This window comes from Gopherus evgoodei, chromosome 11 (genome assembly GCF_007399415.2).
Source record: "Gopherus evgoodei ecotype Sinaloan lineage chromosome 11, rGopEvg1_v1.p, whole genome shotgun sequence".
Taxonomy (NCBI): domain Eukaryota; kingdom Metazoa; phylum Chordata; order Testudines; family Testudinidae; genus Gopherus; species Gopherus evgoodei.
In genome coordinates, this window is record NC_044332.1 from 79,242,406 (window position 1) to 79,311,878 (window position 69,473).

Below are 69,473 nucleotides of genomic sequence, written 5' to 3' on the forward strand. Positions count from 1 at the left end.
GCAAACGGTGCATGCTTTAGGGGCAGTGTTCGTGTCTCCCCCCGCTCTTCCCCACAGCATTTGCTCTTTCCAGACAGGAAGTCTGGCTCCAGCCTGACACTCTCCTGGACGAATGCTAATGTGCATTTCCCCCCCCTCCTGTGCAGCAATAATCCTTTAATTGCAGCGCTCCGGCTTCAGGTGCGGAGGGTTCAGGGAGAATCTTTCTGCAGCGAGTCACGCTGCATTATCCGTCCCCCTGGGGTAACTGTCCAGGGTCCCAGAGCCGCGGGGAGCAAGGCCGGACTGGAGACACTGGTGGGCGAGGTCTGGCTGGATACTAGTCTCGCTTTAGCCACTTTCCAGGTACTTACTTGGAAGAATGATCCTGCTGTGCCCTGCTCGGAAGGGGCTGTGGGGTATTTGGCTGGGTCTCGTGGTTTTCAGTTAGATTCGGGGTTGCTTGCTCCCCTCGTGGGCTGCCTGGCGGGTCTAGTATGAAATTAGCTCTGGAGAGCGGGCTCTGTCCAAGGTGCTGAAATAGCTGCTCTGGTGTAGTTTGATTTGCGGGCGAATCGCAGGCTGATTTCCCCTCTAAGCAGGAGGTCTGTGCGGCAGGCCGGGCCTTTCCCCTTCCCCACCCAGCAGTGAACCCTGCGTCTGGGTTTCCAATGCACAATTCTATGGGGTTAACCCCACAGCTCTGGTGCAGTGGTGATGAGAGATGCAAGGTACCTGGGCAGGCCACAACCTATCGTGCCCCCGGAGTCAGGCTGGCTCGTGAGCTGCCTGGCATTCCAGCCCCGTCCTCTCAACCTTCCTGCAGCTTCCTACCTACACAGACGTGGTACCACGGTGTTTCCTTGCTGCACACTTAGCTGCTTCACCAGGGGCCTGAGAGGCAGCTAGCAAGAATCTGAAGGGGGAAAGCATTTCACTTAAGCCTGGGAAGAATCCAAGTGAAGTCAAGGGTACCACTTGCACACTTAATTCAATCAGGTGCTTAAATGCTTTGCTGGATCAGGCCAGAGGCCTCACCACCTTGCAGAACTGAGCCCTGAAGATAATATAGAGTGAAAGGCGACCTGCAGAGGAGTAAAGAACCAGGCATTTTTAGTTTGCTTCATTGCAGCATATAAAGCAACCTCCCTCCAGGCCTTTATTTTTCACTAGGTACTATCAGTATTTTCTTGGGGAATTCCCTAGCTGGTGCCGAACTGGAGTGAAAGATTTTGCAGTGCTTCCTGGAACGGATGGGGAGGCAAAAACGTTCATAGGGAGCTTTTCTCCCAAGGTGCCTTTATACAGAGGTGGTGCTGAAAGCTTCACATGGCCTGTCTAAAGTCCCTTCCCCTCTCCACTGCTCAGAGCTCTCTCTTGTGATGTCAAATGCACCAGATCTCCAGTGCCTTCCAGGAGTTTTCTCTCCTCCCCCCCCCCCCCCGAGCGATCAGCACACACAGCTTGGGCTCTGCTGAGGGTCAATGCACCATGTGAGAGTGAGGGGACACATAGTCTGGGGGTGTCTGCACCCCCAATAGCCAGTCTCCTGCTTGTCGTTCTGCCTTGTCCGCATCTCTTCCCGCTGTCTTTTGTGAGCCCCAGAGCCTGCATGATGGGGAGCATTTGCTGGACATTCAGGTGTATCCATGAGAGCAGCGGCCTAGCTGTAGTTCAGAACATCAGACCCTCACTCACCATTCTGGCAGCACCTGTCCATGCTAGACGTGCCTTTTGCCTGTCTAATGTAATTGTCTGGCCTGCATCACCAGAGTATCTGAGCTCCTCCAAAGGGAATCTGTGGGAGAGCCGGCACTCAGCCCAGGTCTCCCAATTCTTAGCCTAGTGCTCCAACCATTGGGCCAGCTCTCTTTCCTGCTTACTAATAATGATCTGCTACCACACAGCACCTGTCAGCAATGGCTATTAAAGGCCTTCATTCTCACCTTGGCATATGAGGTAAGTCTTCTCCCCAATTTACAGCTGAGGAACTGGAGGGCCAGGGCCCATTAGCTGCCTGAGCCAGGAGAAGGACTTGGTGCCAGATCCAGGATTAGAAACTGGGAGACCCCAATTCCCAGCCCTGAACTTAAACACCTCAAGCCCTCTATTTAACCCACCATCTCATCCCCCAGCACAGGTGTCTTTAGGGGCCATCTCAGCTCCTAGTCAGTGTTTAATGTTTGATTAAAGTGCAATTCTACCTGGAAAAGTGTGTGAAAACGGCACCTTCGCTCTCCCCAAACCTGCCCCCCGTGTACCAGTCACCCTTGCTCATTGCAGTGACAGAGACATTTGCCTGCGGTGTTAGCTCTGGTTGTAGATTCTACCTGTGTGTGCTCTGGCAGAGCTGGTAATTCAGTTCTAATCCAGTTCACCTGTGCAAACCCACAGACTGCTGTAAAACCAGACCCAAGTGTTGCTGAGGGCTGGCCAGGAAAGTGGTGTGGGTGGGCGTGGTGCAAAGGGCAAGTCTTTGTTCTCAGGCCCCAGGGAGCATGCAGGGCTGGCATTTAGAATCTCACCATTTGGCTTGTAGCAATAACGACACCACACCTAACTCGTACATAGCGCTGGTCGTTAGCAGGCCACAAAGAAGGTCAATATCCCAGCCCCACTGGCGGGAGGAACTAAGGCACAGCGCAGTGAAGTGACTGGCCCACAGTGACCCAGTGGGCTAGTGCCAGTGCTGAACTTGGGTCTCATAATTTCCAGACCAATGCTCTCTCCACTAGGCCCCGGTCGCCCTGGCAAGCTGCGTGAATTTGGCTGGTGTCTGTGACAATCGCCAAGGTGGGGCTGGGCTCTCCAATACGCAGCATCGCTGTTTGCAGAGCGGGGCCACACCTCGAGAAGCATCACACACTTTAGAGCAAGGAAACCCACCGAGGCCACGCTCGAAGTCATGCCAGCCCTGGAGCCGGGCATTCTAAACACTGGCACAGGGAAAGGATCCGCCGTGTGCAAGAGGGACCGTGCCCTTCCTGCGCTTAATGTATTAAAAGCACCCGGCCTATCTGTGGATTTAGCAAAGCTAATTGAAGCAAGGTAATTGAAGGCAGCTCGGAGTCGCTAGAAATACACCCAGAATGAAAGATGATCTTAAAAGCTCTTGTGCATTTAGAAGCACATATATACCAGCCAAGTGCCTTCTCTCAGCCAACAGGTCGTGAGAGCAGAGAGGGTCTTTGCCTGAGCCCCGAGTGGGCCTGAGGCAGCACTGAAGTGGAGGCCCACCCTTCTGTTGGCCCTCTGAACAGCGATAATCTTCATGCTAAGGGGATGGAAATAGAGATTCAATTTAAAGTGGGGGTGTCCGCTATTTGTCATCCCACGGGGTGTGACCCTCAGGTAGTTCAGACCCAGGCAGGCAATAAGGGGTTAAAATCCAAACTTTTCTCTCTCCCCTGGTCTGGCTATTTTAAAATGTATCTCCCCACATGGCATCCTAGGGAGCCATTGAGGGCAGGCGGGTGGGGGAGATAACACAAGCTTCTGCTCTCTCCTGAAGTCGTCCTTCTCCCCTTCAGAATGGTGGGTGGACGGCCCTTGCCGCGTGGCTGGAAATTTTAAATGATCACAATCACAGCTGAGAGGCAACGCTCAGCAATGGCTTAGAAGGAACAAAGGGTAAGATTTTCAGCAGCCCTAAGTGACTTGGGAGGGCAAGTCCCACTGAATGCCAGTGGGGCTCGGGCCTTGTCTATGCTAAAAAGCTGTATTGCTTTTAGCTGGACTGGTACCAAGCCCTGAGCGTGGAGACAGTTATAATGGTATAAAGGAGCTTGGTGCTGGCAGAGCTATTCCCTTACGGTGAGAAGAGAAGATTATGGGCTGGAACAGAGGGACTTTGACCTCCAACTCCCACAAGATGAGTGCTCCTATCCCACAACGCACTGCCAAAATTTCCCATCAGGCCATGCATTTGTGGGTGGGGGCACATTGTGATGCCTACCCATGGTGCCACGTGTCTTTTACTGATACAGCCTGGTGCTGCGAGGATGCACCGCACCAGCAAAGGCAGCCAAATGTGAACACCCTGTGCCAAAAGCGCAATGCTGGCGGCTGTGTGCCAGCAGGATTTTACCAGTCAAATTTGATAGGATAGTGTAGACAGGCTATCCCACAGGAAGGGATTTGTATTTCAGTCCAGTGGTGCCCGCTGGTTAAAACTCAGACTCCAAGCTCACCTAGTTCTGTCAGTACAACTTTCTAGCATAGACTAGGCTGAAGGCTTCTGCGTCACTTAGGTGCTTTTGATGGTTTTACCCATAACTCTCCTGCTTCAGGGGAAAAAAGCACCTTCTGACAGATAGAGGTCAGGAAGGAGTTTCTTCCGTTGGGAGTTTTTTCCACATTGCATATTGCAGGGTTTTTGTATTGGCAGCCGTGGGAGGAAACAGGATCCTGGCTAAGTGGATCCCTGTTCTGATAAGGTAATTCCTAATGCCGACCACCAGGAAACTGGTCTACTCAGGGGAAGTGGTAGGAATGAATTAATATTTCTGTGGATTCCCCACCCCACCGCCCAAAAAATATACTATTTGAAATAATTTCAGATTTTGGAATACTTCACCCAGGTTTACTGGGGGTGGGGGTTGAGTATCAAAATGCTTCCTTTGTTTTCTTTCCAATTCTGACATTTCACCAGTTTTAAAATTTCAAGTGGCTGGCCCTGTGCCAGCTAAATTTGCCAACTTGTGCATGTGTTCGATCTTGTCTGACTGTGCAGAGTGACTAACCTGCTGTGGACAGCTTAACCAGGGAACTTAGCCTCTCTTCTCTCCATGGGACATCTCTTTTCTTTTCATTTATGGCATCAAACTGTTTGGGCTATTCAGTGCTGAGCAGTGATTAGTGGTGATTCTCAGTGCTCGCTATTCCAGCTGCAACGCCATGGTTGGTCCCGGACACATCCTCACACTTGGGAATATCTAAAATCTGCTTTCTACGTATGCTTTCAAAGGCACCCATGAACTGTGCCGTTTGCAAAGCTCCCCAGCAGGAGAAATGAATTGCAGAGGCTAGGGGACAAGGGAGGAGTGAGCTTGGCCCCAGAAAATTAATCTAAACAATGAATGAAGGTTCTTTATTTTTCCCATAGCAATGTCCAGTGCTGTGCAGATGGGAAGATACTGTCCTGGCCCCATGGAGCTTGTGATCTAATATTCATGGGCACATTTTCATTTTGCAGCATTCATCCAGCTGTGCTGTTACATTTGCTACCTGTAAAGTTGCGTCTTCCATTTCTACGTGCCCAGCCTATTGCAAAGCGGTGTAAAAAGCGGGTCTTCGGAAAGACCAACTGGGAACCAGCTCTTGGTCCAAACTGTCTTTTGTCTTCCACAGCAAGTACCCTTAAACTACCAAGCTGAATGCATCGGTTCCGAGTGACTTTACGTGGCGCTTAGATGCTGTGGTGAGGGGCGTCATTACAATAACATTTCATTTATTTTCCTCTCCTAGGAGCCACCTGCTGCTTCTACGTGGAGGTGTCTTTGGTTGATCACAGATGGAAATTTGGGGCGTACTTGGCCCTTGTGTGTCAGCCACCTGAACAGACCTCCTGTAGTGCTCCCTGGCATCATCACGGCCTCTGGGCCAGGAAGCTGGGGCCACGGTACCCACATGGGCATTTTGTTCGTTTGAGGTGGAGAACTGCCCTTTATTTCTTTTAATCCATTCAGCCACTTTGTCAAGGCTGAATCCCAACTCTGGCAGAGTGCAGAAGGCGGGGCCCACAAGGACTCTAAAAATTAATTCTAGCCACTCCAGGCTTATATTAAACTCCCAAGGTTACAGCTTCTCTCTGACTTTGGATGGGTAGACGCTGCCACCACCCAAGTGCAGAACCCCTTTGAGAGCCCAGGAAGGCGCACTTGGGAATCTCTTCCTGTGGGGTACCCTCAAGCCCTTTCACTGAACTGCAAAAGAAAAATACAAAGGAAATCAGCTGTTGCCACCAGCTAATTAACAACCTCTTAAGACACAAAAATCCAATCCTATTCTTAAAAAAGTAGAATTTATTTTTTTTAAAAAAAAGAAAGAAAATACGTCTGGGAACTCAGGCTATTGCTAGATTTTAAAAGAGCAACTACAAGGATTAAACCCCAAGAATCACTTTCTTGAGGTCCAGCTTAAAGGTTACAAGCAAAACAAAAGCACTGGGGTTCACACAGAGGAGTCCACAAGCCCTAAAGAAATCAAAGGGATAAACCTAATTGCGTCTTCCTAGACATTTCCTGATCTACTTACATAGCTGGGGTTTTAAATGAGTGGTTTCTAGGTATGATACTGGTAATTTTTTCATACCTGGCCCCAGGCTTCTTATAGCATAGCTCTGCCCTGTCCCTGCTCCCTGGGAGACAACAGACAGACGAAAGGGGAGTCATCTTTCAATTTTAAAAAGTTTGAGCCTTCCCACTGGCTCTTTTGGCCAGGTGCCCACTCACTTCCTTTTCCCTGTGCAGAGCAGTGAGACTTGTTAACCCTTTACAGGTAGAGCAATTAAAGAACAGTTGTGAAGAGGGATTTTATAGCTACCGGCTGGGTGGGTGTCCGTAAAAGGGAGCTCCCCGCTGCCCCCACTTTCATTTACCACACACTTCGAAGTAGCTTCATGCTCAGGCATGGCTGGGGTGACTTGTAAACCCTGCTATCCCAGGCAGTGTCAGGGAACCCCGGTCGGACAGTGAATTTAGCACCAGGTAGCACACGAGAAGCCTGGGCTAAAGGCCGATGGGCCCTGACACCTCCCCTCACTTGAGGACAACGCGGTTTGCACTGCAGGGGATGGAAGCCTGCTGTAGCCCATCAGGTCTCTGCTGCATCCAAGATGCTCTTTAATGGCCCTCTCCATGGCCCTGGCAAACCTACCGTTGACTTCAATGAGAACCTGGGGGAAGCGACCGCTTTCTCTTGGGCCCAGCAGTGCAGGGCCCGAGCCTGCTCCTGGAGGAGTCAATGGGAGTTTGGGGGAGCAGGATCGGGTGGATAAAGAGGCCATGCCGGGAGTCAAGAAGGGAGGTCGGGAGGTGATGTTGCACCTACAAGCTCTAGAGGCCGCTTGGCTGCCTTCTCCTGTGTGCTCCCTGAGCGAGCCAGGGGCTGCGTGTGAATTTCCCTGGTCGGCTCCTGGCTGAGAGCACCGGGGCCAGAGAACAGGAGAAAACTCTGTGCCATGGATGAGCGCTTCTGCCCAGGGGCTCAGAGGAGACTTTGCCTGCCTCCCACTCGACCCCCTGCGGAGCTCTCAAACAGCCTCCTCCTCTGCTCCCCCCTCTCCCTGGCCTCAGTCAGCAGACCGGGTTCTGATGTCCCCGGCTGGGCCTGGGCTGCACTGAGCAGGGGAATCTACAGCCTGCATTGCTGTGAGCTAATTGTAATGTCCCTGGGCCAGGCACCCAAACTCAATTCTGAGCCACACTCGGGGTCTCCTAGCGATTCCCATGGCAGCAGCTACCTCATTCCTGGGGCAGCTTCTCTGTCGGGGGTCACATGAAATACAGCTGCAGCCGATGAAGCTGAGCCCATTTACCGCCCTCCCCCAGGCCGTGCTCGGTGCTGTACAAGCATACAATGAAGCGTTCCGGGCCCAAGGAATTCACAACTGCAAGCTCTGGTGAACGCTGCCCCGGGCAGGCTGGCTAACAGCATACTCTGCGAGGAGGCCTTTGGAAGCAGAAGGGCTCAGGTGCTACTCAGCCGAGTGAAGGTGTCAGAAGCCGGCTCTTAGGGTGAAAGCCATAGCAGCTGTGTGGAGGCTTTAACCAGGGCAAGAGGAGAGAGGCAGCTTCGTGTCCTTGTTACTGTATCAGCAAGGGGGTCATATGGAGGGGGCCTGTTATATCATGGTGAAGAAATAGACGCAAGATCAATAGATGTTTATGGCTCCCTGGCTCGTTACCTCTCTGCTGATGAATCTAACTTCAGCCCCAAACCCTCTTTCTCAAGGCAGATTGTGTTTTCCCAGGAGGCTGGGCCTGGATCACGCCCCTTCCATCAGGGCTCTGCCTTAGCGCTTAATCTGGCATTAGAGCAGATTTCTCTGGTCTGCTCGGACAATGTGCGCAATGGAGCCCAGAGGCCACCAGCCCTCCCCTCTCTCCAGGGTGTAAGGGCTGGACCTGGGCTGTCTGATCCCTGCCTGTTGCCAAACTGAAGCAGGTCTCCATGCATCCTGCCTGAGGAGTGAGGAAAGGCCTCCCCCCCGGGAGCCATCTCCTCCTCCAGCTCTTGCCTGGAAACCTGGCTCCGTGCTGCATTCAGCCTGACTTGTGCTGTCTTCTGATCAATGAGCCTCTTCCCCTCCCCTGGTCCTCCGTTCCCCGCCCCCCTTGGCATGGCGAGCGGGCGGTTGATTACACGGACTATGCAATGAGACGCCAGCAGTGCAGAAATCTGCTCTATTAAGCAGCAGGTTCTGGAACAGGCCCAGCGCTGCATGCGGGGGGAAAGCGCTGAGCGGCAGCAGGCCTGGCACAGAGACACAGGTGGCTTCTCCGGGCAGAGCCATCAGATTGGGGCAGGGGGGCTACAAAAGGCATCACTGCATATCCCCCTGCCCGGCTGGCGTCCCATGCACAGCTGCCATTCATTGTACACACGTTCTGCCAGGCCAGGTCGTCTTCCCACCTACCCCGGCACCCTCGCACCGCTTAAACCTTTGCTCCCAGGCCATCTCCCACCTGTTCCCCCATACGCCTCCGCGTTCCTGCCCCTCGACCTTTTCCTCTGCCGCGCTGTCGTGGGGCTTGGTTTTCTAGCACGGCCAGGGTGGCTGCCACTCTGGGAAGCAAAGGCGAATGGGGGAGAGAGAAAAAAAACAGTTCCCACCGCAGAGACTGGCTCCGAGCTGAGCTGGGATCCAGAAGAGTGAACTGACCGATGAGCAGGCAGCTGACCTGCACCCCAGCCAGGCCCACAGTGCAGAGCAGTGATGGGCAGCGGGAGAGGCCTTCGTCTGGGCTTGGAGTCTGACGGTCAGGGCTGGGCTGCTGACCCTGCTTGCTGTGCAGGGGCTGAGGCCCAGGAAGTGGAAATGCTCACAAACCAGTAGCTGAAATGGCTGGGGAGAGGGGAAGAGGGCATGGCTTTTTGTCTAGCCTAGGACCTTGCCCCGTGGATGAGCCAACAGTGGTGGCCAGTCCCTGCCCAGTGCAGACAAGGCCTTGATGAAAGATGGGAGGGTGGTTTTTTGCGGGGGAGGGGGTGTTAGTGGTGACAGGTGGGCCAGGCTGCTGCTTTTGAATAAACTTCCCATCTCAAGCCACCGGAGAGAGAGCAACATCCACACAAGCAGCAGAGGAAGCGGCTTGACCACAGCAGCTGCTGCTTTGTGCCCGGTACTCAGATCCCTCCAGATGGATGCTGGGTTACAGACCAGGCTGGCAGAGCCTGTGCTCCAGCAGCTTTTCCTCTGGGAGGGGCACACCTTCTGGGACTAGGCTGACACAGCTGTCCCCGGCTTAGTGCAATGTGGGCTGGACAGACGCTGGGCAAGCGTGTGCGTGCCTGACTCCGAGGACAACCTGGAGGCTGCTGAGCCAAGCTGACTCCCTGAGCCCGGCTCCAGGTGTATTTGCAGACGCAAACGGCCTCTCAGAAGCGTCTGGGTTCATTTGCAGCAGCTCGTGCTGCAATGCAGCGCCCTGCACCTGATCCTGCGGGAGCCCCTGTGACGTTATTGATATAATCTGGGACCATATAGAACATGGTTGCAACCAAGGTCCTGTTGTGGCACCAAATCTTATGTAAAGGGGGTCATATAAGGTGTCTAAGACCAGGTTATGGGTTGCTGGTTATGATTATGCTGTCTGTGTGCATGTGTCATTTTTGTAGTTGAAGTTATGAATATTGGCTCTGTACTGTCTCTACTTCAAACTTGTGCTGTGCTTCTGGGAGACATCCCAGACAAGTTGCTGTTAGCTCTGCCTAGCCTGCTTGATGGCCTATTAAGGACCATCAGCTACACAATTGACCCATGGAGAGAAGGCAGATACACCTTGTAACCCAGCAAAGTGCAGGGACTTGCCCATGTGACTCCAGACTCCATTTTGCTGTAATTTTCCATGGTAAGAAGAAAGAAGTGTTCTTACACCTGGAAAAGACTATAAAGGCTGATGCCTCATCTCCATCTTGTCTTCAGTCCTGCTTCTTACCTCTGGAGGAACTTTGCTACAAACTGAAGCTCTGCACAAAGGACTGATGACCCATCCCAGTGGGGGATGTTCTCCAGAGACTTGATTTGAACCGGCAGTTTATTTCATCACTGCCACAAGCCTGAACTAAGAACTTTGCCATTACTGTATGGAATTCATTCCATTTAACCAATTCTAGCTCTCATCTATATTTTTTTCCTTTTGTGAATAAACCTTTAGATTTAGGGTTTTGGGGCTTGATTCTTTGGGATCGAGAGAACCGTTTTCTTTTACTGGGGTGTTGGTTTTCATAACCATTCATCCCCAGGATGAGTGGGACTGGTGGTGATACTGGGTAACTGGAGTGTCTAAGGGAATTGCTTGTGTGACTTGTGGTTAGCCAGTGGGGTGAAACCGAAGTCCTCTTTGTCTGTCTGGCTTGGTTGCCTTAGAGGTGGAAAAACCCCAGCTTGGGGCTGTGACTGCCCTGTTTTAAGCAATTGGTCCTGAACTGGCACCTCAGTTGGGTCCCGCCAGAACCGCATCGTTACACCCCCTTAACGACGCCACGCTGGGCCGGGAGCGCTAGGCAGGGGGACAGGCCCAAGGGAGAGGAATGGGAGGTCCCGAGGTGGTGTCTGTTGAGAGGTCACTGCAGAGGGAAGGCATGTCCCTATCCAGATGGCAGGTCCCCGAGGGGCTCCCAGCCCTACTGCACGAGGCCTGGGCCTGGGGAATAGTTTCCCTGCAGTGAGCGGTGGATCCCCCATCCCTGGAGGCAGCCAGCGCCCGCTGGGAACAACATTGTCTTGGCAGAGCAGGCAGCCCTGACCCTGCTGATCTGACCTGCCCTTCCCATTCCTAGATTTCACAGGCCATCTGTGGGGAGGGACAACCAGGCTCTTCCTAGGGGGTGACCTGAAGGTTTCCTCCAACCACCTGTGACTCTGGCAGTGGCAGTTCAGTGTCATTAAAAGCCAGACGCAGGGCACGTGGCCAGGGCTCTGGGGAGCAGGAGCTCAGCCAACCTGAGCCCCGCCTGCAGGCCGGGAGTCAGAGGCACCTAGCTAGGGCCTGATCCTGCAGCTCCAGCGTGGGTGAGTAAGGTGGGGTCCCCGTGTTCAAGGGGCTGTCCATAAATTACATAATGCATTAGGGAGCAGTGGGGGGAGGGGCCTTTAGGTGGCTTGTTCGTTTCATTGTCACAAAGTGGTCCAAGGGGTGGGTGGGTCTTGGAAATCAGCAAAACACATGTTATGTGGCTTGGGGCCACCCCACAGGGGGCTCGCCAAGGATTTTTACAAACTTTGGGTCTTTATGGGGGATCAGCAGGGCCTGAAAAGGTGGGATTTTCCCCCTCTTTTTCTATTTCGGTTTAGATCTATTAAAAAAGTCATGTCCGTTCCTGCCTGGCTTTGGTTCCCCTTGGGGCGGCTTCTCCGGGGTGTTTAGTGAGATTGGGGCTGGCCAGGAAGCAAGAATTCCAGAGCCTGGAAAATGGTGAGGTTTTGAAATGTTTTAGTTCTGTCTGCACTGAGCAGAACCGAGGCCTTTTGAAAATGTGTGTGAGATAAAGCAAGCGAGCAAGAAAGAGGCTGATGCTCTGGCCCAGTCACTAGGGATATCCTGGGGTGGGTCTCTCCACCCAGACCTGGGAAACATTCCCAACCAAAGTATCAGTTCAATGGCCCTTTCCCACAAAAGGCTCCAACTTGGTGAATTGGCATTTTCTGCTGAAAAAAATATGTTGTGGAAAAAATCCCACCCAGCTTTGACGCTGCCGCTGAAGGTGTGTGTGGTGTGTGTGTGCACGTGTGTGTGCGTGCGAATGTGTGTGTGTGTGTGTGCTGGCTCTTTGTCAAAGATTGCCTTTTTCCCAAGTGTGCAGTAGCCATCAGAGTGCAGTGTGGATGGACAAAACTAAAGAGTTTCGAAGAGCCTTATTATAGACTCGTAGACATGTGGGACTGGTGGTTGTCTGGCCTGTGTCAGCCCAGATGCTCATAACTGTCCCTCTGGCTTTAAAACTGAGGAATCTCTTATTGTCTCTGGCCACACACAGGCCTCCGTAGCCCACTGGGGGGCTCTGTTCATGCCAGAAACAAACTCTAGTCAGCCTGCTTGTAGCCTATGAAAACGACACCAGCCTGACCGTGTTTGTCTGCCACCCCCACCCTGTCGATCCACCTGAGAAACGGTTAAATGGAGCCTGCTGACTCTCCGAGGCAGGTGGCTTATCTTACCCAGCTCTGGGCATGGCTCTCTGGAGGGAGAGGATCTAGGGTGTGGGCTGAGCAAGCCAGAAGGAGGAGCCTTTGGAGCAGCCCACCCCCAGGAGAACGTCAGAAGTGGCCTCTCTGTTCTCTTATTGTTCATGTTTGTCAATAAGGCCAAACACTGATGAAGTGGGGGTGAGTCTGGACAGTTCTGTACCATGTGGGCTATGTTCGAGCCGCAGTGGAGGAAAAGCCCCTGCGCGGTGCACAGCGATGAAGGGTCTGGTGCAGAGCTTCCCCTTGGCTTCAGTCAGACCCTGTGCATGGAAAGGTGAATGTTTCAGAGAACTGTGAACATGTGTAAACAGAGGGTAATAATGGGGGCACTACAGCGATCACTCTTCTGTGCCCTCATATATCCCCTCCCCTCTGCCTCCACCTGTTTTTCACGTTTCTATCTGGCAAACGGCTACAGTTGTTCACTCCCTCCTGAGGTTTGAATGATGCTTAAACCCAAGAGGACTCTCTTTGTTCTGCTGCAATGCATCCTGCTCTTCATCAGGGCAAAATATCTTTCTTTGTGCCTCCGGCATCGGTGACAAATAGCGGCCCAGCTCTGGGCTTTGTGCTTGTTCAGGAGTGAGATGTTGTGTTTTTGTAGGCCCTACAGAATTATAGACTATTGTTCTTTCTTTTCACAATGGAGCGAGAGGACTTTAAAAAGCAAAAGCAACCCTGGACAACATGAGATCCTTTATAGAGTTATAATAGTTGTGACGGCCGGTCATGTTTTGTCTACAAAAGCCTTTGGCCCTGGAAAAAGAGCAGACACTTTGCTCTAAATTGCTGTTTTCCCTTCTCCACGTCTTGATAATTCCTTGCTAGCAGGGACTTAAATCCCAGAAGAACAGCAGTAAACGTATAGCAGCTAAGGGTGTTTTTCTACTTCAATGATCTCTGATTAAGCCAACTGGGGCTACCAACGCTACTGCCTGTGGCTGAAACCAGATGTGCGAGACAGATGTGCCAAACAAAGGAGCAAACAGATGCAGGGGAACCTGACAGGGCAGGCTGGGGTGGGTGAAAATGACTCCCTCTCTCCCCAAAATCCATCACCCATCCCGCCCCCCTTCTGATCCGCTCTGGGATATTCGGAGTGGATCCCTTCCCCTCCCCTCGGCGACCGGCTGCAGCTAATTGTTGAGTGGGGACCTTATTAGGAATTCCTGATAAAAAATTGTGAATCAGGCTTATTGCACATGGCACGGGGCGCACCGGCCTGCTGATTGGTCGGATTTTGGTGCAGTCTATTTAGAGCTGTCAGCTGGTGACTGAAAAGGGCAGAGCTCGCCACGGCGGGGTCAGCGGCTAATGGAGAACGCGGGATGCCTCTGCAGCATGGTAACTATGACAGCCGGGGGGGGTGCGTGGATGGGGGGCTGCTCCAGGCTCTGACTGTTCAGCCCCGAGCAGGGTCCCTCGGATGGGGAGTACCTACAGGAGCATCCCTCGTTGCCATGTTAACGGCATAATGGCCTAGTTACTAGAGTGAGCAGCATGCAGGCACCTGCTAATTAGGCATTTCTCTGCCCCCCTCCCCGGCTGTGGTGTCTGAGTGGCTCCCAAATGCATGAGAAGGAAGAACAATCACTCGCTCCCTCCCTTCGCAGGCGGCAGGAGTAAACAGCCTGGTGATTAGCTCCTAGAGATGATGATGGTTATTACTATGGGGAAGCCCAGTCGCAGGGGTGAGTTGAGGTCGAAAGCACATGATCCCATCTCTCTAGTGGCAGGGAGTTCCCCAGGCGGGGCCCAGGGCCTGTGACAATCTGTCTTGGTTTGGAGTCCTTGTCCTCGCTGGGCATGGCTGTGAGGGGTGGTCATGGCTACAGAGGAAGCCAGGTTTGATCCCACAGGGGGGATGTGAATCTCAGGACAGAGCCCTTGCACCGGGCTCTGTACCATGGGGCAGCCGATGGAGGAGGCGGGATGCCAGTGGGATGGGCTCACAGCCCCTGGCATTGCTGCGTCTGCAGCCACTGGAGCTTTCTCAGGGCGGGCAAGTCCATCCCAGGGAATAGTAATGAGCCACTCAAGTGCCAAGAGGCAGCGCAGAAGGCTCTGTGGTCCAGGTGGTACCACATCAGACCACAGGGTGAAATCCTGGCCCCCACTGGCTCCACGCAGGGCCAGCATAGAGGTGAGACGGCTGGGGGCTCTGGGTGCAGAGGGGCAGCGTGGGCCAGTCAATAGGGCACAGGGTTAGGACTTCGTAGCTCTGTCACTGACTCAGTGGGTGGCCTTGGACAAGTCACTGCCCCTCTCTGTGCCTCAGTTTCCCCCACACACCCATGGGGAATGATCCTGACCCTGCTTTGTGAAGCCCTTGGCGCTCTGGGGCTGTGAGGGGCAGTGTCTGATCACGTCGCAGGTTGCAGTCCACTCTTAGCATGTGCCTGTTTGAACCGAGCAAGGCCCGGCCCCAGCTGACCCGAACATCAGACCCCGCCTGAGGGTGGGTTTCAGTGCTGGGTGCACGCACCAGGCTGTAGTGAGCAGAATCATCCTCACTCCACCCCCCGCTGAGAGACAACCTGCTGCTCCTGGCAGGGACCAAGTGTCTCTCCTCTTTCAAGCCAGCCGGCGTCACCCTGGCCTGTCCCTGCCGACAAGATGGGGGCTCTGGGGAGACTGGGCAGTAAGGACCCAGGCTGGGGCTGCAGGTGCCAGCTGACCCAGAGTCTGCTCATGCTCCTGCCAGCCTCCAAGGGATTGCTGGAGCTGCCAAGTGAAATAGCATTAGCAGGAGGGGGAAGGATCCAGGGACCCAGAGCTCGCAATCCAGGGTCACTCTGATGTCCCGGAGGCTGTTCAGCAGGGGCTTAGTCAGCAGAACCGGCGCTCCTAGCCAGCTCCCCTTGCAGACAGCAGATTGGCCCCGCTCAGAGCAGCTCCCTCCCTCCCGGTGCCCAAGTCTGATGCGATTCCAGCCCCGAGGAGGAGGGAAGGGGTTGCAGCGCCCGTCCCCTGCTGTCAGCAAACTCCTGGTAAGCGGCTGATCGATGGGCACCAGTTGCCATGCCAAGCTCAGGGCTCTGGGGTAAATGTTGCCTCCAGTCCTCATGCAGCAGCAGCAACCATGGCATGTTCCCCCAGCGCAGCCAGCGGCTACCCATGGGCCTGCCAATGCCCTGCTGTGGGCAGGACTGGCGCCAGGGTTTCTCGCGCCCTAGGCGCACGGCCATTTCGCCTCCCCCCGCACTGATCCTGCGGCTCTGGTGGAGCTGCCGCAGTCATTCCTGTGAAGGGTCCATTGGTCCGGTGGAGCTGCTGCAGTGATCCCTGTGGCAGCTCCACCGGAGTCGCGGACCAACGGACCCTCTGCAGGCACGACTGCGGCAGGTCAACTGGAGCCGCCTGCCGCACCCCCCTGCAAAATGCTGCCCCCCGAATAATCCTGGCACCCTAGGCAATTACCTAGGCTGCCTAAATGGTAGCGCCGGCCCTGGCCGTGGGAGAAGAGGGTTCACTCTCCACAGCCCCTTGTGCCTGTGCCAGGTGCCATCAGACTTGGCTCATCCAGGGCCCTGGATCCAGGAACCTGCAATGCTCCAGGGTGGGGCTGGGCCAGGAGGCTGGGCACAGAGGGGGCTGGGGCGGGGCACAAGGGGATTTGGAGGGGCAGGGCTGGGTGAGGCAGGCCGTGCGGCTCAGTGGAGAGCAGGCTGCAGGAACACGACATAGCTGAGCAGCCCCTTCCAGTTCCATTTTTTAAAACCTTCCTTTCCAATTTTCACCTTTTTTTTCCTCACTATTTTGCCTCAATCTAGCGGAAGGAAGGCGCTCAGGCTGCTCCGCTCCCTCCCACGACCTGTCCCCCCACAGCTGGCATCTACACGCAGGCACAGACCGGGCACCAAGATCCACTCCAGCAGGAGACTTTTTGCCCCTTCTCCCCAGCACAGGAAATAACCGAACCCCTGGGCCCCCATTCCCGGAGGCACAGCCAAAGACATGAGGTATTTAGGCCATTTCTCTGCTTCCTAGGTGTGTCCTAAGGGGTGGCACCAGCAAGTCAGCTGCTCCCTCTGCCTGGATTTCAGCGCTGCCTTCTCCCCAATGGAGCCCGGCCCTGGAGTTTATCTGAACGTGGCCTGAATGTGAAATCATGTCCCCAGGCGAGCGCTCTGGGCCTGACACCTTGTCATGGACTTTTCACCACGATTCACTGTCTGATAGTCGGGTCTCGCCTCTTGCCCCCGAGCGATAATGAGGTCGTTGCACTCTCTTGGCCTGGCTGGGCATCTCCGTGTGGGCGCTGCCATTACACAGGGAGGGTAGGGGAAGCCAGAAGCAGCAAGTGCCTGGTTTTCTGGGCTGTGTGGGGTTGGCTGGTGAGCGACTGCCTCCCAGGCATCCCTCACTGCTGAACATCGGCCCCGGCTGGCAGTGCCAGAGAATGAGCTGCGAAGCTCACCGGGCTGTGAAAGCAAACTCCAGCTGTGCCCTAGCAATAAACCTTCGCATGGACCTAGCACTGGTCATGGCAAAGGCACTGTGCAGCCAATCCCCTGGGTGCCAGGTGAGTCACTGTCATCATCTCTGTTGTACAGGTGGGGAAGCTGAGGCACAGAGCAGGGACGGGGCTGCCGAAGGCCACAAAGGACTGGACCCTGCAGGAGACTCCCCCGCTACCGAGGAGAGGGGAGCTCAGCCTCCATGGCATGTTCGCTTCTTGGCCTCTTTGGAGAGAGTGGGAACCAGGCAGCCAAGCAGGACGGCAGCTTTTTCAGGGACACTGAAATGCTGCATGTTACGGCCCACGGCACCCACTGGGAACTGCTGGCTTCCGGGCAGCCAGCGCTCGGGGAAAATTAGTGAGCAGGAGGGCCCAGCTGGGTGCTGGTGCCTCACCTCTCCAGCAGGGGACACTGTCAGACCTGGGCAGCAGGGAAGGGCAAACGCAAGGTAGCTCCTTCCCCAGGGAGGACCCAGCCGATTGCAGTGACCATAAACCCTTCAGGGAGGGATGTGGCACCTTTCGCTCCCGCCCTTCCCCTCACCACTCCGTTGCTGCCCGTGCTCTTTCCACGTGCCCTGGAGGCTAATGGGGCTGTGGTTGCTGGCTGCACCTGCTGCCCTCGCCAAATGTGCTGCAGCTCCCAAAGGGCATGCGGGGGGGGGGGGCAGGAGCTGGTGCCTGGCACAGCCCAGGAGGCTCCTGGGGCACTCAGCAGCTGGACCAGGCCCAAAGACAAAGCATCATCCAGCCTTGGGATGCCCGTTGGCGCTGGCCTCCTGCTGCCCCTGCCCATGTCTCTGGCCCCATGCGGGCGCTTTAACTGGCATCTGCCGCTGTCCGCGTCCTTTCTAATCAGCTTAGTGGACAGGATCAAGGGGGGCTGGGAATCAAGCCAGGAGGCAACTCGAGGGTGACGTCAGTGGCAGCCAGAGCAGTCAAAGCGCCGGGGTAGGACGGGGCTCCGTGCTCTGCTCCCTGGGCTGGGGGGGGAGCCAGCGGGCAGTGGGGCTGTGCTGGGGTAACTGGGGCTGCACCTCGTCCCAGCCGAGCCTCTGGCTGTCAAAACCACGTCACCCTGGTGTCAGGGGCTGCGGGGCCAGTCGGGTGCCCCGGAGCCCACCCCCAGGGCAGAACGGGCCCTTTGCGCGCAGTGCAGGTATGTAGGGCACTTTCACACCTGGGGGAAGGGCGCATGCTTGATGGGCCCGATCCTGTGTGGTGTTGCCTCATCGGGCCCAATTCTGCAGGTGAGGCACCTTATTGGGATTCTGTCCAAGAACTGTGAGTCACTTTTCCTACCTGAGCGTGTAGGTGAGGCACCATATCGGGCCCAATTCTGAGGGGTGAGTTGCCTTGTCGGGACCAATCCTGCAGGATTAACCACTTTCTTGGGCTCAGTCCAGTAGGGGAGGTCCCCTATCGGGTCCCCCACTTATGATTTATTATTTGCATTGCCAAAATGCCTAGGAGCCTCAGTCATGGAGCAGCACCCCATTGCGCTAGGTGCTGTACAAAGGCAGAACAAAAAGCCAGTACCCACACACTGCAGCAGATGGGAGGGGAGGGTGCTCAGCACTGCTCAGCACCGGGGAGCTGCTGCTTTCCGCAGCAGAGGGAGGCTCCCACACAGCCAGGGGCCTGTAACCCTCCCCACTGCAGGGAGAGAGCAGGAGGTTTCTCTGTTTCCCTCTGGGTTCGCTGTGGTGAGCTGCTTCTGCCCAAATAGCAGGGGATGCCCAGGGACCGCCAATGATACGCCCCAGCCCTGGCAGGGTGGGCTTTTTAAATGTGACAGAGGATGAACGAGAGGCAAGTGAGACGAGGCTGTGACGCATTGGCTTTGTGTGAGAGGGATGGTGCCCCCTACTGGCTGCTCAGAGGGAGGATAACAGACCTACTAGTAGTGCTGACTAATGGCATTTCCCTTTGGCTCAAGGGTTAGAGGCCTGTGTGTGCAGCGCTGAAGACGCAGCGTTCTGAGCCTGGCACCCTATGTGTGGGAGATACCTGTGCCCTGTCTGAACCCCAGGGGCTCCCCCTCTCCAAGGGGCTGAGAGGAGCAGGGGATGGGAACCTCCAATGGAGGGTGCCATAAGGGACAAGGACTATGGCACAAACTCCCCTTGGTTATAACAACAACCACAAAGTGCCTGGGCAGTGGTATTGATGTGTTACTATGCGGAAGTGGGAGAATTGTCAATAAGAAGCTGAAACGACGAAGTGTTCAAAATTTCTCCTCTTCTGGGGAAAAGCCAGATGATGTGGTCATAGCCTATGATGCGGATGAAACATTTTCTATTCCAGCCATAACTCAAGAGGATGTTAAACAGCAGCTACTAGAAGTTAGACATCTTTAAAGCAGTGGGCCAACATAACTTGCTGTCACGGACTCACAGGTCATGCCCACTCTCGGCCCTCTGCGGTCCGTGGGGGGTGCCCCTTTCAGTGTGACAGCCCTTCTCGGGGGTCCACTCTCTCTCAGGGGTTAATCCCCTCCGCCTCCTGGAGCCGCATCTCTCTGAGCCTTAGCACGTCTTTCTCTGCTGTGGGTCCCCTCAGGGAGTCCCCTGGCTCTGGACCCCCAGGGCCTCGTGACTCAACCGCAATCCAGTGACAGGTGAGTGACAGGTCATGCCAGGCCAGCGCATAAGGCAAAGCCCCAGCCCCCCAGTGCGTGATGGGGGGTGTAACCCACCCGGCGGGGGCGGGCACGGTGGGGCCTATGGTCAGCACTGCAGCATCACCAGCTCTCGCGGAATATCGGCCAGGGCTGGGGCTCTCTGGGAGGAGTCCAGAAGCTCCGGCCCCACTGCAAAGGGCAGCTCTGCCCCCCACCACCACCCTGCCTCCTGGGGGACAAACAGCCAATCAGCCCCCACACACACTTTCCCCTCCTCCTGTGAGCAATGAGTCAGTCTTCTACATTTTCAGATATACTGATTTCAATTACAGTGCAGAATACAAAGCGTACAGTGCTCACTTTATATTTGTATTACAAATATTTGCACTCTAAAAAACCAAAGAAATAGTATTTTTCAATTCACCTAATACGAGTACTGTAGTTCCATCTCTTTATCATGAAAGCTGAACTTAGAAATGTAGAGTTATGTTCAAAAAATAACTGCATTCAAAAATAAAACAACATAAAACTTTAGATCCTACAAGTCCATTCAATCCTACTTCTTGGTCAGCCAATTGCTCAGACAAATAAGTCTGTTTATATTTGCAGGAGATAATGCTGCCCTCTCCTTTTTTACAATGTCGCCTGAAAGTGAGAACAGGTGTTCTCGTGGCACTGCTGTAGCTGGCGTTGCAAGGTATTTACGTGCCAGATACACTAAAGAGTCATATGTCCCTTCATGCTTCAACCGCCATTCCAGAGGACATGCGTCCATGCTGATGATGGATTCTGCTTGATAACGATCCAAAACAGTGCATGTTCATTTTCATAATCTCAGCCAGATGCCACCAGCAAAAGGTTGATTTTCTTTTTTGGTGGTTTGGGTTCTGTAGTTTCTGCATCAGAGTGTTGCTCTTTTAAGACTTCTGAAAGCTCCACACCTCATCCTGGTCAGGTTATGGAAAGCACTTCAGATTCTTAAACCTTGGGTCGAGCGCTGTAGCTGTCTTTAGAAATCTCACATTGGTGCCTTCTTTGTGTTTTGTCAATCCTGCAGTGAAAGTGTTCTTAAAACGAACAGTATGTGCTGGGTCGTCTTCCTAGACTACTATACCACAAAATGTATTGGAGAATGCAGGTAAAACAATGGAGCAGGGGACATACAATTCTCCTCCAAGTTTAGTCACAAATTTAATTAAAGCATTTTTTTAAACAAGTATCACGAGCATGGAAGCATGTCCTCTGGAATGGTGGCCAAAGCATGAAAGAGCACACAAATGTTTAGCGCATCTGGCACATAATTACCTTGCAATGCCAGCTACAAAAGTGCCATGCGAATGCCTGGTCTCACTTTCAGGTGACATTGTAAACAAGAAGCGAGTGGCATTATCTCCCATAAATGTTAAACAAGCTTGTTTGTCTGAGCGATTGGCTGAACACGAAGTAGGACTGAGTGGACTTATAGCTCTAAAGTTTTACATTGTTTTGTTTTTGAGTGCAGTTATGTAACAAAATAAATCTACATTTCTAAGTTGAATTTTCACAACAAAGCAATTGCATTACAGTACTTGTATGAGGTGAATTGAAAAATACTATTTCTTTTGTTTGTCATTTTTACAATTCAAATATTTGTAATCGAAAGTAATATACAGTGAGCACTGTACACTTTGTATTCTGTGTTGTAACTGAAATCAATATATTTGAAAATGTAGAAAAAATCCAAAAACATTTAATACATTTCAATCGGTATTCTGTGTAACAGTGTGATTAAAACTGTGATTAATCATGATTAATTGTTCTAAATCATGATTACGTTTTTTGAGTTAATCGCGTGAGCTAACTGCAATTAATTGACAGCCCTAGTTTGAATCCCTGGCCTCTTATCCTGCCCCATGTGGCAAGAGAGAACAACTTTTCTCCATTGTTTTTTGTGGCAGCCGTTCAAGTATTTGAAGACAGCTATCATGCCCCCCCGCCACACAATCTCCTCTTTTCCAAACTGGACATACCCACTTCCTTCAGAAGAGAGCAACCCCCAAACCACAGGATCACAGGTGGTGAAGTGTGGGGCGTGGGAGCTAGGGGCCTGGTACTCCCGAGCCGGGAGTGCTCGGTCCATTGCTCTGGGTGAAGGAGCCAGGACCGGGCTGCTTCCCACACAAGCGCTGCAGGGCATGGGCCCACGGGGCAGCGGGGGCGGGTAGCTAATCGGACAGGAGACGGAGGGGGTGGCTAGGGACATGCCCGAAGAGGAAAGGCCAGCTGCCAAGGAGCTCTTGAATCTAGCGGAGACCCGGGCAGGACAAGAACCGACAGCCGGAAGCTGAAACCAGACTAAGTCCAGTGAGAACCTGGGCACCAACTGCAGCAGCGCAAATGATTAACCCCTGGAAGCCGCTCCCCAGGGTAGGGGGATTCGCCGTCTCCTGACGGCTTCACGCCCAGACCGGCTGCCCTCCTGGCCCATGCTGCAGTCACTGGGCTCTGCAGGAGGGTGATGGGGGCGGAAGTCTCCGGCCTGGGCTCTGTGGGTCTGGGAGTTACGTGCTGAGAAGGGGAATCGGCCCTGGGGATGGAGGCTTTGGCCACCATCTGGTCCTGCGGCTGCTCCAGCCTCAGCCGCTCCCCCTGGCCCCCCATTTGCTTTCTGCGGTGGATTCCCCCAGGCTCTAGCCAGGGAGAGGTTAAAGCTGCTTTGCTGAGTCACCAGCGCTGGCTGTTTATTGCTGTGCTGGCCCAGACGGGACCAGTGCGCTCCCTCCCCAGGGCCGATTCCCGGCAGAGCAGCCTCACGAGCCGCTGTGCACCAGGCAACCGCCTGCCTTCCTTCCATGCACACAGCAGCATCTCTGCAGGCCCCGGCTGCTCCTTGCAGCAGCTCACTGCCAGTGCCGTGCGGGATCTGGCTGTGTCCTGCACGCCCCCACTTGAAACGGCTGGGCCTGGGGAGGAGCAGGGGGAGCCTTGCCGGTGTGGGAGCGGAACAGTGGTCATTACAGTCCAGCTGGGGCCTCCCCTCTCCTCCTCTCTGTCCCACTCCCGACGTCCCAGTTTCAAGCTTCGTCTACCTCATCCTCCTGGTCGGGGGTCTGTAGCACACGCCCCCACTACGACATCACCCTTGCCTCTAAACTTAACCCAAAGACTCTCAACAGGTTTTTCTCCAGTTTCCTGCTGAAGCTCTGAGTAATCATACTGCTCCCTGACATACAGGGCCGCCCGGGGGGGGGTCATGTGGGGCAATTTGCCCCAGGCCCCACAGGGGCCCCACGAGTTGCTCCAGGTTTTTGGCGGCACTTCGGCGACGGGCCCTTCACTCGCTCCGGGTCTTCGATGGTGGGTCCTTCTGGGCAGCGGAAGGCTCAGAGCAAGTGAGGGACCAGCCGCTGAAGAGCTGCCGAAGCCTCGGGGAAACCCGGTGAGTACAAGCACCGCAAGTGGCGGGAAACAAAATAGCTGCGATCGGCAGCACTTAGGCTGCTTTACTGCCGCTGTTTTATTCTTCGGCAGCAGTTCGGCTGCGGGTCCTTCCCTCCGAGAGGGACCTGCCACTGAATTGCCACCAAAGACCCAGCCCTGCCCCAGGCCCCCTGAATCTCTGGGCAGTCCTGCTTACGTACGGTGCTTCCCCTGCTCCCCAGCCTGCATCTCCCTTGCTCTGCTCCAGCCTCTTCCTCTGGCCGCCCCATAACTCAGTCTCCCCTCCCACTAAGAGAGGCGAGGTCCCCGCCGTTCCCCAGTGAGGTGAAGTGGAGGATCTCTGAGCTCCCCTTGGCTCTGCAGAGCTGCCACCTTAGAGGCCTGAGGTGATGCCAGGAACAGCATGGGCCAGGGCTCTGTGTCCTGTGGGTACAGTGGTGGGGAGTATGACTGGGAGGATCTGGGGACAGACCTGGCTGGGCTGCAGCCCTGGCCCTCCCTGGTCTGTAGCGGCAGTGGGTGCCTGGCTAGCCAGCTGGATGTGCCATTCGGAGATGGACACGGAGAGAACGTGCAGCTCCGCAGTCCAGCCCAGCTGTAACTCAGGGGGGATGGCACCTGCTTACCTCAGGGCTGCATTTAGTTCATAGGCTGTGCCCCCCGTGCCCAGCCACTGCGGCTCTAGGGCTGGGTCCTGCCATCCCTGCCTGCAGACATTCCCAGGAGCTCCCCAGCCACATGCTAGACCCAAAGCAGACACTGCTGCTCGGTCAGTGCATCCCTCCTGGAGCAAGGCCAGTAGAACCGGCCATGGGGATGGTCCTGTTGGGCCCGGCTTAGCACCCAAGATACACGCTGCATCCCCAGAAAAACTCCTGTACTGCCTGGATGGGCACCAGGCACCCCCGCCCTGCTTTCCCCAGCCTGGCAGCGGGGCGAGGGCCTACCTCAGGGAAACCCGCTGGGGCTGGCACCAGACACCCCTGCCCTGCTTTCCCCAGCCTGGCAGCGGGGCGAGGGCCTACCTCAGGGAAACCCGCCGGGGCTGGCACCAGGCACTCCCGCCCTGCTTTCCCCAGCCTGGCAGCGGGGCGAGGGCCTACCTCCGGGAAACCCGCTGGGGCTGGCACCAGGCACCCCTGCCCTGCTTTCCCCAGCCTGGCAGTGGGGCGAGGGCCTACCTCAGGGAAACCCGCCGGGGCTGGCACCAGGCACTCCCGCCCTGCTTTCCCCAGCCTGGCAGCGGGGTGAGGGCCTACCTCTGGGAAACCCGCCGGGGCTGGCACCAGGCACCCCTGCCCTGCTTTCCCCAGCCTGGCAGTGGGGCGAGGGCCTACCTCAGGGAAACCCGCCGGGGCTGGCACCAGGCACCCCTGCCTCCAGGTAAATCAGAGCCTTACCCGTATGCCCAGGAAAACAATGGCACCACCCAGCCGCCCAGTCACAGCTGCAGCCCATCAGACACTGCAGGCCCACGCCAGTCCATGCTGCCCGCAGGGACTAGCTGACCGCAGCAATGACCCAGCCGACTGAGAGCACCGAGGCAGGGCCAGGCCTGGCTGAGCGGCTGGCAGGCTGGCAAGCGCTTGGCTAGGTATCCCTGCCTTTCGCCTCGCTGTGTCCGCTGGCTTTGGGCTTGCGGACACACAAGGGCAGCTGGCTAAGCGCCCACAAGTCACGGCTGCTGCCGCTGCCGGCCAATGCCCACAGCTGGAGCCAGGGAACTGATGCAGGGACCGGGAAGGCTGGGGGCCCCGGGCCAGAGCCCGGCGCACAGCACCAGCCGGCTGTGACAGGTGCTGGCTGGCGGTGGGGGCTGTGAGCTGCTGTTTAAAGGGCCAGGGCTCTTACAGGGCTGCCCCACTGCGCCTTCAGATATTGATTGGCACTAGGATCATTTCTAAGGTGCCCCTCACCATAGGGTCTTGGCAGCTGGATCGCACAGGTGTTAGGCAGGGCATTAGAGATCCCATCTCTTCTCCCCCATTACAAAAACACCATGTTCTATAATGGAGCTAATACCCCCCTCAACACTTCCTCCCCCCTCAGGATCCTTCCTAAAATGGGAATGAGCTGTAATATTAACCCAGCGGGAAGCAGTTCTGCCTTTGCCTGTGTTATGTCTGAGTCATTTCTCTTCTCTTGGCTAAAAAAACCCATGACGGTGTTGCAGACCCACTGTGGCTGCTTGGAGGGGAACCCACCCCTCTGTGCTTTGGGGTCCCAGGGCTGTTTCAGGCTCCTGCAGCCTACTCCAATCCCGGGGTCCCGAGGCATGCGCTCAGGGGACAACCCGGCCAAGTGCTGGAGCTGGCTGGGGGCAGCGCTGGCCCTGCAGACTCCCCAGCAATTGAACACCCCCCAAAAGGTGTGTGACCTGTGGCTAAGTCCCTCAGGGCCAGGCACTTGCTGGGACACTGTTACCCGCTCCCTCCACTTTTTTCAGTCTGTCGACTTTATGCCCTTGATAATTCGGCATGTGGAGAGCGCAGTGCAGACAAGACAATCAAACATCCAGAATGCAATGTCCCGTGCCAGGTCGCCCTTTTGGGTTCTGGCAGGCAGGGTCCTCTGCCCCCTGCCTGCCCTGCCCCTCCGGTAGCCCGCCTCCCCCATCTTAATCTGCTGCAAAATGGCTCTATCCTGCAAGCCCCACTCCAAGTCCTGCTGGGGTCACCTGTTTCTTTTGTTCCTTTTCCATTGTTCCAGCCCTCGCCCCCTTCAGACAGGAGGAGGAAGCATCTTCTCCCAGGCAGAGCAAACCTCTTGTCCCCAGGCGTTTACTCTGACTGGACGATCAGCTGAGCCCCAATCACACCCCGTTGTTGCTGGCCCGGCAGAGACCTGACACAGACCTGGATCCGCTTTGCGTGATGCAGCCTTTTCATGAGACCATTTCACAGCATCAGCCACAACTCCGAAGTGGTCCCGGTGGCAGCCCCAGCGCATCACAAGTGGGCGCTTTCTTTCAGAGTTAGCGGCTGGAACCAGCTCTGGAGAATGCATGGCCCGAGCTGGGATTTCCAGGGGCACCTGTGGTTAGCACGGGCAACACTATGATTGACCTGGGAACTGTGCACATTTCGCCTGTCGATCCAGCTACCATGATTTACCTGCAGGCAGGTGAGCCACCTAAGGGCCTGCTCAGTAGTGGGATTTCCCTGTGGACAGGCGACTGCACCGTCCCTTCTGTTAGCCCGGTGACTCACTGATGCCCCCCTCCCTTGCAGGCCGGGTAGTCGTTCACACCTCTGCAGTACAGGCATGTGATGCTACCAGCGTGCACACGCACTCTGCTCAGGTGCACACGGCCATGGAGACCGAGGCCTGAGCACATCTGCCCGCGTGGTCGACAGCCAAGAAGCCACGAGCTGCGTGCACAGCTGGGGAGGAATAGCCTGGAGCGCCGCCAGGATCCCTGCCAGGGAGGAAGGGGCCCCAGGCCCCAGCAGAGACACGCGTGGGAGGCCAGAGCCCAGCAGAGTGGGGGAAGCGGTGTCACGCCTGTAACAAACTGGGTGCGGGCGGAGGCCCATTCCTGGTCTGGGGATGCTTGGGGCAGGGGGACACCTTGTGGCAGGCCCTTGTATTGCAGCCAGAGGCAAAGCTCCCTGTACATGGGAGAGGGTCTGTCTGCGTGTCCTTGGCCAGGGCCTGCTTGCGCCCTCAGGCGTGTACACACGGCACCCCCTGAAGCCGGGGGCGCTTGCTCACGTGGGTCTGAAGCCTGTGGTGCATGCACAGCCATCCACAATTATAGTCACCTGCAGCAGGGTCATGCATTTGCGTCGTGTGCATGAAGGGATGGGGCCTAATGCCAGCGGCAGGCGGGCCCCATTAGTGTCTCTGCTAGAGGCCGGTGTTTTGAAGCAGAGGGACGGGCGTTCTGTCCCAGGCCGTCCTCATTGGAGCCCTACAGTCATTGCGGCTGGTCTAAACTTGCTTCCCAGTACAGCACTCTGAAGAGGCTAGACAATCACAGCGTTAGGGGGCAGGGAACGCCAGACCCAAGCGAGGCCATGTCACCACGTTCGCTCAAAAAAAGGGCCCCAGAAGTGACACTCAAGGTCAGGTGTAGCTGGGGGGGTGGGGAGGCGGCTCAGTAAACAGCCTATGGGCAAGGAGCAGCCCAGGCAGCCAGCTGCCAGATAGAGCTACAGGATCAGAGCCTTAGACAGCCCCCAGGATTGCTCCCGCACGTGGTGGAGAGCGTTGTCTCATGCGGGAGCTGCGAGCACCACACAGCGCTCTGTGAATGGCCAGAGCGTGCAGACCCACAGCTGTGGGGCCCACACGCTCTGGGGAGCAGTTAACAAGGACTTTCTGGGGGCTTTCATAGCATGGGGAGCGGGCTGGGGGCATCTGTCTGTCACCTCTGCCTGCTACAGGATGGAATCAGAACTGCTCAGCTGTGTGTCATAGACCTCATATTGCTCAAAAAGAAGGGAGAATCCCCTATTGGTTTGTTGGTCTGAGGCAGGCTTGTGGAGCAGAAGGCCCTGGCCGGTTCCATGCCTGCCATTTCAATGCTGATCCTAGTGACTGTGGTTTCACAGCATAACAGTGTTCATGATTCTGAATCCCCCAGGGGAATTCTGCACCACTGCGCAATGCAGAATTTGCACAGACATTAATATTGCGCACACAGAATCCCACCCACGCACCCTCTAGCCCCAGAAATGGGCTGCAGAGCTGCTGGCTGCCAGTAGGGGACCACTGGACTTGGCAGAGCCCAGTTGGCAATTAGAAGACACTGTGTGGTGTGGGGCGGGGCAGGGCAGGACGGGGCGTGGAGGGGGGAAGGACAGGGGGGAAGCTGGAGGGTTCCCAGCAGCTACAGTTGCCAGCCCTCCCTGAAGGAAGTAGTCGGTGTGCAGGAAACTCCATGTAAGTCTGGGACCCGGGATCAGGCTGTTTCTCTCTCTGGATCCCTGGGTTCTGGGGTGTAGGGGCGTGAGTGCCTGGGCTGGGGGGAACCCACAGCTAGGATCTGGGGGGAGGGGGTGCAGGTGGGCTCTGGCGGGAGAGGGGGCAGAGAATCAGGAATTGGGTTGTCGCAGGGGTTTCTTTAACACTCTATTCCTGAGGGAATTTTGTGTGTGTCTGTATGGTTACAGACATACTTGCTGACAGGTGTTTTGAAATAAAGTACCAAAATAACTGAAACTGGTGTGATTATCTAGTGCTATTTTGCCAAATAAAATATTCAGAATTTTGCAGAATTATAAAATCTTGTGCACAGAAGTTGTAATGTTTGGGTGCCAAACTCCCCCAGGAGTAGACTCTGCTCCAGCATGTCCAACTTTCCACTCGGCTCTGTCTACATTCCCTGTTTAAACTAGGCCCCAGCTCTGGAGGGCAGGCATGGGGGTGGGCTGGACCTGCCTCTCCAGAGCCCAGTCCCACAGGATTGTGGTGTTGGCTCCAGGTGGCACCATCCTGGCCCCGTTTCCTCTCCCCACACGCTCAGAGGTCACCGGCAGCCTCCAAAGCAACCACCACCAGGGCAAGTCCTTGCCCAGCAGCCACTCCAGCCACTGCACTGATGCATTCACAGACTGAGCTTTGGCGTTAAAGTAACTCTCCAGTTTATTGAACGTGCCAGCACCACTCATGCACCCCACATCCTGCCCCCCCACATGTGTACTGAGCCCCATGTAATCCAGTGGAGGGGCCGGTCTGCCCTTCTGTCATTCCATCCTTCTCCTTGCTGCACTAACATCCTGCCACATGGCCAGTGCTCTTATAACTGCAGGGAGGAAGCCCGAGCTGCCACCCTGAATCCCAGGGCTCCTCAGCCCAGCCACTGATCAGAATCCCCCTCACATGCAGCAGGGAACCCACCCCCCAGCCCAGCAGGGCTCAGAGACAGCCAAAGCTGCAGGAGGGGTGCAGTGTTTACTAGTTGCGCCTGTGTCTGGGGGAGAGCAGTGATGCCAGACCACATGCAGCCAAGTGCCAGAGACCAGGGGGCTACTGAAATCCCGGCTGGGCCCACTGAGCCCTGGGACTGAACCGCCAGCCTCCAGCATGGCCCAGGTCATTCCAGCTGCTCTCATCTCATTACACGAGAGACGACCCCTACTCCCCACATCCTCCCGGTCCCTTCCAGCCCCAGAGCAGCCTGTGTGTGAGCCTGTCGCTTCCACCCCACCTGCCGGGAGCTGAACGAAACCAGAGACTGGACCTGACCCAAGGACTTTATCAGACCAACAGACCCACCTAGCCTGGTACCCTGCCACCCCCTACCCTGCTGCCCTGGATCAATAGGCCCATCAAGCTAGTATCCCTCCCCCCACTGCCCTGGATCAGAGCAATAGGCCCATCTACCTCTGTACCTCCCCCCTACTTTCACACAGCCCTAAATGAGACTAGGGACCCATCTAACCTGGTATCCCTCCTCTGACGGTGCCCCAGACCAGCTGCTTCAGAGGCAGGCATGACTCCTCTGCCAGGCATTAATCTGCCCCTGGCAGGGGAGGGGGCATTTCCTCCTGAGCCCAGGGCCTAGCTCATACGCTGATGCATGAGGGTTGGCATTTGAGCAAGATTCTCCTGGCAGCCCACGGCAGACAGAGGGGCTGGGCTAGAGAGATGCTGGGCCCCCACGGCAGACAGAGGGGCTGAGCTAGAAAGATGCTGGGCCTGGGGTCTCGACCCACAGCTGGCGACCCTGGCCACAAGCTGCCCCTTCCCCACCACCCCTAGATGCAGCCCTGGGAGAACCTCACCCTCTGGGCATGGCTGGCATTGCCGGTGGGGCGCTGGCTCAGCCCAATTGCCATCCTGACTCAGAGGGGATGAGGGTGAGGTGGGCAGGGAGACGGACCCATCTCTTACGGGGTCCAGCCACTTACTCAGAAAAGCCCCCTCTGCCCCCAAAGGGCCGTGAGCAAAGAGGGGGTCTCTCGAAGGGGAACCCAAAGGCAAACCCACCCCCACCCCCATTGTGCACACCACCCCCCCACCTGGCACGCCCCGGGGCGGGCTCTAATGGTAGTGGTTATTCATGTTGTTGATGTGGGAGGCAGCCATGGCACTGAAGGGGGCGGAGGGCTGCAGGCTGTGGCCGGGGTAGAGGGTGGGGGTGGACCCCGGCCAGTAGGAGAAGCTGGTGGGCGTCACCCCCGAGGCCATGAGGTTGAGTTTGGAGATCCCCGAGAAGGGCAGGGGCGCCAGGTTGCCCTGGAACTTGTAGATGGCGTGGTCGGGGGTGGCGGGCTGGCAGACCTGCGCCAGGCCCTGGAAGTCGAACTTGTAGGCGTAACGCTTCCCGTGCACCTTGGTCATGATGTTCTTGTCATAGTAGTAGCGCAGGGCCCGGCTCAGCTTGTCGTAGTTCATGTTGGGTTTGCTCTTGCGCTCGCCCCAGCGCCGGGCCACCTCGTCCGGGTCGATCAGCTTGAACTCCCCATTGGTGCCCTCCCAGGCAATGCAGCTCAGGTTGGCGCGGTCCGACAGGAGCTCCAGGAGGAACTGCCACAGCTGGATCTGCCCACTGCCTGCGAGGCCAAGGGGCAGACGGTTAGCGTGACTGTGCCCTGTAACCTAGTGCATCTCCCTGGGGTGGGTGGACATGGGTCATCACAGGGCTATGCCCAGCCCTGGCGCTTCACCCTGCCCCTCCACAGCCCCCGTGGCTCGCATCCAGCCCTGGCAAATCCCACATGGGGTCCTGAGCTGGAGCCCCTGGGGAACCACAATGATCATCAGTTTCCATAGCATGGCTGGGGGCGAGGGCCAGCACTTTCCAAGTCCCACCCCCCACCCACTGCCTGAACGTCTGGAGAGCTGTCCCGAGAGTAGCGGGCTGGTGGGGACACCCCGGCCATGCCCAGCACAGGAGTTACAGGAACAGGCTTGGAAGATGATCGCCCGTGTGCACGAAAAGCCCCAGAGCAGCTGCTCCCTGGTGCTGCCCTCTGTGGGTCCTGTGGAGGGAGGGGCTCACCTGCCTTGTGTGATGAAGGGGGGGAGTTTCTTGTTTTCCTTGTTTCCTATGGGGGAATTTTCTTGGGTTTCCAATAGTTTGCATGCAGAGGGAGTGGGACTCAGTTTCCCCACATGCTAGGGGTTTAACGAGCTGCGGGAGAGGGAGTTTGTTGGTACAGGGGACCGGAGAGGGAATTTGGGACCCTAATCACTGGCGTAGAGAATGGAGACCCCAGCAACTGGTGACCGGGTGACCTGGAAGCCCAGCTCAGGAGTTGCAGCCGGTTCTGGCCATTGGAAGGACAATGGGCTGGGGAGAGAGGATCCGGGTGGCCTGACCAGCTGGTTCCAGCCAGAGGGGCTAGAGGACAGGAGAGGGGAGAGGGGGCCCAGGCGACCTGGTTTACGACCCTGTTTCCCTGAAGAGAAGACAATGGACAAAGAAGGTTTGGGGCCAGGGATATCGGAGGCCCAACTGGGAAGCAGGAGGGGCTCAGGGCTGGAGAGGGGGAGCAGGCAGAGCCCAGCTGGATGCAGGGAGACTGGGATGTGCTGGGCTGAGGGAGACCAGGACTGAGAGTTTCCTGTGCTGGGTTCAACTCTCAATAAACCCTCCTGTGTTAAGCTGGCTGAGAATCGCTCCGGGCTAGAGAATGGAGGCAGGGGGGTATCATCTCCTTCGGGGTGGAGGCCCTGGGGGCCCAGAGCAAGGGGACTCCCTGAGGGGCCCACGACAGAGACAGACGTGCTAAGGCTCAGAGAGGTGGGGCTCCAGGAGGTGGAGGGGCCTGACCCCGAGAGAGAGTGGACCCCCGAGAAGGGCTGTCACACTGTAGGGGGCTGCCCCCATGGACCGCACAGGGCTGAGACTGAGCCCGACCTGTGAGTCCGTGACACCCTGCCTGCCCCAAGTCACTGTGCCCGGTAGCTGGGGCCATCTGGCAGCGGGGTCAGTGCCCTGTTTGGACACCGTCCAGCCCACCCCCAGCAGTGTGCTGCCCCCAAGTGGCACAAAACCAGCAACGCCACAAATGTTATTAGAGACACGGTGCGGGTGGAGATCTCTCTTGTTGGACCAGCTTCTGGCGGGGCTGGGATGTGTTCACGCCGCAGGGAGCCCTTAATGCAGGTAGAACGGGATGTTTAGCGCACCTAGTTAGCGCGTGTTGTAAGGGCCCGTTAGAATTGGTAAGGTAACCCCCATCTTTCCATGTGCTGTGTCTGTCCCTCCCTACTGTGTGCTCTACTCCAGGCATCCCAGGAAGTGGGCTCCAGCCCACCAAAGCTTCTGCCCAGATAACTGTGCTGGTCTCTACGGTGCCCCAAGGACTCCTCATTGACTAACATGGCTACTGCTCTGAAACCATTCAAGGGGGTTAACAGCTGTGCAGTCAAAAACGGGGGCTACTGGGTGACAGACATTGTAATGAGCATAAATCCAGGGTCTCTGCTCAGACCACGATTTTCAGAGTCTAGCAGAGTGATGAACTGAAGCTCACCGGCTCTGTCTTTTCCAAGTGTTGTGCAGGTTCCCTCTGAGGCCCAGGACGGAGAGGGGGTCAGACATGGGGTGATCGTGGTGGTGTCCCCCCGCAGGTGACGGGGTGTTTTTGTCTTTGATCATTTTCCTGTGTGAGTTCATTCGAGAGTGCAGGGATTGCCTGGTTTCACCCACATCACTGTTGTGGGGGCACTGGTTGAGACACACCACATGTTGGGAGGGGCATGTGTGGGACCCATGGCCCCACGCAAAACACTCGGCAACAAGGGGGGGCTGTACAGGGGGGGCAGGAGGTCAAACACGGCAGGAGATGCGGCTCTGATTTTACTGCATTCACGTACATCCTCAAAATGGCCCCCGTAACATCCCTCTGTGTGTGTGTGTGTAACACACCTGTGTGTGCCCAAGTGTGTAACATACCTGTGTGGTGCTGTGTGTATGTAACATACCTGTGTGTGCCTGTGTACAACATACCCACATGTGCCTCTGTGTGTGTGTAACATACTCGTGTGCCTGTGAGTGTGTAACATGCCCATGTGTGTAACATACCCATATGTGCCTGTGTGTGTAACATACCTGTGTGGTGCTGTGTGTGTGTAACATACCTGTGTGTGCCTGTGTGTGTAACATACCTGTGTGGTGCTGTGTGTGTGTAACATATCTGTGTGTGCCCAAGTGTGTAACATACCTGTGTGTGCCTGTGTGTGTGTGTAACATACCTGTGTGTGCCCATGTGTAACATACCTGTGTGTGTAACATACATGTGTGTGCCTGGGAGTGTGTAACATGCCCATGTGTGTTTAACTTACCCATGTGGTGATGTGTGTATGTGAAAATACCTGTGTGTTCCCGTGAGTGTGTAACATGCCCATGTGCATGTAACATACCCATGTGGTGCCGTGTGTGTAACTGTGATGAACTAGGAATGTTCTTAATGTTTTCTCTGAATACTGTGTTGGTGCCTCAGTGTCCCCATGGCAGTTCTTAAGTATCTGGCAGAGCAAAGGGCCAGTGCACCTAAATGCCTGACACTCTGTCTCCTAGCAGCTGATGGCCTGGGCCCCTCCCCTGCAAAGGTGCCAACTGAAGGTGTTGGAGACAAAGAGGTCAGGTGACCTCGTGGCCCGGGAAAGGAATGGAGCAGAGGAGGAGGGGCTGGAGGGGGTTGTTAGTCTGGAGCTGGCTGGGGACGAGGAGTGAAGTGCAGACCTGGGGGTCTGGCTCACTGCCCCCCAGAATGGACCCAGCCGAGGGGTTCAGTTCACGGTACCTACAAGCTCTGTGTTAGACCCTGTTCCTGTCATCGAATAAACCTGTTTTACTGGCTGGCTGAGAGTCACGTCTGACTGCAAAGTGGGGGTGCAGGACCCGGTGGCTTCCCCAGGACCCCGCTGGGGTGGACTCGCTGTGGGAAGCGCACGGAGGGGCAGAGGATGCTGAATGCTCCAAGGAGAGACCCAGGAGGTGAAGCCGTGTGAGCTTCTTGCCCTGAACAAGTCTGCTCCAAAGGAGAGGAGGCTCCCCAAAGTCCTGACTGGCTTGGTGGGGAGCAGTTCCAGAGCATCGCCCGGGGACTCCGTGACAACTGGTGGTAGCGGTGGGATGTACTGCACCCCGTGAATGGCGCTGCTTGCAGTAAGTGACTGGGGAGCAGTAAAACAAAGGAGGGATAATGAGGACCAGGCGTGCTGAAGGCTCAGAGAGGGACGGTTTCAGGGGGCAGTTAACCTCTGGGAGCGTGTGACCATCGAGAAGGACTGTTGGAGTAACAGGGTCTCCCTGAGGACTGCAGCGAGCAGTCTCAGGGGCGGAGGAGCTTGCCGCTCGACCCTGGGAGAGAGAAGGATTTTTGCAGTAGCAGGGTTCCCCGGGGGATTGCAGGAGCAGTCCCAGGGGCGGAGGAGTCTGCAGCTCGACCCTGGCAAAGAGGTGGTGATCACAAGAAGGGCTGGCACACCCGGGGTTCTTCCTGGAAACCATGGGGGAGCCAAGAGCACACAGGCCTGTGAGTCCAGAGCCACTTGAGAACGGTGAAGTGATGGCCTATCACCATCTCCTTGAGAAGGACATTGTGATCCTGTGCACAAAGAGAGGGTTACGCATGGGGACATTCACCAAGGCACAGTTAATCGTGCAGTTGAAGGAGAAGCACCGCTCTGAGGAGCAGATTCCTGGCCCAGATGGGGCTACAAGAGGATCTGAGAGCAGCTGGAGCATCAGCCAGGCATCCCTGGGAGTCTGGTCCCCAATCAGACGAGGGTCTTCACGATTGGGTTCCCCATCAGGAGATTGGAGACGGATGGGATGGGAGCAGAGCCCGAGAGAGCGAGAGGACCGTGAGAGAAAGCAAGAGCCTGAGAAAAAACTGCAGGAGAAGCAGCAGCAGCGTGGACTGGTGATGGTGGAGCAGAGAGACATAGGGGGCTGCACAGGGGTCAGTGGGGAAACACGCCTGCGGGGGTGAGACCCTGGGACAGAGAGAACTGTGGTGGTGCAGCCCCAGATGCTGAGGGGCTGTGAGACCTGGGTGAAGGCCCTCGGGGTGAAGCCCCTTGCCCTGCCTATGGCCCAGATCCCTGTGCAGACCCAGGAGGGGTTGGGCTGGCTGGTTGTTGGGATTCTCCAGGATATCGTCTGGGAGGCCCTGTTGGGGGGTGACTGTCTCCCCTTGGGACAGGATCCAGGCCCCGCTCCTGTAACGGCCGAGGGTTTGAATTCAAATCCAGGGAACCAACTGGCTAGGATGGAAATGGTCAGTGAAAATGCAAATAACCTGGCTGGCAGTGGGGAGGGGCTGCTGGGCTCAGGATACCTGCCTACCTGTAACCAGCCCCCTGGGGCTGAGTGGGAGGGAGAGATGCTCCCCGCCCCCTTGCACACCGGAGAGGGGGCTCACGCTGGCTCTGATGCTGTGACCAGAGCAGAGAGCTCGCTGCCTGTCCCCATTGGGACACCAAGGGCAGAGCTGAGCACGGGGGGAGCTGAGACCCCAGCTGAGTGGGGGAACATCCGGGCAGGGCAGGTCGGCTGCCAAACAGGTTTGCCTGGTCCAGACGTGCTGCTGGGAAGTGATTACACAGCAGGGAGGGAACTGCCAGGGACAAGGCTCGGGGGGCTGTGACCCCAGGCCCAGCCAGCAAGAGGGAGCAGGTCCCACTCCCTGCCCCAGCAGCTGGATCCCAGACCGAGCTGCAGAGGGATCCCTCCTTGCAGAAGCTGAGGGAACTTGCTGGCCACAGCACTGCAAACCTCCTTGGGGAAGGCTGCAGGGACAGAGTCCTGCCGGAGGAGGGATTCCTGTACCAGGAATGGGCTCCCCAGGGGGAAGTAGAACTGGGGGGAATTGGGAGGCAGCTGGTGGTGCCCCAGGAATCCACAGGGTTCTTCCCATTCAAGCCGCTGTATGGGAGGAGAGTGAGGGGACAACTGGACCTGAAAGGGGGGGATTGGAAGGAGATGGGGGAAAACCCCCTGGTGGATCTCTTCCCTGAGGTAGGAGGCAATCTCCCCATCAGGTGTTCCCCATTCAGAGTCACTGGGAAAGCAGCCCAGAATCTGGAGAGAGAGGTCAAGGACATGCTGGCTTTAGATGTGATCCAGCCGTTTTACAGCCCATGGGCCTCACCCATGGGGCTGATCTCCAAGCGAGACAGGATGATCTGGTTTTATGGGGGCTATCAGAAGCTTAAAGCCATCACAGTGTCCGATGCCGACCCCATGCCTAGGCCTGGGGAGATTCTAGACAAGCTGAGGGGGATGGAGAACTTGGCCCTGGCAGACACTGATAACATGTGCATCTTTAGCCAGACCTGGGAGGAACAGGTGTCCCAGGTGAAGAGGGGGCTGGGCTGCCTCAAGGAGGTGGGACTGATGGTAAAAGCTGGAAAGTGCAAGGGGGGACGGCAGAGGTGTTGTGTCTGGGCCACAAGGTGGGAAGCGGCTGCCCAAGCCCAGAGCTGGCCAAGGCCAAGATGGGGGCTCTTAACCAAGAGAGCCTGAATCACAGCCCAGAGTGCTGGGAGAAGACCCCGTCCCCTTTTGAACCCCAGAGGTATTGGGGTGGCAAAAGGGTTCAAGCCGCATAAACCTTCCCACATGCGGCCTGCAAGTGCCATCAAGCTCACCCGACCTAAGGGAGGGCGTGAGACTGGACTGTCCTGGTGTAACTCACACCAAGGAATGGGAGAGATGCTGGGGCATCCATGGGAACGTTGATGGGTTTGAACTTCCCCAGGTCACTGGCTGGAGTGACCTCGCTCAGTTCGGTCTCGAAGGGGGGAAAGATGTGACGAACTGGGAAAGTTCTTAATGTTTTCTCTGAATACTGTGTTGGTGCCTCAGTGTCCCCATGGCAGTTCTTAAGTATCTGGCAGAGCAAAGGGCCAGTGCACCTAAATGCCTGACACTCTGTCTCCTAGCAACTGATGGCCTGGGCCCCCCCTCTGCAAAGGTGCCAGCTGAATGTGTTGGAGACAAAGAGGTCAGGTGACCTCGTGGCCCGGGAAAGGAACAGAGCAGAGGAGGAGGGGCTGGAGGGGGTTGTTAGTCTGGAGCTGGCTGGGGATGAGGAGTGAGGGCAGATGTGGGGGTCTGGCTCACTGCCCCCCAGAATGGACCCAGCCGAGAGGTCTGGTTCGCGGTACCTACAAACTCTGTTTTAGACCCTGTTCCTGTCATCGAATAAACCTCTGTGTTACTGGCTGGCTGAGAGTCACGTCTGACTGCAAAGTGGGGGTGCAGGACCCGGTGGCTTCCCCAGGACCCCGCTGGGGCGGGCTCACTGTGGGAAGTGCACGGAGGGGCAGAGGATACTGAATGCTCCAAAGAAAGACCCAGGAGGTGGAGTCGTGTGAGCTTCTTGCCCTGAACAAGTCTGCTCCAAGGGAGAGAAGGCTCCCCAAAGTCCTGACTGGCTTGGTGGGGAGCAGTTCCAGAGCATCACCTGGTGACTCTGAGACAGTAACATACCTGTGTGTGCCCGTGAGTGCGTAACATACCCATGTGCAAGTAACATACCCATGTGATGCTGTGTGTGTAACATACCTGTGTGTGCCCGTGAGTGCATAACATGCCCATGTGCGTGTAACATACCCATGTGGTGCTGTGTGTGTAACATACCTGTGTGTGCCCATGAGTGCATAACAGGCTGGAGAGTTAGCGGTGGCTCTGTCCTGGGCCTAGGTGCAGCTCCCTGCTCCAGGCCTTGCCACCTGATGTAAACCTGAGGGGAACCAGGCCCAGCCCTGCAGGACAGCAGCTGTCACTATGGGGTGAGTGCAGGGCAGGCTCGCTCTCCAACATCCCCTCCCTTCCCCCAGGGCTTCCTCTCTGAGCTGGGCCTCCAACCCTCTGGAACCTTCAGTGAGCCACCGCTTGGGAAACTCTAGCCTAGCCTGTGGAACTCCCTGCCACAAGACAGAAGAGACACCAGGCTTCAAAGTGAATCCCAATCCCCTCCCTGTGCCTTAGCTTCCCCTCAGTCAGCTCTTCACAAAGAGAAGCCAGTGTACCCCCTGAAGGCCCCAGAAACAAAACCACCTGTAAGCTAATCACCTCTTTTCTCCTGCAGGTGGGAAAGGAAGAGAGAGAGAGACAGTCATTGTTATTTCTACCTGAAACACTCAGGAAAGGTCAGGCACTGCCAGACGGTAACAGACAGACAGACAGAGGCTAAACTCCAGTGGAATTCAGTGGGGATCTTGTCTGAGTCTGGACTGAGCAAAAGTGATAACGGGTCTGAGGACTCTGTGCGTGTGCATGTGCGTGTGTGTGTGAGAGAGAGAGAGATGGGGGTGTGTGTGTGCATGTGATAGGTGTGTGTGTGCATGTGCATGTGTATGTGATGGATGTGTGTGTGACATGGGTGTGAGTGTGTGCATGTGTGATGGATGTGTGTGTGTGCATGTGATGTGTGTGTGATGGATGAATGTGTGACATGGGTGTGAGTGTGTGCATATGTGATGGATGTGTGTGTGTGCATGTGATGTGTGTGTGTGATGGATGAATGTGTGACATGGGTGTGAGTGTGTGCATATGTGATGTGTGTGTGACATGGGTGTGTGTGTGCGTGTGTGATGTGTGTGTGCATGTGATGTGTGTATGATGGATGTGTGTGTGACATGGGGGTGTGTGTGTGTGCACATGTGATGGATGTGCATGTGTGTGCATGTGATGTGCGTGTGTGATGGATGTGTGTTACATGGTGTGTGTGTGTGAGGAGTGTGTGTGACATGGTATGTGTGTGTGCACGTGATGTGTGTGTGTGCATGTGATGTGTGTGTAATGAATGTGTGTGACATGGGGGTGTGCATGTGTGTGAGGGGTGTGTGTGTGCATGTGATGTGTGTGTGTGTGTGTGTACATGTGATGTGTGTTGGATCAATGTGTGTGTGACATGGGGGGATGGATGTGTGTGTACATGTGATGTGTGTGTGACAGATGTGTATGTGTGACATGGAGGTGTGCGTGTGATGTGAGGGGGTGTGTGCGTGTCATGTCTAGGGCACTCAGCTGGGTGGCCAGCCAGTGCACACACGAGTCTCGGTGTGGGAGCTGGGTTTGAAAGCGTCTCCTCCGGGAACTGCCAATGGCTCCGCATCTTGGGATCCGGTTGTGCCAGTCTCCCATTGCCAGCAGCCGGGGAGCGCTGGGTTCGACTGGAGAGCCCCTGGCTGCCTGGAGAGCTTTGCACTCAGCCCCTGGGGCAGGCGCCCTGATAGTCAACCCTCCATGGCTAGCAAGGAGAGCCAACTGAGGGGCGAGTTGACCCAGTTTCCAAAAGAACCAGCCAGCCCCCGAGACAGGTACCTGTGCCCTATCCCGCCACCAGCCTGCCTGCCCTCTAGCCACAAAGCTTAGGCCCCACAGCGGAGCACTGGCTCACACAGACCCAAAGCAAACAGCTGGGCACAGGCGCTCGCTTGCCTTCAGCTGCCACAAGCCAAGGCATTGCTGAGGAAGGACCCTTCCCAAGGCGGGCAGGAGCCAGGAAAGGAGTGGGAGTAGGGGGGAGTGGCAGAAAGGCCAGTGCAGTTCAGCCTCCCAGCCCCATTGACACCCCCCCCCCCACCGCAGCCCCACACACTGCTCCCTTGGAGATTGTTCACCACTGCACACAGAACCCTGCACACCCCAGCATGGACGGGTCTGTCCATCCCATTTACTGAAGCTGGTGGGACAATATGTAGCCGTCTCACCAGCAGAGATCCCTGGTTCCCCATTGACCTTGGCCAGTTCCTGGTGCATTTAACATGTGCTCAGTCGATATCTCATAGTGCACAAGCCTTTCCAAAGTCAGTGTGTGTTCCAGGTGTGCAGTTACCTCTGCCAGCTAAACTTGCTATTTCAGCAAAGTCTGAAATTGGGTTTGTTTGACAAGCCCTATGCTGGCCTCATTCATTATATTCCTGTCCTTTATTTCTTTATCAGCTGAATCCCATGGCAGTTTTTCCATTGTTCTGCCCAGTATTGATGTCAGCCTATGGTTACCTGGGTCATTCCATTTGCCCTTTTCAAATATTGGCACATCATCAGCACTTTTCCTGGCCTCTGGTATTTCCCTTGTATTCCAAAATTTATTAAAAATTCAGATAAGCAGGCCAGAAATCTCCTTAGCCAACTCTTTAAAGACTCTTGGGTGCAAGTTATCTGGTCCTGCTGATTTAAAACTATTTAGCCCTAGTAGATGTTGTTTAACATCCTCCTGAGTTACTAATGGACTGGAAAATACTTCATCTTCCTCATGTGACACAAGTACATCAGCCTGCTTCTTTCCAAATATAGAACATAAATATTTATTGAACACTTCTGCCTTTTCTGCATCATTAACAATTTCACTATCTCTATCTAGCAACGACCCTGTACCATTACTAGTCTTTCTTTTGTTTATAATGTACTCTAAAAACTCCTTCTTAATTTCCTGCCAGCCATGGATTTTTCCCTGATGTCTTCGGCTTCCTTTATCAATTTTCTACACTTCACTACTTCTAATTTATATCGATTGCAATCTATTTCCTCTTTTCCCCATTTGTTAGTATGGCTTTTTTTCATTTCCAAGTGCTGCCTTCACCTCACCACTGAACCAGGATGGGCTTTAAATCAAAGTTGTCCTTTCACAATTGTGGAACCGTGGCTTTTTTGGCCACTGAATAAACTCTCCTTAAAGAGCTCCCAATTTTTGCCTACGTTCTCTCTAAAATTTTCCTCCCAGTCAATTTCCCTGATTTTTTTTCCTCAGCTTTCAGAATCAGCCCTTTTGAAGCAGCAGGAATATCTGTGACAGGTTGGGATTGTCCTTTGTTTCCTCTCATTGGTTTCCTAAGGGGATACCACTAATGATAGCATAGCTGATGTTTTCCCTTTCTCAATTTCATCCCATAACTCCCAGTTCAACCCCCAGCGCCCTAAATAACCCCCTGCCTTCCTCAGGGTGTGCACCCTTCTACTCTTTGCAGTGACCGCTCAGCCATGTCCTATCCAAGCCAGAGCCAGGTCCTGTGACGCTGCTCTGAGTTTGTCAGTATCTTCCTGGTAATGCGCTGCCCAGGACAGGATGTGGTGCTTCCTGCCCACCGGTGTTAGCAGCACCTGGGGCCTGGGCCAGAGCAAACCTTGCCAGCCCGTGCTTTCAAACAGAGCATTGATGACACCTGCTCTGGGTGTTCAGACTGTTGGATGGCCCAGGGGCCCTGTCTCTGCCCCCAGTGCTGCTGTCTGGGGTTAGCATTGGGGGCCGATGCATAGGAATTTAACCCCTGCTATGCCCCAGGCCCAGGGTGCAGTGGTTCTGCGCATGCAGCCCACACTCTGCGGGGAATGGCTGAGACTAGGGTGTGCCGCTCTGGAACGCTGGCTCCTCAGCTCAGAACATTGGGAAGAGGGGGTGACATGGGACAGGCATGGCCAGAGTGATCAGACCTGGGTCCGTCTAGCCCAGTGTCCTATCACCCATAGGATACCCTGGTTCTTTTCTGTAAATTTGGCTGTAACAGCTCTGGAGGGTCTTGTTTCCTTATGAATCATCCGTGCAAACAACCCTTTAAAAACAACCTGCTGAGCCTCCGGCTGCACGGATATCTAGTGGCAGTGAGTTCTGCTGGCTAAGTGTGCATTGTGTGAACAGCTTCTCTGGGCTCTGTTCTGAATTTGCCCCTTTCATTGACTGGCCCGTTGCCCTGGTGTCATGAGACAGGGTTGAAAGAACCTCCTGGCCTAACCCAGTCGTGGGTCTGTATGTGCCTGTCATGGTCCAGTCCACAAGGAAGCCAACCCCGGGGCGTTCCCTCTCGCTCCCCAGCAGATCGGTTCCACCCGGCTGCCAGCGCATCCCTGGGAGCATCCCCTTCCTCCCAGGTATCAGGGGCTGAGCCGGGCAGACTGCAAGGTCCCCCCTCCGCGTCCGTAGCTTCCCCGCCTGCAGCGCCTGCCAGCAGCCGCCGCCTCCCCGCCCTGCCCCTCTGCCCCGCCTGCTCTCGGGCCTCTGCAGCTGTCTGCGGGGCTGGGTTTGCATGAACGCGGCTCTAGCTCTGCTCGCCCGGTGCTGCAGGGCCCGGCCGAGGGAATGCGGGGGGTGGGAGTAAAGGGTTCTCGGGGAGCCGCACCCCAAAGCGCCCAGCGGGGAGGCTGCGGCTCCGGGCTGCCTTCGGACGACCGCCCCTAGCCCAGGCCGATCCCGTTCACGCCAACCCCAGGCAGTCACGGGGAAAGCGAGGCACGGGGAGGAGGGGCGGGGGCGAAAGACAGACGGTCCCACCCTGGCCACTGCAGCTCCCTGGAAAGGGCGGCCCTGAGCTCTTCCCCCGGCTCATTTTACAGGGGCCCGGAGACCTTTCACCCCTCCCCGGGGGCTGGAGGCTGGCAAGTGCCTGGCCAGCGAGTTACTCACAGGCAGCGCTGAATTCATACTTCTCCGCGGGTGCCTGGCCGCCCCTAGCCCGAGGAGGGGGAACGGGGTAACAGGGAACCTGGCCGGGCCTGTAGCCCTGTGGTGGGTGGGGAACGGGGCAACAGGGAACCTGGCCGGGCCCCTAGCCGGGGTGGGGGACGGGTTAACAGGGAACCTGGCCGGGCCCGTAGCCTGGGGTGGGGCGGGGGACGGGGTAACAGGGAACCTGGCCGGCAGAAAGGGCTGGTGAGGGTCCGGCCGGCGCCTTCCTAGGGCGTTTTCAGGGCTCGGTAACTAGATGGTGTCTCTTCGGTGCCCGACACACCCAGATTAGGTGCCTGCTCCGTCTTTGTCTGACCAGCCCTCAAAGTCTTGAGCAAATCCGCCCCCCCCCCCCGCAGTCGAGAGCCTGCTGCCCTCGGCATCCAGCCTGCAGCCGCCCCTACCCCAGCCCCAGCTGCCCTCGGCATCCAGCCTGCAGCCGCCCCTACCCCAGCCCCAGCTGCCCTCGGCATCCAGCCTGCAGCCGCCCTGTCCCCAGCCCAGCATTGTCTGTCCGGGCGCTGCAGCCTCTGTTCTCAAACCCCGCCCCACTGCCATACCCCGACCGGTCTGTACACTCCGATAGCGCCCGATTCTATCGCGTGCCACGAATCGCTGTTCGGACACTGGGGCTAACGGGAACAAACCCAAATAACCTGGTATTAACCGGGACAGGCTAGCTCTCCGTATGTCAGCCGCCCGCCAGCTCCTCGGGGGAGTCGTTATTCGGGGGTTGTCGGGTTTGGGGTGTTCTGGCCACAGCCCGTTTATATCGATCGTTGCTGGTAGCGGTGTATTGACAATAGTCAGTAGGTCCAAGAAATGCGGTTAAACCGTTTTGAGAACATCGCACGGCGCGGAGTCCGTGAGTCTCGCACACACACGGATTGATTGGCGCCGGGTAGCGCGGGGGCCGGGAGAGCGGCCGGGCCAGTTTCTTGAGCTCTGCGCCTTCTTACTCCACACACCCCAGTTCCCCTCAAGCTCCGCTTGGCGAATGCGGCGCCGGGACACTCGGATCCCAGGACTCACAAACCAGAATTGAATCCGGGGTGAATCCACAGGCGGGAACTAATCGCGGGCTGGGCGTGAATGGTCAGATCCGGATCAGGTTGATGGCCAGGGCTCCAGGTTACAAGGGGCGGTGTTTTAAAGGGAGCAAGACGGACACGAGTCTGTCCGAGGAGCTGAGTAAGAGGTGGGCGGGTTTGGGGGGTTTCTTCGGGCTCGGTTTTGTTTTAAATCTAACTCTCGCCTTGAATATTACGCGGTGTTTGTTACCCTGGGCAGCGCGTCCCGCCGGATTCCTGCGATCGCAGCGCGGCGACCTCTGGGACTCGAGCTAACTGGCAGGTCTCGTGGGAGAGTCCATCGGTCCCAAGTGGCCTCCAGCCTGTCCCCAATCCCCACATCGAAAGCTGAACCCGCACCGAATTTGCAAACGATCGAATCGAAATTCTCCTTCGGAAACCCCGAGCGCAGGTTTCCGCGCGTGGGTCAGACTCCGCGTGAAGCGCACGGGAGTTCGCGGCCAATTCGGATTCCAGTTCTGCCAACCCCTTGGGCTTCCCTCCCCCCAACTCAGGCAGCGGGATTTGGGGGTGCAGGGTGGGGCGGGACTTTCCTTTCGTTGTTTCCAATAATCCGGCGGGGTTTGGCAGAAGCTGGAGGCGCCGGATCGGAAGGAAAATGTTGGTTTCGGGCTCCGCTCCAGCCCGGCGTTTCCGGGGGGAAAACGAATTACCAGCACCACCACCCCGCCCCCGAAAACAAAGCCCGGGTCTCCCAGCTGGTGGAAACTCGAATCTCTGGGTCCCGGCTCCGAACGCGGCGCCCCGATGCCGAGGAGCTAAATTCCGGGGTTTTAAAGCGTCCGTCCCACCCGTGCAATTTCCCCGCGCGTGGGAGAGGGGATCCCCCAGCAGGTCCTCCTGCTTCTTTGCTTCCCCTTCCCCCCAAAAGGCTGGGTCGCCCTTGTCTCACTTCCAGCCTGGCCCCAGTGCCGGGCGGGGGGCGAATACCCCTGTCCTGCCCCCGGCAAGGTTCCTGACCGGCCGCAGGAGCCGAAAGACGCGCCGCGCCCCAGCTGCGAAGCGCAGTGTAGACGCTCCGGGTTGGCGCCGCCGGGCGAGGTGCGCGCTGAGGGGCCCGGCGGGAAGCACGGACGAGGCGCCCTTACCTTTCTGCACGCCAGGGCTGAGCGAGCCCCACGCCTGGCTCTTCCCCTCCTTGAACAGAGTCTCTCCAACTGGATCTGGGGCGGAGACAGAGACGCGTTCGCACGGGGCCAGGTCCCAGCCCGCTCCGGAGTCGCTTTGCCGCTCCCCAGCGCCCGCTGGGAGGCTTTTAAAGCGCTGCCGGGTCCCCAGCCCCCTGCGCGCCGGCGGCCGCTTCCCCCCCGCTGGGGCTATGAAGCCAGGAAACGCGTCCAGGAAAAAGGAAATCCGATTTCCGACAGAGCTCGGGCCGCTTTAAATAGGATACAAACTCCGCCGCCCGGGCGGGGAGCGGCGGCAAAGGGGAGACAGCCGGTGCCTAGCAGGGACTGAAGTGCCAAGGAGCCGGGCTGCTGGCTCAGGGACCAGGGGAGGCGCAGGAGCGGGCGGTGAGCCCATCCCCGTGCCCTCGGGCCTGGTCCCCGCGGGGCGGGGGCGGGGGGGCCCGTACCTGGCAGGTACATGTTGAGCAGCAGCGGCTGGGCTCCGGCACCGTGTCTCATGGCAGCTCTGGGAGCGGCCCGCGGGCTGCATGGTTTATTATTCCGGCCCCGCTGATCAGGGCGCCGCTGCTGGGGGATAACTGGCAGCGGGACCGGGACGGCGGGGGGGTGGGGGGGACAGTTTCCAGGCAACTTGCGAGGGGCGCGGGGCCCGGCTGCAGCAATTTCCTCTGCAGAGCGCGCGCTGTAATTAAAGCCGCGATCCCGCTCCGGCCCCCGCCCCCCCTATCGGGCCCGCATCAGACTCTCATCAAGTCCCCGCTGCGGGCGGGTTTCTATGGAGCCGGGCGCGGGCGCCTCCTGCATTTTCCGCCTCCTTAACTCTTCGCAAACAGGCGCCCGCGGGCCAGCTGCGAGCCCGGGAGCTGGGGGGAGGGGGCAGGGCCCGGACCCAGGCCCGCCGCCTCCCCCGCTCCCGGGCCCCCCCAGGCGCGCTCACCCCCCGCCCCGGAGACACCCTAGGGCCCTCGGGCCGGGGGCTGCCCCCGCCCTGTCACACTCACTCCTGTCACACTCACCCCGCCCTGTCACACTCACCTCCATCCTGTCACACTCACCCCGCCCTGTCACACTCATCCCGTCACACTCACCCCATGTTACACTCACCCCATGTTACACTCACCCAGCCATGTCACACTCACCTCCTCCCTGTCACACTCAACACAGCCCTGTCACACCACCTCCCTGTCACACTCACCCATCACACTCACCTCCTCCCTGTCACACTCATCCTGTCACACTCACCCCATGTTACACTCATCCCACCATGTCACACTCACCCCGTCCTGTCACACTCACCTCCCTTCACACTCAGCCCTGCCCTGTCACACTCACCTCCATCCTGTCACACTCACCCCGCCCTGTCACACACACCTCCTCCCTGTCACACTCATCCCGTCACACTCACCCCATATTACACTCACCCAGCCACGTCACACTCACCTCCTCCCTGTCACACTCAACACAGCCCTGTCACACCGCCTCCATCACACTCACCCCATCACACTCACCTCCTCCCTGTCACACTAATCCCATCACACTCACCCCATGTTACACTCACCCAGCCATGTCACACTCACCTCCTCCCTGTCACACTCAACACAGCCCTGTCACACCACCTCCCTGTCACACTCACCCCATCACACTCACCTCCTCCTTGTCACATTCTCCCCTGCCTCGTCCCACTCACCTCCTCCCTGACACACTCAGCACAGCCTATCACACTCATCCCATCACACTCACCCCCACCCTGTCACACTGACCACAGCCCTGTCACACTGACCTCCCCATCACACTACCCCCTCCCAGTCACACTCAGCCCCGCCCCGTCACACTGATCACAGCTCTGTCACACTCACCTCCACATCACACTCAAACCTGCCAGTCACACTCACCACAGCCCTGTCACACTCACCCCTGTCACTCACCCCTGCCCAGTCACACTGACCTCAGCCCTGTCACACTAACCCCATCACACCCACCCCATCCTGTCACATTCACCCCACCCTGTCACACTCACCCCATCACACGCAACCCTGCCCTGTCACACTCACCTCCTTCCTGTCACATCCACCCCACCTGTCACACTCACCTCCCCATCACACTCACCCCTGCCTGTCACACCCACAGCTTCCCTGTCACACTCTCCCTTCCTACCCTGTGACACTGATCTTTGCCCTGTCACACTCCCACCCCCATTACACTCTGTGACGGAGCAGGGAGCAGGACGGATTTGACCTGGGAATGTTGCAGGGGAGTTACACCGGGGATGAGAAGGAAGCTACGAGCTGTAAACTGAGGCAGGAGGGGGGGGGCGGGGGGAGAAGTGACACCTTCTGCCCGGGAGACTGAACACAGGACAGGAGGAGCAGAGGGGAGGGGGGAGAAAGCGGCTGGAGGAATTTTTAGCTTCAGTTTGGGGCTGGGTGGTGCAAAGCAGGGAACCCCAAGCTGGGGTCTAAGCTCCCTGAACCCCCAAAAGGACTTGACTGAGGGGTTCTGGTTGTACCTACACACTCGGCTTGGGACTGTTCCTGTCGGCTAATAAACCTTCTGTGTGACTGGCTGGCTGAGAGTCCCGGGGAATCCCAGGAAGAGGGGTGCAGGGCCCTGACTCCCTGAGCCTCCATAACACACTCACCTTACCCTCTCCCCTACCTTGTCACACTCACTCCTGCCCTGTCACACTCACCCCCACCAGTCACACTCACATCCTTCCTGTCACACTCAACCCACCCTGTCACACCCACATCCTCCCTGTCACACTCATCCTCACTATCACACTCACCCCCTCCTGCCCTTTCACACTCACCCCTGCCCTGGCACACTCACTCCAACCCCGTTATACCAATCTCGCCCTCTTCCCTACCTTGTCAGACTCACCCCTGCCACGTCACACTCACCCACCCTGTGAAACTCGCCCCCTCCGTCAGACTCCCCCCTCCCACCGTGTCACACTCATCCCCTCCCCATTGCTATCTGCTCTCATCATCACACTCATCCCTTCTCGGTCCTTCCCCCCAACATCACACTCCCCACTCCTCCCATTCCTCCTCGGGGTCATGGTCCCCTGCACTCCCACCCCCTGACTGCCCTGCTCACTCTTCCCAAGATCCTGGTACATGCCTAGGGCCCACCTCTGCCTGGACAGGGGCGTCCTGCAGTAGCAGGTCTGGACGCCATGACCCAGGAGGCCCCTCCCAGCCCTGTGTCCCTATGCAGAGCCAAGGACTGACCGTTTGTGGCTAACCTACCCTGGGGCAGCCTGAGGCCTCAGCTGTGGCCTGCCTGCAGGACTTGCAGCCACCATAGGTTAGCCTGGGCCCAGGATCACTCCAGCCATGCCCCTTCCCACCCAGGAACACCTTGTGCTGGGGATTCCTCGGGGAGAGGGTGTCACAGAGTCTCCAGGCAAAGCTCTGGAACTGCTACCCATAAAGCCAGGCAGGACTCTGGGGAGCCTCCTCTCCCTCGGAGCAGACTGTCTCCAGGGCAAGAAGCTCACACAGCTTCACCTCCTGGGCCTCTCCTTGGAGCATTCAGCATCCTCTGCCCCTCCGTGCGCTTCCCACAGCGAGCCCGCCCAGGCGGGGTCCTGGGGAAGCCAGAGGGTCCTGCACCCCCACTTTGCAGTCAGACGTGACTCTCAGCCAGCCAGTAAAACAGAGGTTTATTAGATGACAGGAACAGGGTCTAAAACAGAGCTTGTAAGTCCAGAGAACTGGACCCCTCAGCCGGGTACATTCTGGGGCCCAGTGAGGCAGACCCCCACGTCTGCCCTCACTTCCCATCCCCAGCCAGCCCCAAACTGAAACTCCCTCCAGCCTCTCCTTTCTGGCCTTTGTCTCCAGCCCCTCCTTTCTGGCCTTTGTCTCTTTCCCTGGCCAGGAGGTCACCTGGTCTCTTTGTTCACCTTTAGCTATTCCCTTGCAGGGGGGAAGGGCCCCAGCCATTTGTTGCCAGGAGACAGAGTGTCGGCCATTTATGCACACTGGAGACTTAAGAAATTCATAGGGGAAACTGAGGCACCCGCACAGTGTTCAGAGGAAACATTAAGAACAGTCCCACTTCGTCACAGGGGGGCAGAGCTGTGTGTCTGTGGAGTAGGCAGCCTCTGCAGAGGGGTATTCCCTGTCCAGCTTTACTGCGGCTATGAATCAGAGTGGCACAAGGGTTGCACCAGTGAATCAGGCCCTGAGGGGTTAATATTGACTCAGACATTCATTTTGTTCCTATTAGGTTACAGTTTCCCATGCCCCGTCTCTGCCCCTGCCCCATTAGAGGCTTGTACCTAAAGAAACCAAACAACCACCTGAATCCATCCCTATGGGTGTCTAGGTGTCTTCCCTTGTTCCAGCCCAGAGACACCCAGGCAAAGTTCATGGACGTCTGGGCTGGGTTCTCCCTGTCCTGTGCCTAGTGCAGTTATCCAACCCTGTGCAAAGAGGTGTGGTCTGAGGTGGCCCATTTGATTGGGCAGCACTTTACTCTGGCTTTGCACAGCTGTGAATCTGACTGAGAGGCAGGCGAGAGGCGGGAAGCGTTTACCGTTTTAATGACACCTCAGCTCTTCTTTTAAATTGGTGAAAAAGAGAAAGTTTGTGCTGTTAAAGATTGTGGGAAGGAGTCAGACAAAGATTTATCCAGTTCTTTGGTACCCAAATGTGAATGATTCATTGTTGCAATTACCCCTGTCTATAAAAACAGCCAGTTCTGTCAAGAACTGTTATATTCGTGTGTAGTGTCTCTGCATTCAGTCACTACCAGTCTGGAACAGATGCAAGCCAGTGTCCGTGAAGTAAAAGGCCCATATCCTATTCTCCAACCCCCTGAGCCAGTCAGAGCCCCTGATCTGGCTGGATCAGAACCAGTTCCCTTGAGGTAAAAAGCCCCATATCCCATTCTCTTTCCCCCTCATGGAATCACAGTCTTTCTTAAAGGCATTTATTAAAGAAAACAGTTATAACTGTAGACACGAACAAACAGATTTCTACACAGCTTGAATTCCAGCTTTGTCTCCATTGTTTACCAGGGACTATGCCCTCTCTGGCCCACTGTACAGCATACAGATACCTTCAGCGGATAGATAATATAACTGCAAATACATATCATTATTGAGGGGACCCAGAAGGTAATACAGCTCCTAGCTATAACCCCGCCTGCCCAGATTTCTGTGCAGAAATAATGGGGGAACAGCGTCTTTCCCACTCTCAGTCCCAACCCCTAAACTAAGTGTGCAGAATGTCATCCCCATGGAACTCCAGTGGCAAGGGGTGTGCACAGGGAGATGGTGCCACAAAGCTGACTTGGTAGGGCAGCCTAAATCTACCCGGCACAGCCCAGAGGCCAAGTCCCTGCCCTGACCAATTTACAGTCTAAATAGACATGATCCAGATGAGGAAAAGGATGGCAGAGGCCCTGTGTAGGTGCTCAGGTAGCCTAGGGAGCTCATGGTATAACAGTCTATGGAGTATCCCATTCCCTCATCCCTAAGAGCCATCCAAACAGCCCCTTGGCCTGGATGATGACTGCAGTGTGGATTGGATCTGTCCCTCATGCCCCTTAATCCAAGGGCGTGGGTGAGGGGTGGGTGTCCCAGGGCAGCATGTCAGAAAGGCCTGGATAATATGGTGGCCACAGACCCCAATTCGAGTCACGCGCTAACGTAAGGACAACGGGACATTCTGACCTGAGTGCAGGGGGAGACAAGGGGAAATAGAAAACCATCAGCTGAAATCTGGTGATGGGGGATGTGATCCTCAGTGTACAGAACCATTGGGTTGCTCGCCTCCCCCGCGCCCACACCCTCCCTCCCGCCTCCTTCCATTCATACATGGAGCTTTCCCTGCCCAGTGGGTTCTCCTCGTGCGTCCCAGACTTGCTTTAGCTGCCTGAGTCCTTCTAACCAACCGCAGGCAACTGAAAACAAGCCTGACACACAGAGGGGGAAGGGGGATCCGGTCTGAGGACAGCAGGGCAGCTCGTGGGCCAGCGACTGTGCCAGGCTCCGAGCCCAGCTCCCAGACTCCTGGCCAGAGAAGATACCTGGGTCCAACCTGTACCCAAGCAGTTAGTTCTTTCTTCTCTGAATGTCCTGTGGTGACCAGAGCGTGGCAGGCCAGCTGACCACTGCGCTCAGCTGTTGTTGAGAGAAAGGACAGGACCCACTCCACCCGGGCAGCCCGCTCCCCCCATGGCCAGCGCATGGAGCCTGACTGCCCTCTCCCCCACACCTGGGCACAAACCACAGGCATCCAGACAGGGGAGCAGCTGACACTCCCTCTTCACGGGGGTGCCAGGCCAAGGCAGGAAGCAAAGAACAGGGACTCCTGAGAGGGTGCAGGGCAGTGCTGAGCCGGGGTGCAGGCAGCAGGTGATCGGGGGGGCGGGGCCCTCCTGGGCCACTCCAGGGCAGAGATGAGCCAGGCTTTGGAGAACAGGAGGAAGATGCAAAGCTGCATAAATACCTACCGTGCCCAGATGCCAGGGTGCTGACCTCCCACGCCTCCAGTTTCAGCTCCTGGCTCTCCCCACAGCCGGGGGGTCGGGACTAGGACAGGAATAACAGGGCTGGGGGTGCAGGCCAGAGCTGAGACACTTCAGCAGAGCTTTGGGGGTGGGCAGGGGGGATGTGGAGCTGAGCTAGCAGGGGAGCTGTGGGATGGGACTGAGGGGCATCGGCAGGGCTGGGTACATGCCAGGGGGCAGTCCAAGGCTGACATAGCAGAAGGGGGTTAAGGGTTGGCATTGAGGGGTGTTGGCAGAGCAGTGGGGTGTGAGGAGCCCAGGGCTGGGATAGCAGGAGTGGGGGGGGGGCTCAGCACAGGTCGGAGGGGGCGTTATTTGGGCAGCACTTTTCCATACCAGTCCAGTCTCTCCGCAGCGCTGGCAGCATCTCACCGTCCGCCCAGAGCAGGAAATCCATGGCCAGAAAAAGTGGGGGAAGCTGGTGGGTCACCTGGAGCCCCCTAGCCCTGCAGGGAAGTGTCCTGGCCTTAGAGCAGCAGACTGAGGAAAGTGCCAGCCCAACACAGCAGAGCAATTCTCCAACCCTCCTCTCCCAGCGCGCCAGGCCTCCAGCTCCCCTTGAAACCAGCAGCACCCTGGGGGGCAAAGCGCGAGCCGAGCCGAGCCGAGCCGAGCTGTGCAGAGCTGAGCCGCCTGCTAGGGCTCCGCTCACCGGGAGGAGCGGGCAGGCGGGGCCGAAGGCTGACGTGTCCCTGGCCTGCACCGCACCGGGCCGCTCAGGTGCGCTACCTGCCTGGGCAGGGTGGACCGCAGCCGGCTGTGCAGGAATGTGTTTGTGGAAGGGGAGAGGCCGCCCCGCACTTCCTTATAGGAGCAGTGGGGGCAGGGTGTGCCGGGCTGACCCGGCGGCTGGTGGGGAAGGAAGGGGGGGGAGGGACGGGAGGGGGCGGGGCTGGTTTCGGGGTGGGGGTGGAGAGGGAGAGGGAGAGGGTGTTGCGGGATAATTTTAGAAACCGGGATTCCCGAGCCATGGGATTAGGGGCAGCTGCTCCCCCTCTGTGTCCTGAGAACAGGGAGGTCCCGATCCTGAAAGGTGCCCAAGTGCCCTTGAAATCAGCGGGGGTCTGACACCCAACGACCTCGGAGGGTCCAGGCCTAAACCCCTCCCTCTCCGGGGCCTGGGGGGGACCCTTCGCGGTGGCGCCCCTACCCCCGTGGGGCAGAGAGGCCAGGCTTTCCCCGGAGCGAAGCAGCGACAGAGCCAGGGAGAGAACCCTGGAGTCCGGGGTCCTGAACCCCTGGTTTAGCCCCTGTCAATTCCAGGGTGCCCTGAGCAGCGCCAGAGTGTCACGGCTCCCCGGCCCGGAATCAGCCCAGGTCTCTGCCCCAGTCACCCCCTGTGGGGCCCTGCCCCAGAGCCCCCGGGGGTGTTTGCAGAGGAGCGGCGGGTGCCCAGCGCCTGGGGGTGTCCGCCCGAGCAGCTGGGGAGGGGACCGGTGCTGGGCCCTGTGTGGGGAGGGGGACGGATTATCGCAGGCTCCGCACCGGGGTCTCTTTGCCAGGGGGTCACCCAAGGACCCCAAAGGGGGGTCTCCAGGTGGGACTTTCCCCGCCGGGGCTCCGAGCAGGGGGCTCCCCGCGCTCCCCCGCTGCTCCAGGGCCCGGTCGGGGGAGGCGGAGCCCGGGCGGCCCGGAGCCGGAGCCGGATCCCGGTGCGGATGTGACAGCGTGGCCGGGGCTGCCGGGCTGGGAGGCGCAGACATGGGGCGCTCAGCGGCGGGTGTGTGGGGAGGGAGATTGACATGGGGGGCGGGTTACGGGGCCAGGGTCTGCCCGGGAGCCGGGCTGCGCCCCACATGAGATGTCCAGTAACCCCCCGGCCCCGCTGCAGCCCCTGGTGTCCCCAGTTGTGCTCCTGGCCCCAGGGAGGGATTGCCGCAAAGCCCCCTGGCCGCGCCCCTAATACCCCCACAGAATCCCCTCGTCATCCCAAGGGAATACCCCTAACTGCCCCCACGGATCACCCCTAACTGCCCCCTCAACTCACCCCTAATTGCCCCTATGGATCACCCCAACTGCTCCATAACTCACCCCCAACTGCCCCACAACTCACCCCTAACTGCCCCCATGGATCACCTCAACTGCCCCACAACTGATCCCAACTGCCCCTCACAACTCACCCCTAGCTGCCCCCATGGATCACCCCTAACTGCCCCACAACTGATCCCAACTGCCCCTCACAACTCACCCCTAGCTGCCCCCATGGATCACCCCTAACTGCCCCACAACTCACTAACTGCCCCACAACTCACCCCTAACTTCCCGCACAGATCACCCCTAACTGCCCCCCACTGTAGTTCACTTGACCATATACTGCTTCTGTTAGGATTATTCCCCCACCCCCACCCCCCAGCCCACCTGGGACTTCTGCCCCCTCATGTCCCACCTAGCCCCGTCCCCTGGGCCATGGCTGATGGTGCCAAGGGCAGGCGGGAGCTGCGGGACGTTTGTGATAGAGCCCAGGGTTCTCATTCACCCCCACCCGCAGGTGCTGCCCCCTCCATTCCCCTGGCCTCACAGTTTTCTGCCTCTGAACCAGCGGGTGTTGAAGCCACAGGAGGTGGGACTGGGGTCACCGGGGTGGGGTGGGGTCTGTCTGTGACCGGTGTCCTTAAGGGCACCAGTCCCAGCGCTGTTTGTACTGTTCCCCATCTCTGTTTTTTCTTCAAGCCCCAGCTGCCGGAGTCATGGGACTTTGGGAAACTCTCGGCTTCCATGGAAAGAAAAGGAAGTTCCTCACCCTCTGGGCTGCGGCAAAAAGCCTGGAAACCTGCCCCCCCGCAGACTCGAAAGCAAATCAACAAACACAACCCACTGGCTCCTCTGTGAAATCTCCTGGTTTTTAAGGCAGTTTCATGGACTAGGGGCCCTGGCTGGCGATTTCTGAACACTTGGAATTGGTCCCAGTGGCTGGTGTGTAGCCGCCCCTGCCCACCCCAGGTGTGCAAAGAAACTCTGCTCCCTGCTACCCCTGCCTCACCCCCCCATGCACTCCCCACCCCCATCCGCTGGTCCTGCCTCACCCCTCCAACCCCTCTTCTGCCACCCCTGCCTCACCCCCCCATGCACGCCCCACCCCCATCCGCTGGTCCTGCCTCACCCCTCCAACCCCTCTTCTGCCACCCCTGCCTCACTCCCGCCACACACCTCACCCCCCCACACACACACCCCACACCCCACGCCCATCCTCTGGCTCTGCCTCACCCTCCCCACACACACACCCCACCCCCATCCGCTGGCCCTGCCTCACCCCCCCAACCGTCCTTCTGCTGGCCCTGCCTCACCCCCGCAACCCCCCCCTTCTGCTGGCCCTGCCTCACCCCCCCACACACACCCCACCCCCATCCGCTAGCCCTGCCTCACCCCCCGAACCCCCCTTCTGCTACCCCTGCCTCACTCCCCCCATGCACCCCACCCCCACACACACACCCCACCCCCATCCGCTGGCCCTGCCTCACCCCCCAAACCCCCCTTCTGCCAGCCCTGCCACACACCCCCACACACCCCCATCCGCTGGCCCTGCCTTACCCACACACACACACACACACCACCCCCATCCTCTGGCCCTGCCTCGCCTCCCCAACCCTCCTTCTGTTGGCCCTGCTTCACCCCTGCAATCCCCCCTTCTGCTGGCCCTGTCTCACCCCACACACACACACCCCACCCCCATCCGCTGGCCCTGCCTCACCCCCCGAACCCTGCTACCCCTGCCTCACCCCCCCAACCCTGCTACCCCTGCCTCACTCCCCCCACGTACCCCACCCCCCCACACACACTCCATCCCCATCCGCTAGCCCTGCCTCACCCCACCAAGCCCCCCTTCTGCCAGCCCTGCCTGACCCCCCCCCACACCCCATCCGCTGGCCCTGCCTCACCCCCCCTACACACCCCACCGCCATCTGCTGGTCCTGCCTCACCCCCCCAACCCTCCTTCTGTTGGCCCTGCCTCACCCCCACACACACATCCCCCACCCGTATCCGCTGGCCCTGCCTCACTCCCCCACCCCCATCCGCTGACCCTGCCTCACGCCCCCCACACACACACCCCACCCCCATCCACTGGCCCTGCCTCACCCCCCTAAACACACACACCCCACTCCCATCCGCTGGCCCTGCCTCACCCCCCTAAACACACACCCCACCCCCATCCGCTGGCCCTGCCTCACCCCCCCAACCCCCTTCTGCTGGCCTTGCCTCACCCACACACACACACCCCACTCCCATCCGCTGGCCCTGCCTCACCCCCCTACACACACACCCCACCCCCATCCGCTGGCCTGCCTCACCCCCCAATCCTCCTTCTGTTGGCCCTGCCTCACTCCCACACACACATCTCACCCCCATCCGCTGGCCCTGCCTCACCCCCCCCACCCCCATCTGCTGACCCTGCCTCACCCCACACACACCCCACCCCCGTCCGCTGGCCCTGCCTCACCCCCTCAACCCTCTTCTGCTGACCCTGCCTCACCCCCCCACACACCCCACCCCCGTCCGCTGGCCCTGCCTCACCCCCGAACCCCCCTTCTGCTGACCCTGCCTCACCCCCACACACACCCCACCCCCATCCGCTGGCCCTGCCTCACCCCCCTACACACACACCCCACCCCCATCCGCTGGCCCTGCCTCACCCCCCCCAACCCCCTTCTGCTGGCCTTGCCTCACCCACACACACACACCCCACCCCCCCACACACACCCCACCCCCATCCGCTGGCCCTGCCTCACCCCCTCAACCCCCTTCTGCTGACCCTGCCTCACCCCCACACACCCCACCCCCGTCCGCTGGCCCTGCACCTCCCCATCCAATTCTGTACCCAGCTGCTTGCTGCAGCTGCCCTGGCTCAGGCTCCCACCCCCCCTCACCGCACATTCTCCACTCATCCAGCACCGGCCTCCTCCCTGGCTGCAGCGCCCCCGTATCCCGGGCTCTCCGTCCCCCTCGACGGGTGATTGCAGCAGCCCCGGGCGGCCAAGCAGGAGGATTGTGACAGGCTCAGACACGTGCTGGGATCAGATCCGCCCCGCCCCAGCGGCCACACTCCTACGTCAGCACTTTCCTTCTGCCCCTGCCAGGACCCGGACACGGGCCCCAGGCTTGAGCCCTTTCTGTGGGGTAGCCAGTACTGGACTCTCGCCTTGTCCCCGCGTGGCTTTTCACATTAGGGATGAAATGATCTGGGCAGTCCCTGTGTGTGTGAGCGAGAGCACACTGCCCTCTGCTGTCTGCACGCCAACTGCTCCACCATGTGTTGGACTCTATACTGCTAACAGCGAAGGGGATTCTCCTTTGGAGCAGGTGCTTTCTGGAGAGGGGGGATCTGTCCCAGCTGTTGTGAAGCTCACAGCAGGGTGCCCGATGGTAACCCAGTGGGGCTAAGTGGCCACTGAGTTGCACTAATTTGCAATCAGAAAGGCCAGGAGGTGTGCGTGGGATGGAGGCAAATTGGTCCCGGCAGGTGACCCCCACCCCATTGATCTGGGAGGGGAGAACTGAGCTTGTGTGTTCAATGCCTCCGAGGGGGCTGCAGACCCGGTGATCCCCCCGGCTACCCGGTGTGCAGCTGATGCAGCACCACCCTGTCAGCTCGCAGAGACTTCCGGTGCCCCAGTGTCACTGAGCAGTGCGTGCACACCCATGTGTGTGCAGCGGCCTGAGTGCGCGTACAAAGCCAGTGCTCCGGTGCACACTCAGTCCTGCACACTCACACCCAGCTGTGCCGCACTGGGCAGGGAGGGAGGGTCTGGCTCTGCCCTGGGGCAGGGGCAGCAGGGGGCCTCCAAGGCTCTTTTGGTGCCAACCCCTGTTGGCATCCCTGTGTGGGAGAGGAAAAGAGTAGGACCAGATGATGGAATGGCCCCGTCTGACCTCTGCCCACTCCTCAATGTCACTTTCTCCAGATGCCCACCCCCGTCTGGGCTACGAGCCCAGCTCCTGCAGAGACCTGGGGGGCAATGGGGGAGCTCCCTTTTCATTTGCACCATTCCCTGCCCATCGGCCTCTTCATCCACCCAGCCATGAGCCCGAGGGTTTGCCGGTGCTTTGCGCGCTCTCTCAGGGGGCTCAGCGTTGGGGGTTCCCCCCGGAACGGCCCAGAGCGGTTGGTGTTTTGTCCCAGTGACAGAGAAGTGGCAGAAAGAGGCCGTGGAGGCACCGTTTCCCCAGCCCCCCACCTCCCCGTCCCAGCGCCCCGGCCCAGCTTTCACCCGGACAGAGACGCAAGCGGCCGAGCCTGGTTCGAGACGCCTTTATTCGTTAGCAGGTGCAGGGCCTGGCTCCGGCTCAGTGCTGGATGCGGCGGATGGACTGGACCTGGTTGGTGTGGGCCTGGGAGCTGAACTCCGTGTACTTTGGGAACTCGCCATTCTGCCTGTCCCGCTCCAGCACGTACTGGTAGCCCCGGTACCCTGGGTACTGGTACGCGACCCACCTGCAGGGGGGGCAAAGCATTGCCATGGGGCAGCCCCTCCTGAGCAGGCGGGGGTCCCGCTTCAGGGCTGGAGAAGGGGGATGCTCTTCCCATCCTTATGGGGTCTCCCACTTCCTCCCTTTGGGGCTGACAAACATGCACCCTCCTCTGAGCCTCTCTCAGCCTCCCTCGAATTCGGGGCCCCTTCATCCCCCAAATGCCTGGCCCCTCACCCATTCTCCCCCACTCGCAGTGCAAGTTTCAGCCGCAACCTCCCAGTCGAGCTCCGGGATCGGGATGGGGCGTAGGGCCTAGTGAATCATAGACTCACAGACTAGCAGGGTGGGAAGGGACCTCAGGAGGGATCTAGTCCAACCCCCTGCTCAAAGCAGGACCAACCCCAACTAAATTATCCCAGCCAGGGCTTTGTCAAGCCTGACCTTAAACACCTCTAAGGAAGGAGATTCCACCACCTCCCTAGGGAACCCATTCCAGTGCTTCACCACCCTCCTAGGGAAATAGTGTTTCCTAATATCCAACCTAAACCTCCCCCACTGCAACTTGAGACCATTACTCCTTGTTCTGTCACTTGGTACCACTGAGAACAGTCTAGATCCATCCTCTTTGGAACCCCCCTTCAGGTAGTTGAAAGCAGCTATCAAATCCCCCCTCATTCTTCTCTTCTGCAGACTAAACAATCCCAGTTCCCTCAGCCTCTCCTCATAAATCATGTGCTCCAGCCCCCTAATCATTTTTGTTGCCCTCCGCTGGACTCTTTCTGATTTTTCCACATCCTTCTCTGTGGAGCCCAAAACTGGACATAGGACTCCAGCTGAGGCCTCACCAATGTCAAATAGAGGGGAATGATCACGTCCCTCGATCTGCTGGCAATGCCCCTATTTATACAGCCCAATATGACGTTAGCCTTCTTGGCAATGCGGGCACACTGCTGACTCCTATCCAGCTTCTCGTCCACTGTAACCCCCAGGTCCTTTTCTGCAGAGCTGCTGCCTAGCCTAGTGCATAGGGCCTGGGATGGTGCATAGGTCCCAGGATGGTGCATAGGGACTGGGGTGGTGCATAGGGCCCGGGATGGTGCATAGGTCCCGGGATGGTGCATAGGGTCCGGGATGGTGCATAGGGCCCGGGATGGTGCATAGGGACTGGGGTGGTGCATAGGGCCCGGGATGGTGCATAGGGACTGGGGTGGTGCATAGGGCCCAGGATGGGGCATAGGAACTGGGGTGGTGCATAGGGCCCGGGATGGTGCATAGGGACTGGGGTGGTGCATAGGGCCCGGGATGGTGCATAGGGCCCGGGATGGTGCATAGGGACTGGGGTGGTGCATAGGGCCCAGGATGGTGCATAGGGACTGGGGTGGTGCATAGGGCCCAGGATGGTGCATAAGGACTGCAATGAAGTTTAGTGCCCAATCCAGCCAGGCGCAGTGCACTCTGGATGGCCAGTGAGCCCAGTGGATGCTGGGGGTGCTGAGCACCCTACCAGCCGGGCCCAGTGAGGTGACTGTCCCGGGATCACTCAGCCCAGGGCACCCCACAGCTGGAGGCTACTTACGCTCCCAAGTTCACCTTGATAGAAGCCACCTCTTTGCTGCCCCAGCCCATGGCCTGCAGCGAAGGGAAGTCGTCGCTCAGCTCAAACTTCCGCCCCTGGAAGTTCTCCGCCTCGTAGAGGGTGACTTTGCTGTCGCTGTGGTTCTGTGTGGGGACGAGGCAGGTCAGGACGGGGCCCCCAAAGCCAGACAGGGCTCCCCACTCTCCCCCCTCTCCAGCCCCTCTTCCCTCGTGCCCTCTGGGCTCCGCGCCCAGCCCCTCTCCCCTGGCAGCGCTGCTCTCCCTATGGCTCCTGCCATTCGGGGGCAGGGCTGCAGGCCCACCAGGCCTGTGGCAAGGCAGCCGCACCCTGCTCAGTCAGCGGGGTGCTCTGGGGAGGGGAGGGGAGAGCCGATGCTCCTGACAGCACCTGGTCTTTCTTTCTCAGCTGCCTCCTTAACTTGAAATCACCGGCCTTGGCTGGAGACGCCCTCCCCCAGCTCCCAGTGCCGAGGGCACACGGTGCCAAGGGCTGGGCCAGGCCAGGGAAACAACAAAGGGTCCCACGCTGGTGCCAGGCGTTGCACAGACCAGCACGAGCCGGCCCTGCCCCAGTGACAGGGACAAGGCAGACGAAGCTGAGACACCCAGGGGAGGCAGGGGAGGGTTCCCTCAAGTCCTAGCCCAGTGCATTCACCACCAGGTCAGTCGTGCAAACCTCTCCAGCTACCCGCCCCTATGTCCTGCTCCCCATTCCTCTCCCCTCCCAGAGACACCTGCCCCAGAGCCACCCAGGGAGCTGGGGGCTGGAGCTGGCCAGGTCCCGGTAGGGTGACCAGATGGCCCGATTTCATAGGGACAGTCTCGATTTTTGGGTCGTTTTCTTATACAGGCTCCTATTACCCCCTACTCCCGTCCTGATTTTGCACATTTGCTGTCTGGTCAGCCTAGGTCCTGGTCTCACTCCGGAGGATGCCTGTGCGCTTGCCTCTCCCTGGTGCCCACGCCTGCCTGGGGGATGCACTGGTACCCCCGTGCCAGGGCGCCAGAGGCAGGCAAGCGAAGATGCCAAACACCCAGCGGTCTCGGGGCCAGCCCAGTTGCTATCCCTGCTTGGGCTCTCGGGGGTTCTCGAGGCCTGAGCTGTCTTTGCTAGAGAGGGACGATGCAGATGCTCTGGACAGCCATGGCCTGCGTCTTCCCACTGGGCACCAAGAGCCAGGCTGGCAGACTGGTGGGGAACCAAGGGGTTAATCTCAAGCCCAGCACTAGACGTGGTGCTGTCTCCCCCCCCCACACCGCTCCCCTGTCCGCATTGTTCCCCACTGAGCAGCCCTGCCAGTGAGCAGCGATCTTATCTCAGCCCCTTTATTAAAGCCTGAGCATATCTGCCTGGCGGTTATTAAAACGCCAGGGCGGGAGGCGGGGCTGGAGCCAGGGGACGTGCTAGGGTTTAAAGCCCCCACGTCTCTGCAGATGGAGCGATAGGGCCGCAGCCTGGCAGGGGGGGAGAGCCGAGACCTCGGTGGGAATGTCCGGTGAGGTCACAGCAATGTCCCTTCCCGGTGTCACTGGCCCCAGCTGGCAGGAGTGTGCCGCATGCCAGGCTGCCCCTTTGCCACCGAGCACCCCCCTTCTCTGGGTAGCCTGGCACAGCCCAAACAGCGGCTTTTCAGTTCCCCTGCGCTAGCCTCACCTGCTCCCGGGTCGGGGACGTGGGGGAGGTTAACCCTGAGCGCTGCCGGCTGCCCCGTGTGTTTAGAATCACAAAATCAGTTCGTGAGAGAGAGCCGAGAAGGGGTTTTAACCTCAGCAGCCTACTGCTGATCTGTAACGGCAGTGACCTGGCAACGGTACGACTGTCTGTCTGTCTGTCCATCCCCAGCCACCCCCTCTATCTATCTATCCATCTATCCCCAGCCACCCCCTCTATCTATCCATCTATCCCCAGCCACCCCCTCTATCTATCCATCTATCCCCAGCCACCCCATCTATCTATCCATCTATCCCCAGCCACCCCCTCTATCTATCTATCCATCTATCCCCAGCCACCCCCTCTATCTATCTATCTATCTATCTATCCATCTATCCCCAGCCACCCCCTCTATCTATCCATCTATCCCCAGCCACCCCCTCTATCTATCTATCCTCATCCACCCCCTCTATCTATCTATCCATCTATCCCCAGCCACCCCCTCTATCTTTCTATCTATCTATCCCCAGCCACCCCATCTATCTATCCATCTATCCCCATCCACCCCCTCTATCTATCTATCCATCACCATACACCCCCTCTATCTATCTATCCATCTATCCCCAGCCACCCCCTCTATCTATCTATCCCTATCCACCCCCTCTATCTATCTATCTATCTATCCCCAGCCACCCCATCTATCTATCTATCCATCCCCATACACCCCCTCTATCTATCTATCTATCTATCTATCTATCTATCTATCTATCCCCAGCCACCCCCTCTATCTATCTATCCCTATCCACCTCCTCTATCTATCTATCTATCCCCAGCCACCCCCTCTGTCTATCTATCTATCCCCAGCCACCCCCTCTATCTTTCTATCTATCCCCAGTCACCCCCTCTATCTATCTATCCATCCCCATACACCCCCTCTATCTATCTATCTATCTATCTATCTATCTATCTATCATCTATCTATCTATCTATCTATCTATCCCCATCCACCCCCTCTATCTATCTATCTATCCCCAGCCACCCCATCTATCTATCCATCTATCCCCATCCACCCCCTCTATCTATCTATCCATCCCCAGCCACCCCCTCTATCTATCTATCTATCCCCAGCCACCCCCTCTATCTATCTATCTATCTATCTATCCCCAGCCACCCCCTCTATCTATCTATCCCCATCCACCCCCTCTATCTATCTATCCCCAGCCACCCCCTCTATCTATCTATCTATCTATCTATCTATCCCCAGCCACCCCCTCTATCTATCTATCCCCATCCACCCCCTCTATCTATCTATCCATCTATCCCCATCCACCCCCTCTGTCTATCTATCTATCCCCAGTCACCCCCTCTATCTATCTATCCATCTATCCCCATCCACCCCTCTATCTATCTATCTATCTATCTATCTATCTATCCCCATCCACCCCCTCTATCTATCTATCTATCCCCAGCCACCCCATCTATCTATCCATCTATCCCCATCCACCCCCTCTATCTATCTATCCATCCCCATACACCCCCTCTATCTATCTATCCATCCCCAGCCACCCCCTCTATCTATCTATCCCCAGCCACCCCCTCTATCTATCTATCCATCTATCCCCATCCACCCCCTCTATCTATCCCCATCCACCCCCTCTATCTATCTATCTATCCATCTATCCCCATCCACCCTCTCTATCTATCTATCTATCCCCAGCCACCACCTCTCTCTATCTATTTATCTATCTATCCATCTATCCCGATCCACTCCCTCTATCTATCTATCTACCCCCATCCATCCCCTCTATATAGCTATCTAGCTATCTCTATATCCCCAGCCACCCCATCTATCTATCTATCTATCCCCATCCACCCCCTCTATCTATCCCCATCCACCCCCTCTATCTATCTATCTATCTATCTATCTTTCCGCAGCCACCCCCTCGGTCTATCCATCCCTGCTCATCACCCAGGCATGAAGATGATACGAGATTTCCGTGGGCCATCCCATTGTCTCCTTGGCCCCAGGCGCCCTGCTGTGCCATGGCCCCTGGGCCAGCGTACCGGGCACGTGGGTAGAGATGGGGACGAGCCGGGGTGGGGGCGTGTTCGCGTGTTCGAAGGCGCATCCGACTCACGGCGCATTTGATGGGCCGGAACGAGAGCAGGTGCTCGGTTCGGTAGCCGCTGTTTCCACTCCAGGCCTCCCAGCAGGGATAGTCGCCCTTCTCCAGGATGAACTGCTGCCCCTGGTACTCTGGGTACTCGAAGCCCACCCAGCTGTGCGAGAGGGGGAGGGGACAGTGTCAGCAGCACCAGCACATCTGCAGGAATGTGCCCCCAAAAGCAGAGTCCCTGGGAGGAGGGGGCAGGGCAGGCCGCCAAGGGGCCCAGTCTGGGCTTCCCCCACCTGGACAGATCAGCTGCCCATTGCCCTCAGCACTGCCTGGGGGGAGGGATCCCATCCCTCACCCTCATGCGCCCATTTCACAGCAGGAGAAACCAAGTCCCAGAGCAGGGAAGGAACTGGGCCAAGGTCACCCAGTGAGTCCGTGGCCGAGCTGGGGATAGGACCCAGGCGTGTGCTCTGACCCCTGCCCGGCGGCTCGCAGGAGGAGGCGGTGAGGGACAGAAGCTGACAGGGCCTGGGGCGGATGGGGCTGGGGTCTGGGCACTTACGGGCCGTTCTCCACTTTGATGGAGCGGAGCTTGCGGAACCCGCTGTCCATGATGCTGGGACACTCCAGCAGGAACTCGCTGCGCTTGCCCTGGAAATTCTCCTCCTCCCAGACCGTGAGCTTGAACGGGCCCAGGGCCTCCATGGGTGGGCTGGTCATTGGGAGCTCTCCAGCTGCAGAGACAAAGCCCGCCTCAGCCACACGAGACCTCCGCTCTGGCCCCCCGCAGCGACACGGCGCCAGCCAGTGCAGGGCACAACTCTCAGCTGGGCCCACAGGGGAATCGGGTTCCTGCAGCTCAACCGGCCCCGTGGTTTGCCTCTGCCCCGAGGGGGGATAGCAGCACTGAGGGCTGGGGCAGCTACGTGCTGGGACTGAGGAGTTAGGGGCATGGACCCCAGGGCTGGGCTAGCAGGGAGCTGCGGGTCGAGAGTGAGGGGCACTGGCAGAGCTGGGTAGGAGAGCTCAGGGCTGGGCTAGCAGGGGCTGCGGGTCGGGATTGAAGGGCACCGGCAGAGCTGGGTAGGGGAGCCCAGAGCTGGGCTAGCAGGGGCTGCGGGTCGGGATTGAGGGGCACCGGCAGAGCTGGGTGGGGGAGCCCAGGGCTGGGCTAGCAGGGGCTGCAGCTTGGGAGTGAGGGGCACTGGCAGAGCTGGGTAGGAGAGCCCAGAGCTGGGCTAGCAGGGGCTGCGGGTTGGGAGTGAGGGGCACTGGTAGAGCTAGGGGGCTGAGCCTAGAGGCTAGCAGGGGGCTGCACATCGGGAGTGAGGGGCACCAGCAGAGCTGTGCTGGAGCCAGGTTGCATTGCGCCTGCCTGTCCCATTCCCATCTCTTCCCAGGGTGCTCAGCCCCACTCAGGACAGCTGGGAGCGCAACAGCCCCGCTTGCCAGCTGGGGGTGGGGGTGGGGGGGGACAGGACAGACCCTGGCTGGAAAATTCCTGAGAAATTCACTCCAGCAAAGGTGTGGCAGCAGCTGAGACCTCCCCTGCCCTCATCACCTCAGGCCCAGCCCCACTGGCCCCCCATCCCACTGCCCACAGGGGCCGGCAGTATGGGGGGTCCTGCTGTGAGCCCTGCCCTTCCCCCCATCAAGCAGGGGACAGTGCAGCCACTGGGGCTGAAAGACAGAGCAGCCCCACGGCTCAGCCCCACAGGGGCCCCTCCTGCCCCAGTGCCAGGCAGGACCGGCGCTAGGGGTTTGAGTGCCCTAGGCAGACGGGAATTTCGCCGCCTAGCGCTCTGGTCCTGCGGCTCTGGTGGAGCTGCTGCAGTCGTGCCTGCGGGTGGTTGACCGGAGCCGCACGAGGAGCCAACCGTCCGCACACGACTGTGGCAGCTCCACCAGAGCCTCCTGCCGCCCCCTCCAGCAAAACGGAGCACACCAATTCTTCTGGCGCCCTAGGCAATTGCCTAGGCTGCCTAAATGGTAGCGCCGGCCCTGGAGCCAGGGCAGGATCATCTCATCTCTGGGTCAGTGCCCAGCAAGGGGGCTCCTGTGCCCCACTCAGGGAGGATCCTGCCCATGGCTGGATCCAGAGAACGCCATGGATGGGGGTGGACGATGGCTCAGTAAATGGTGCCTGGATCCCCCAACGGGCTGAGCGTCTGTCCCATAAAGCTGTGGGGCCCCCCCATGGAAAGACGCCCTCAGCCCAGACCAGAGGGGCTCCTCTTTCTGCCCGCCGTGCCTTCAGCCTTCCCCAGCCAGGCCCTGCTGCAGCCTGGTGCCCCTCTGCCCCAGGGCCTGGGCCCATGGATCCTTCCTGCTGCCAGGGGCGGCTCCAGGCCCCAGCATGCCAAGTGCGTGCTTGGGGTGGCATGCCGCGGGGGGCGCTCCGCCGGTCACCAGGAGGGCAGCAAGTGGCTCCGATGGACCTCCCACAAACGTGCCTGTGGAGGGTCCGCTGGTCCCACGGCTTTCGTGGAGCATCCGCAGGCACGCCTGCAGGATGTCCCCCGGAGCCGCGGGACCGGCGACTGGCAGAGCACCCCCCGCGGCATGCCATCGTGCTTGGGGCGGCAAAATGGCTAGAGCTGCCCCTGCCTTCCGCAGCCCGGCTGCACCCAAGCCATGTCCCCGGACAAAGGCAGGAGGGGGCTCTGGCTGGGCCGCGCAGCTGGGGACACGCTGCAGAGATGTGGCTGCAGGCTGCCCACCCCCCGACAGGAGCCCCCCCAACCCTAAAAGCAGGGCAGCAGGCAGGGCATGGGCAGGCTCCTGGTCCCAGCATCCACTGGGATGCTCACGCAGCAATGGGGTGACTCCATGGCAGGGTTATCGGGGTGCATGGCAGATGTGCCCTCGTAGGAGTGCTCTGCCCCCCCCCCAGCTTCCCTTATCCCGTGCTGGGGCAGGAGTGGGTGTGGGTGTGGGGGGGAAAGGAGGCAGGGGAGAGCCAAGAACATGGGCAAGTCCCTGAAACCAGGATCCACCCCCAAAATACCAACTTGCCAGCTGCACTGCCCCCCCCAAGCGCCCTCAGAGAGTCTCGAGGGGGGTGGCTGCAGGGGCCCGGGGGTTCATAGCCTGATACTTACTTGGTCTGCAGGGCACAAAGATGAGGGTGGCACTGCGGGGCTGCGGGTTTCCCAGGGCCTCTTATAGGCCGGCGGCTCAGTGCAGTGTATGCACAAGCAGGCAGATCTGAGTCAGCGGGGGGAGCCTGGGGGAGGTCGGGGGGGCCAGGCGCCGGCTTGTCCAGTCCCCTCAGCCATTGTGGGGGGCTCAGCCGCCGGGCCGCACAATGGAAAGTGCTGGGCTGCACTCGCTCTGGAGCTCAGGGGCACAATAGAGAAGCGCCTGACGCTCCACTTTCCTTTCTCCCACAGCACAATGCGCCCACGCTGGGGGGATTAGGGGCAGAGCCGGGGCCAAGTGGGACGTCAGCCGGGGGGGGACAGTGGTGTCACGGAGGGCAGGAGCTGCGCTGCTTGCTGGGTCACTTGATGAAAAGCCACGGTGGAGGCCAGGGGACGCTGGGGCAGATGCTTCCCTTCCTTGGGTCACTGATGCCAAGCTGTGCCAGGCCCCCTGCCCAGGGCTCACTGCCCTGGGGCTACTGGTGGGGGGCTTGGCCCACCCACCTCCCATGTCAGACCCTCTCCCCAGCCTGTCTCCCACCTCGGTGGTGTTGGGCTGGGGCAGTGGGTCACAGCACTGGGCCGGGGATCAGCCCATCCCGGTGCCCCACCTGCAGCCCCACATGCTGCTCTAGTCTGTGACCAGCAGCGGATGCTGTTCAGGGCTGGCCCCGGGGGAGGGGGGGAATAGAGCAGATTTCTGGGGATTCCCCCTCCCATTGCTCCAATCAGGCCCCTCCGGGGGTTCCCTTTCTCACTGCCTGGGTGGGGCCGGGCTGCTGGGTGATGCATGTGCCCAGTTCCCATCCCTGCGCCCCTCATCCCACCCCGGGGGGCACTGGGCTTTGCAGCGAGGCCAAGGCCGCCCTGTCTGGGGAGGCACCGTTTGGGTTAAACAAGGAGCCACCTGGGAGCAGCTTTGCCTTTAATTCCTGTCCTGGGGCCCGGCCCCAGCCCCAAACTGGCCCCAGCCTGTCTCCTCTCCCACCGGCCGGCTGCCGCGGCTGGCTGGGGTGTGAAAGGTGCCCCGGGGAAGGGGCAGGGACGGGGCACGCCTGTCTGGGAATGCCCCTAGGAAACATCTGGATCCCCCCGGGCTCCTGGGAGACCAGGAGCAGCCCCCAAAGAGCCGTTCTAGCCTAGTCGGTGATGAGGGAGTGGTTGGCGGGGGGGCTGGGAGCAGGGGCAGCTCTGGGCATTTTGCCGCCCCAGGCACGTGCTTGGTGTGCTGGTGTATGGAGCCGCCCCTGGCTGGGAGGCAGGACTCCTGGGTTCCCTGCCCTGTTCCGCCACTGACTTGCCGTGGGACCTTAGGCGAGTCCCTTTCCCCACCCTGTGGGGGCGATACGGGCGCTCTGCGAGCCCAGGGGGGCAGGGGCCAGCTCCGGAGCCAGACTGGCCGGCTGCCCCCTGCTCCTGCCATGACCCCGGCAGCTCGGCCTGGTCCCACCGAGCGGACATCCCGCAAAGCCCCACTGGAGGGCGCAGGAGGGCAGGGATTGCGCCCGGGCGCAGACACCCAGCGCCTGGGCAGGGCCGGGACGTGGGGGGCCGGGAACCAGCTTTGCTGGGTGTTTTCTAATGCAGGGGGCAGCCTGGGGGCCCCGGAGCCGGACGTCCCTCACTGTGGGGACGAGGGTCGGTGGGGCCCTGCCACGCTCTCGGCCGGGTACGGGAGCAACCGCAAAGGCCCAGGACTGGGAGCGGGACCCCACAGGCAGGGCACTGGCTTTGCTGTGGGTGCTTCGACCATCTCCCCTCCTGCCAGCCTGGGAGCCCCTGGCAGGGCTTGGAGGGGGGCTGGGAAGGGCGTCCCTTGGGAGCAGGGGGTGTTCCTGCCCGGCGGGAGGGAATGATGCAAAAAGTCAAAGGGTCCTGAAGGCAATGCCAGGGCCCAGTGCCAGCCAGGGCACAAGGACCCTGGCGCCTTTCCACGCCAGGGGCTCTGGCTGGGCATTGCATGGAGGTGGGGAGAGGCAGTGGCAGGGAGTGCTCGACTCTGCCCACAGGGGGCAGGATCAGCCTCGCCCGCTCCCCAGCGCCCCGGGCAGCGATGCCGCCCCGTGCCCTGGAACAAACCAGCTCCTGGTGTGGCTGCCCATGCAGCCATGCTGCCAGCGGCAGGCATCTCCAGGCAACAGACACGGGGCTGGGGGCTCATCTGCCTCGAGGGCAGCTGCTGATGCCAGCTCATTAGCGGGCCCGGGGCTCGCTGACCGGCTGGGTCCTTGGGACTTCTGCCACCCTCCCCTCCCGCCCCAGGGCCTTTGTCCTGCCACCCTCCCCTCCCGCCTCAGGGCCTTTGTCCTGCCACCTTCCCCTCCCGCCCCAGGGGCCTGGGCCGATCTCACCCTCCCTGGAGACGCAGCAGGTCAAGAGACTGGATGCAGAGCAGGAGCTGGAGTCTCAGGGAGGCTGCCCTGAGGGGAGAGGGGGCAGCTCTTGCGCCTGCAGGGTGGGTGGGGATGGAGAGGAGGCCGGTTCTCGGGAAGAAGCAGGATCTCCCATGGCTCATGGGACAGCGGAGGCCAGGGCAGCCCTGTTTCCCAGGCCCAGACTCCAGCGGTGCAGAGCTGGGGACGGGCTCAAGGCCAGGCAAGGCAACAGGGGAGGGGATTGGAGCAGGGGGGCCCCTCGGTAATATTGACCGGGATCAGTGGGAGGAAAGGCTGCCTCGTTACCCCGTGGGACTCTCTGCAGCAGGGCATTTGGGCGGCAGGGGGGTCAGTGAGGGGTAACAACATAGCCGGGGGAGGGGGCCGTCTGTGCACACTGACAGCCTGGCTGCTTCTCTGCTTCCCCCTAGAGCGGAGATCACTGCAGGGTTCCCATGCTAGCCCCCAACCTACCCCCTTGGGGCGGTGCCTGGAGGGGAGCTGGCTGATACCCCACCCCAACAGCAGTGGGCATTGGGCGGTGCTGGGGTGGGGATGGAGCTTTGCCCTGAGCTCCATGGAAAACACAGGTCAAGAGCAGTGAATGGTTGGACAGGAGCTAGGATGAGCCGTTGGCCTGATCCGGAGCAGCCAGAGGTGTGGTTCTAGACTAGCTGGGCTGAACCAAAGTTTCAGAAGGTTGCCTGTAGACTAGCTGGGCTGAATCAATGTAGCAGGAAGTGGGTTCTGGATTAGCTGGGCTGAACCAATGCAGCAGGAGGTGGGGTTCTAGATTAGCTGACCTGAACCGGTGCAGCAGAAGGTGGGTTCTAGACTAGATGGGCTGAACCAATGTACCAGGAGGTGTGGTTCTAGACTAGATGGGCTGAACCAAAGCTTCAGAAGGTTGGTTCTAGACTAGCTGGGCTGAACCAATGTAGCAGGAGGTGGGTTCTGGGTTAGCTAGGCTGAATCAATGCAGTAGGAAGCAGGCCACCACAGCCAGTGCTATGAGCCAGGGCCCATTTTCCTAGTGATCTGGCTGGGCCCCACATCTCGACCCCAGCCCCGTGGATTCTGACAGTCAGAGGGCAGCTCCGAGCTGGTCTCACATGTGGGTCGCTCTGCTCTGTGCAGCCCCCAGTGAGGAGGGAAGTTCGGGGCCTGTGCAGGGAGCTGCCCCCCT

At 58.5% G+C, this 69,473-nt stretch overlaps 2 protein-coding genes across 2 annotated transcripts; both read right to left on the reverse strand.

Annotated features, from left to right (window-relative positions):
* Positions 1–29,861: 29,861 nt before the first annotated feature.
* FEV (FEV transcription factor, ETS family member) lies at positions 29,862–45,549 on the reverse strand. Its single transcript, XM_030579379.1, has 4 exons — positions 45,531–45,549; positions 44,922–45,053; positions 44,434–44,661; positions 29,862–30,398 (listed from the first exon to the last, which is right to left on the reverse strand). Exons 1-4 carry the CDS (start codon positions 45,547–45,549, stop codon positions 29,887–29,889), a joined length of 891 nt encoding a protein of 296 aa, XP_030435239.1. The 3' UTR covers positions 29,862–29,886.
* Positions 45,550–57,279: 11,730 nt separating this feature from the next.
* On the reverse strand, positions 57,280–65,950 carry CRYBA2 (crystallin beta A2). The gene is made up of 5 exons (XM_030579369.1): positions 65,871–65,950; positions 63,332–63,503; positions 62,791–62,932; positions 58,982–59,124; positions 57,280–57,427 (listed from the first exon to the last, which is right to left on the reverse strand). The coding sequence occupies exons 2-5, from the start codon at positions 63,487–63,489 to the stop codon at positions 57,280–57,282; spliced, it is 591 nt and encodes a 196-aa protein (XP_030435229.1). The 5' UTR covers positions 63,490–63,503; positions 65,871–65,950.
* Positions 65,951–69,473: the final 3,523 nt, after the last annotated feature.

What these genes read in the sequence shown, in the direction of transcription:
- CRYBA2 (XM_030579369.1), bottom strand. Translation starts at nt 63,489, where the DNA reads ATGACCAGCCCACCCATGGAGGCCCTGGGCCCGTTCAAGCTCACGGTC. An exon ending in ATCAAAGTGGAGAACGGCCC is followed by an intron (nt 62,933 to 63,331) that starts GTAAGTGCCCAG and finishes CCTCTCGCACAG; the next exon opens with CTGGGTGGGCTTCGAGTACC. An exon ending in ATCAAGGTGAACTTGGGAGC is followed by an intron (nt 57,428 to 58,981) that starts GTAAGTAGCCTC and finishes CCCCCCCTGCAG; the next exon opens with GTGGGTCGCGTACCAGTACC.
- FEV (XM_030579379.1), bottom strand. An exon ending in GCTCAACATGTACCTGCCAG is followed by an intron (nt 44,662 to 44,921) that starts GTACGGGCCCCC and finishes CTGGCTTCATAG; the next exon opens with CCCCAGCGGGGGGGAAGCGG. An exon ending in CAGCCCTGGCGTGCAGAAAG is followed by an intron (nt 30,399 to 44,433) that starts GTAAGGGCGCCT and finishes TTGGCCTCGCAG; the next exon opens with GCAGTGGGCAGATCCAGCTG.